This window comes from Anabrus simplex, chromosome 4 (assembly GCF_040414725.1).
Source record: "Anabrus simplex isolate iqAnaSimp1 chromosome 4, ASM4041472v1, whole genome shotgun sequence".
NCBI classification, from domain to species: Eukaryota; Metazoa; Arthropoda; class Insecta; order Orthoptera; family Tettigoniidae; genus Anabrus; species Anabrus simplex.
The window spans coordinates 315680482-315752570 of record NC_090268.1 but is presented as its reverse complement, the minus strand read 5'-3'; the positions used below and the strand labels follow the sequence as shown (position 1 = coordinate 315752570).

The window sequence follows — 72089 nt, the reverse complement described above, 5'->3', positions numbered from 1 at the left end:
GACACCATTTGCTTCCTAAAAACAACGTACCATGGGACAGGGATCCCCAAGGAGGATGTTGGAAAGGGGGGGCAAGGCATACTTTCCTACAGATAAAAATTACAACTTGTCTAAATGAATAGGATATTCCTGTTGAAAAACCTTCTTGCAATAATTTTTATGAATTCAATTGGAATTAAAATTGAATTTGAAAGTGCTCCTGGGCGCGTGTTAACGTATTCTGCATTCGAGAGACAAGTGGGTTCGAACTCTGCCGTGGACTGTCCTGAGCTGTTGCTTCCCAACTTCACTTCCATGGGACACTTCCTATCTATAGCCAGAGCCGATTCCTTCCACCTCCTTACCAGCTTCATTCACCATACATGGATGGCGACCATTCAGGTCAGGGGCGAATCCTGACTTCTGGTTTAGGTGATGTAACCGAAAAAATCGCAAACATCAACACGAACAGACCGTCATTTCAAATACATTTTTCAAAAGAAAAGAACAAACAAGGCCAACAGAAAAGTTTATGTAAGATCTCACATCCACTAATCCAATGGTCTGTTTCATAAGCATTTCTGTTGAAATGACGAATGTAGTTATATTCCGAGTTAGATGCGGTTGACCTTCGTTTATAATTCTGCTCTTCTCCGTGAAAGAAGGTATATTAAATGGTTCGCTTAATAATCGTTCGATTTCACAATGGTTATAACTCAATTCAGATTTCGCGGTAGAAACACATGACCCTAGCGCTCCTACATCCATGCCTGCTGAACTACTCTCTGATAGGTGTGATGTCATTTCAAAACCGCATCATTCCCGCATTTTCTTGGTTTGATATTTACACTGCAAGCACACGAAGCTGAATCATTTATGTTACTACAACACACATTTGTCATATTATCATTTCTGGCACAAGCAAGAACTCCAGTATTTTACGAAATAGCAAATAAATCCCGGCCACACACGATAACCTACAGAATTCCACCTTGCACCGATCTCTTGACGGATGTCGCATTCCAACCCCACGAAACAGATCACCAACCAACGGGGGTCAAATACTCGTGCTGCCATCTCTGGAGTAGTTTGGCAATTAGTAGCAGTCACTAACCAGCCACGCTCGTTTCATCCATCTCTTGAGTATCGATAACTATGCGTTTGAATTTTATATAAATACCGTAACTTTCATTAAAATATGAACAATGAATATTTATTTTTCGTTGAAAATACCAGGGACGTAACACATCAATCGCATGTATGTCAAATTCGCCACTGATTCAGATCCAACCACATGCTGCTATTAGAAACTTCTGTGTCATCCCTGTCATAAGTCGGAAATACGTCGAACCCTTGGTCAGTACTTCACTAAATTAAATCCTTTATTATTAACACAACATAAAGTTAATTTCCTTTCATAAACTAAATAAATAATCGTCTTCGAATTTTCTTAGACATTTTCCCCCTAAATAATAACCGACAGACGAACACCAAAGTGCATCTGTACCTCACAAACCTCCTATCTCTTCGGAGATGGGTGGCTCATTCGGATGATCAGTTTCATTTACCGTCATTCATCTTCATTAGCTATTCAGTTGAGTTTGGTGACAGGAAGGGCATCAGGTCGTAAAAAACACCGTATCATTTCATCTCACCTCATCCTCAACTCCGTATCAAGAAACGGAACTATACTGTGCATACTTATGCGAACGCGGCTTTTCTGCTTTATCGGCAATCATGTCAAATTATCGTTGACGGAACTATTTTTGTTATTGCATTTGATAAACTTTGTTCTCTAAACGATGCCCATCCGTCACACTGAGCTTTGATATTGAAGTACTTGATTTTATTTACAGAAGAAAAGTAGTTACTTATTAATTTAGTCTCATTTGAATATACTGTATGTATATTTGACACCCTATCATACACTGACTGACAGAGCAAATGCAACACCAAGAAGGAGTGGTCAGAACTTTATGCCAATTGCAGGGTAGACTGACGTCACTGAGGTATGCTCATGATGTGAAATGCGCCGCTGTGCTGCGCACGTAGCGAACGATAAATGGGACACGGCGTTGGCGAATGGCCCACTTCGTACCGTGATTTCTCAGCCGACAGTCATTGTAGAACGTGTTGTCGTGTGCCACAGGACACGTGTATAGCTAAGAATGCCAGGCCGCCGTCAACGGAGGCATTTCCAGCAGACAGACGACTTTACGAGGGGTATGGTGATCGGGCTGAGAAGGGCAGGTTGGTCGCTTCGTCAAATCGCAGCCGATACCCATAGGGATGTGTCCACGGTGCAGCGCCTGTGGCGAAGATGGTTGGCGCAGGGACATGTGGCACGTGCGAGGGGTCCAGGCGCAGCCCGAGTGACGTCAGCACGCGAGGATCGGCGCATCCGCCGCCAAGCGGTGGCAGCCCCGCACGCCACGTCAACCGCCATTCTTCAGCATGTGCAAGACACCCTGGCTGTTCCAATATCGACCAGAACAATTTCCCGTCGATTGGTTGAAGGAGGCCTGCACTCCCGGCGTCCGCTCAGAAGACTACCATTGACTCCACAGCATAGACGTGCACGCCTGGCATGGTGCCGGGCTAGAGCGACTTGGATCAGGGAATGGCGGAACGTCGTGTTCTCCGATGAGTCACGCTTCTGTTCTGTCAGTGATAGTCACCGCAGACGAGTGTGGCGTCGGCGTGGAGAAAGGTCAAATCCGGCAGTAACTGTGGAGCGCCCTACCGCTAGACAACGCAGCATCATGGTTTGCGGCGCTATTGCGTATGATTCCACGTCACCTCTAGTGCGTATTCAAGGCACGTTAAATGCCCACCGCTACGTGCAGCATGTGCTGCGGCCGGTGGCATTCCCGTACCTTCAGGGGCTGCCCAATGCTCTGTTTCAGCAGGATAATGCCCGCCCACACACTGCTCGCATCTCCCAACAGGCTCTACGAGGTGTACAGATGCTTCCGTGGCCAGCGTACTCTCCGGATCTCTCACCAATCGAACACGTGTGGGATCTCATTGGACGCCGTTTGCAAACTCTGCCCCAGCCTCGTACGGACGACCAACTGTGGCAAATGGTTGACAGAGAATGGAGAACCATCCCTCAGGACACCATCCGCACTCTTATTGACTCTGTACCTCGACGTGTTTCTGCGTGCATCGCCGCTCGCGGTGGTCCTACATCCTACTGAGTCGATGCCTGCATATCGGTTTGAAATAAACATCAATTATTGCATTGTCACTGTCAGTCAGTTTACGTGACTGGGATAATCCCAAAGGGTCTCTCAACTTAGAAATTTGGATGGGCGACGGCAGGGCACCTATCTGTGTCTGGTAGCTTTTTCACTTACTTCTAGGCTCCTCTCTTTCACATCTCCTATCTGTCCTTCCATGATTAACTATTACAATCCCGGTAGTAGATGTGTGAGGTCGAAGGAGTCTTTGAATTTCATACCCTTCGTGGTTCTTTGTTTTATTTTGCTGATACCGTCATTCTACGAGGAATCAGACCTCCTCTTGTTTTCTCTTCTGATTGATGTTCACAAAGTATTATTGCCTGATTTTACTTCCTCTTAACACAATTAACTTCATCACAATCTGAATATTTTGAGCCCCCAGTCGTTTGTTCCTACGATTCTCTCTTCGCATCGATCTTCTCTGTAACTCTATAATTCAATTTTAGTCATCTTTTTCCCTTTTTCTTTCCTTTTTCTTTCCTCACCACCACATTACTTTTTCCTTCATTTTTTCAGTTCAGTGTCCTATTCTTTTACTCTGCTTGGTTAATTTTCGTTACAGATTCTTGTCCATTTCAATCCCCTCATGTTTCGTCAAAGCCACATTTCGTAATTGATTCAATACTTCTCTTTCTTTATCAATCAATCAATCAATCAATCAATCAATCAATCAATCAATCAATCATTGCTGATCTGCATTTAGGACTGTCGCCCTGGTGGCAGATTCCCTATTAGTTGTTTACCTAATATTTTCTTCTACGCGCATGTTCCCAAGCATACTACTGTAAATGGGCTTCCATTCGAAGTAATTCGGTGTTAAACTTCGGCAGGCTATATTAATCTAGAATGAATGGAGACGTGAAAACATTTTCCGACTGATCATTGGGAGGATTGGGATGTGTGGAGTTTGCTCTAGAGTTTAGGAACAGGTGTTTTTAGACCCAGAGTCAGCGCCAGACCGATTGTGTTTTATAATATCAGGGGGCATCAAGGTGCAGCTGCCAGGAAGACCAGTCCTTACATGTTGTCGGTGTCCTTTGAGTCCACACTGAGAGTGGATCTTGATGGTAGCGAGGAGAGCTAAAGTCCTTCATGTGGTGGTGGCGGTGATCGTAGTTTCAAAAGGAAATGTTACCCCTTAACCTATTTAACTGTTAATCTGGCCTGTTTACATTAAAGTGCTTCATTATTTTAAATTATGTATTATCTTGATACGGTTGAGTGAATTAAATAATCGTTAGAAATTCTTGCATTTTGCCAAATGTAGGCCTAAAATTTTGCCCCGCTTTCTGCTCCTTTTGTATAACTTCTGTGCCATTTCCAAATGGCATACCATTTCTCTGGAATTTATATATGCTAACACACTTATTCGAACCCCTCTTTCTTTCTCTGTATTTATTGATTCACTATTTTCATCACTGGACTTATGTCCGGCTCCATGGCTAAATGGTTAGCGTGCTTGCCTTTGGTTACAGGGGTTCCGGGTTCGATTCCCGTCGGGGTCGGGAATTTTCACCATCATTGGATAACTTCGCTGGCACTGGGGCTGGGTGTATGTGTTGTCTTCATCATCATTTCATCCTCATCACGATGCGCAGGTCAGCTACGGGAGTCAAATCAAAATACCTGCACCTGGCGAGCCGAACACGTCCTCGGACACTCCCGGCACTAAAAGCCATACGCCATTTCATTTTTACTGAACTTATAATGCAAATCACACATCATTATCTCCCCTTTCTTAATTACTTGTAATTCCCCTTTCCATCCGCAATCAATGATTTATCATCTACGATTTTATCTTCACTTTCACTTCATTCACGGTGTCCGCTGCCTCTGGTAATAGACGATTGAAAGAGGTAACCCCCAGAGTTTTTTTTTTTTTTAATATGCTTCACGCCGCACCGACACAGATAGGTTTTATGGTGACGATGAGATAGGAAAGGAGTAGAAATGGGAAGGAAGCGACCGTGGCCTTAGGTACAGCCCGAGGATTTGCCTGGTGTGAAAAGGGAAACCACGGAAAACCATCTTCAAGGCTGCCAACAATAGGGTTCGCACCCAACCCCCGGAGGTGTTGGCGACCATGGACCCCTTGATTGAGTCTGGCACTGTTTCCACTTACTTGTGCTAGGCTCCTTACTCTCATTCCTGAGATTCTTGTAGCCTAAAATATTAAAAAATCGAATGATATGCTTTATTACTTCTTATATGATTTATGTTTTAACTTTATTGGAATTGGTATCTGTATTTTAATTTTAAGTTTAATTTTAAGTTTAATGTTTAATTTGATATTTTAATATTATAAAATGTAGTTAGTATATTCATAAACTTGTATTGTGTTATAAGTAGACGCTACATAAAGGGGCTTTTCAGCCTCAGTGGCATGTATATCATCATTATCAATAAATTCAATTCAATTCAATCTTTCCTGTCCAACCTCCCTTGATCAACTCTTGTTTTCTTTCGACCACAACCAAATTACAGTAGGTCGCGAGATCTAGGGAGTCTCGTTTTGACGTCTTGTGTGGCTCTTCCCTTTCTTTTGCCGATAGACTCTTCTAGCGGTCGTAACTCATTTATGTTTTCCTCTGTTTAGTGTTACAATTCCGACCCCATGGTCCAGGGGTAGCGTACCTGCCTCTCACCCGGAGACTCCGAGTTCGATTCATGGCCAGACAAGAGAATTTTGCCTGGAAGTTCGAGGTCCACTCAGCCGAAGTGATTACAATTATTGAGGAGCTATCTGACGGTGAGATCTAGAAAACCAAGAATAACGACAGAGACTAATCGCCGCACCGACCATGCGTCACCTCGTAATCTGCAGGCCTTCTGGGTGAGCAGTGGTCGCATTATAGGCCAAGGCCCAATAGGACTGTAGCGTAGGGTGACCAGATTACATGCATTACTGCTGTTGATTATTATGCCCTATTTAAGATTAGAATTTCTTAACACGAGCCACAGACCTCACAAAGAGTACAATTTATTTATAGAAAACCAGTACAGTAATTTTTATTGAAAATGGAAGCGACCCAATTCCAGTACATAACAAATACAAGTGTTGCGAAAAGCAATGTTCAATGTGCAGGATTATAAGGTGCAATTTTTTACATTTTATCCTTCATCAGTCTCACTGATTTTGTTACATTTAGTGCCAACCAAAGAAAATGTAATAATAATAATAATAATAATAATAATAATAATAATAATAATAATAAAAATAATAATAATAATAATATTTGCCTTACGTCTCACTAATTACTTTTACGGTTTTCGGAGACGCCGAAGTGCCGGAATTTAGTCGCGATTAGAGATGGGACAAATAATTACTTTCCAGTAACATGTTCCTGTGTATACGTTACGCTGTAATATTAGGTTGGAGTATTAGGATATAAAGGATTTGTTCGTAGTACATTCAGAAACTGTTACCAACTATCAGACGCATGCGCACATTGAAATTCGCGTTCGTAATAGCGATCATCACAGTTGCTGACTGCTAACGTGTTGTTCGTACAAGGTTTTCAAACTGTTGAAAACCATCAGCAAACCGTTGGTACAGTTTCTGATCCTGAACGAAAACTCTTTCAGTCAGCTAGTCAGAATATGCGCATGCATACCCAGTGCCATCTATGTTCATTTCATGCCTGACCTGAGAATTACTTCATGGCCGTGATTAGTTGCTCAAGTAACCTACAAAATAAGTAAAATTTACCAAATAAAAATATAACCCCACTTCTGTTTTTATGTCTAAGTATATATATTTCAGACTTTCAACTAATACTATTTAGTCATTCACGTTGTTATCTTACCGTGTTCATCCATTTTAAAACATGAAGTTACGAATAAAATCCTAATTAATTTCTGAAGCTCACAGAGTACACAACACGTTGGTTCAAAACAGACGATAAATATAACTATCATGGATTCGTTCTGCGAACCAACCTTTTAAGTAACATAGGTAACATAATGCAAGTTGCAGGTCAGCGTTTGGGAGGAACAGTTGGTTACCCCCTGCTGCCTCTTGCAGTCCCTCTCCACTTAGAAAGTACGCAAATAGCAGTACTTTATCTCTCCATCTCTCTTTCATCTCTCCCACTGTCCCTTTCACCAGCTCGTCACTCACATTCTTAACTATTCCTATAAAATGTTTACAATGACCCATTTACACTCTGAGAACCAATACTTCGAAACCTTCATTCATTTATAAAATGCGTCGTGACTGTTAGGTCTGTGTATTCCTAGAAGTCCAAGGATCTGTGCTTAATTAAACATATATTGGGACCCGACATTTTAAAATATGTTGATGAACGAGTGTCGTACACTCTTCATATAGTGCCGGAATTAGGGATGAGAAAGTAGCCCTTCTACCGAGAAGAAACTAAGCAGAGGTTAATCCAGTAAGGTTTTTTTTTTTTTTGCTATTTGTGTTTTACGTCGCACCGACGTGGAGTTATCTTATGGTGGCGATGGGATAAGACAGGTCAGGACTAGAAATGAAGCAACCTTGGGCTAAACAACCTAGTAAGAAGCAGCCCCAGCATTTGTTTGGTATGAAAAAGGGAAACCACGGAAACCACCGAAAACCATCTTCAGGGCTGCCGACAGTGCGATTTGAAGCTACCATCTCCCGAATACAAGCTAACAGCTATGTAACCCGAACCATGTAGCCAAGTTGCTCGGTAAATCCAGTACCGTATAAAAGGCTCAAAAATCTTTGTCTTCCGACATTGGAAAAGGTTAGAAATATGCGATAAACAACTGTTTTTTGCTAGTGGTTTTACCATCGCACCGACGCAGATAGGTCTTATGGCGACGATGGGGTAGGAAAGGCCTAGGAGTTGGAAGGAAACGGCCGAGGCCTTAATTAAGGTACAGCCCCAGCATTTGCCTGGTGTGAAAATGGGAAACCACGGAAAACCATCTTCAGGGCTGCCGACAGTGGGATTCGAACCACACCCACGGTATCCCCTGCCTGTGGTAAGAGGCGACTAAAAGGGGCCCCAGGGGCTCAGAACTTTTGAGCGTGGGTTGGCGACCATGGGGCCCTTAGCTGAGTCCTGGCATTGCTTCCACTAACTTGTGCCAGGCTCCTCACTTTCATCTATCCTATCCGACCTCCCTTGGTCAACTCTTGTTCTTTTCCGACCCTGACGCTATTAGGTTTGCGAGGGCTAGGGAGTCTTTCATTTTCACGCCCTTCGTGGCCCTTGTCTTTCTTTGACCGATATCTTCATTTTTCGAAGTGTCGGATCCCTTCTATTTTTCCCTCTGATTCGTGTTATATAGAGGAGGGTTGCCTAGTTGTACTTCCTCTTAAAACAATAATCACCACCACCACCACCACCGGATTCGAACCCGCTTTCTCCCGGTTGCAAGCTCACAGCCGCGTGCCTCTAACCGCACAGCCAACTCACCCGGTAATAAACAACTGTGTAAGTGGCTTGTCTAGCGTCTTTTTCTGTATATCACCCCTTTTCTTTTGTACTGGCAAAAATTATAATAGCAACTGTTGTTGCACTGGCCCACAGGCTGCAATTCCAGGCGCTTGCGATGGCTTTTTAGGACCTGATATCTGAGTACCATGCACATTATTTAACTACATGAACCGATAGAAATGTTAAATTTTTAAAAATATATCCTATTATTATTATTATTATTATTATTATTATTATTATTATTATTATTATTATTATTATTATTATTATTATTATTATTATTATTATTATTATTATTATTATTATCTTTATATTTAAAAAATTATGAAAACTAAAGTCAGTCAGTCCGGCCATTCTATCCGGTCGATTTCCTTCAGTTTTCTTAACTGAAAAGTATTCATGCACATATTTGTCATCAGGTACTATAAATCACTTAACTTCCGCCTTCCTCAAATTATTTGACTTTTTCAATTTTTTGTCTCTTTGAACTAATCACATATCTTTGGTTCTAACTGAGGTACGGAGTTTGTTTTGGCTTACGAACACTCAGTGGATCAAGCTCTTTCATTTCAGCTCTTAACTATTCAAATTGGTTGATTTTGAGGAAAGTTATGAGTGCACATTCAATTTGATGTCTCATTTCTTCAACATTTTTTCTCATTGAAGCAATCATATCTTTCGTTCTAATTGAGGTACGCAGTTCGTTTTCGTCTAAAAACACTCAGTTAATCAAGCGCTTTCTTTTAAGGTAATAACTACTTAAACTGGTAGATTCTGAGAAAAGTTATGAGTACATTTGTCTCCATGACGAAGATCTTTGAAGGACTTTTTAACAGTTCGGCGCGTAGTGTTATTCCAAGGAACGTTTAATTCCTTTGTGTGATGTATTTTCAAGTGTTTCGTTGACATAATATTACATTCTATTACCACAGCAGATCATGTGCTTTATTTCATTAACTCGAAACTTTGCAAATACATCCGTGAGGATAGTAACGAACAACACCATACTTTGTACATTGCGGGCGGAGCCAGCGGGAAACTGCTAGTTGCTATTACTATTATTATTATTATTATTATTATTATTATTATTATTATTATTATTATTATTATTATTATTGGGTGCCTTCTTTCAACGCGTTTCTTCAAATTAGAATCAGTTTCCCTGTAATCGAGTTTTTGACTAAACAAATCGTATCGGGTCTTTTGCTCATTGTCCACAACACAACGTGAAACACGAGATGCAAAGAGGGAACACCACGCGTAACAGTTTCGAGGAACTACGCTTCTGTATGTATTACCACCTGCAAGCCTAATACAAAACACTTCAATTAACTGAAGAATATACTTAACCGGCCAGCAAGTAACAGGGTAGGAATATCAGTACTGCCTCTAAACTGTTACAAAATTATCACTGGCGCCGACGACGACGAACCCATTCTTTCATCGGCTCTGGGGCGGAGCCCCTGGGAGCCGCGAAGTTTATGGCTTGTCGACCTCTAAAAGGTCTTGAATGCCCTGTCGTAATGATGAATTCACTGCAGTTAATGGTGTTGGTTGTGCGGGTTGCTTTTGTATTCTTTGTCTTCAATGGCCAGTGTGCAGTGCTTGATGGAAGCATTAGATAATGGCGTGAGGTTCCGGAGTAGTTAAGCTGCAGTGCGGGTAATGGCCACCCATCCAGTGAGTGACCACGCCCGATGTTGCTTAACTGTCGATGAGTTATACGCTCCTGTTCCAATGCTTTGAGGGAGTGAGGGCTTTGAATTGCGGGGTGGGTGAGGGATTGCATTTCGTGGCGGGACGTCTGTTTTTTCTTGGTAGGGAATGTTGGGTTTAGGGCATGGCGCTGCATAGGAGTGCGCGCTCATGCCAGCTGCTATGCTTCCTAATACCCGCTAGCCAATCAGAAATTCTCCACCTTCCCTTGGTTTCGGTTGGACAATTACTTTTGTATTAGGGTCTCCGGTGGAACATAATATTTCTGGAACAGCTTACTCTGATGGAACATATGTTACGATATGTAACTCCCATCTCTAGTCCCGAAGGAGTTGTTTTACGTGCCGGTAAAATCTATCGACACGAGGCTGATGTATTTGAGCGCCTTCAAATACCCCGGACCGAGCCAGGATCGAACCTGCCAAGTTGGAGTCAGGAAGCCAGCGCCTCCACCGCCGAGGCACTCAGTCCGGCCAACAAACTGTAATTACTTTACACAAAGAGAAATGTACATCAGGGCTTTGTGACAAAGTCGAAACACGGTATTTTAAAATATACGGATATATATTTTTTGCTGGGATAACGGGACACTTCAGACTTTAGAGAAATAAGGGACAATTCCGTAAAATAAGGGACATCTAGTCACCCTACTGTAGCGGCATGATTTTTGTGTTTTCTTAAGACACGATAGTTGCCCAGTTTTACTTCCTCTTGAAACAATAATCACCGTCACTACCAGACTTTATTTTAGATCTCAAAACAGTACTATATTCATCTGAATCAGTGTGAACAACAAATAGAGGGGTTTTAATTCGAGTGATAGGTAAGTAGTATTGAAAAATTATCTAAGCGGTTTGGTGTAAGCTGAGAGTAGAATTAACCGGTTGCGCTCCAGGCATTGAGATTACAGACCAAGGACCATTAAGTTCCTATGGCAAGCGTAACCTATTTGAGCTCGTTACCGCCTGTTCTTTGCGGTAACAATACACCGCCCAACAAGAGGATCAGTTCGTGTTCACCTATTATGACGGAGGTCAGAGCATTGTTGTTCGTCCAATGTAACTGGGCTGCGTCGTGTACTCTCGTGGGCAAATCTCGACTAATTAGGAGGGTGTATACATTATGGTCAGATTATGGTAGAACAGAAAACAATCTAATATTGGTTTCAGTTTACAATAATAATCCTTCTGTTTGTACTATAAAGACCAAATTACTCTCCCAAATACATCAGGCTACAAACTGGTGAACTTCCCATCGCTAGGGCTACTAATACTAAGTATTTAGGGTTAATAACGGATCAACACTTAACCTTGGACTAATTATAAGGCCTTAGGTATCTGTGAACTAAAGTCTGGAAATAATATGCACGCCCTTACGCTCTAAATATACTGAAATATTATTTTAAAACTTTGAATACGACGCAACAGAAATTAAATATTGTCCATACAATTACTTAGGGAGACAACACACCAACAGCAAACTGGCCACATTCCTAACACTCTCTTATCCTTTCTACTTCGTCAACTTTCTGCTCGCAGAACATGTTAGCTTCAAATTTCATTTAACCGCTACAGATTTGGAAGGAAAGGAAATCCATAATAACCAAACACAAATCAAATCATCCGCTGAGGATAGAGAATGGTGTGAACATGAAAGAAACGTAATATCGTCGGAGTCAGAAGAGAACAAGAGTTGACCGAGGGAGATTGGACAGGAGAGACTGAAGTGAAGAATCTGACTTAAGTGGAAACAATGCCGGGCCCAGCTGAGAGACCTTAGGGGTCACCGAGGTTACCAGCATAGACAAAACGCTGCTAAACACCACTTTAAGGAAATGGTATAAAACAGAAAGAAAACGCCAGCAAGGAAAATAAGTAGGCTACCATCTACTATTATCTACTATGAGACAGAAATGGGATCGATTTAAAAACCAGCCGGTTTATATACGAGGGCTGTAAATAAAGCAGGGAGCGATCAGCCGGCTCTCTTGTAAATGAGTAGTGTGTTGACGGGAATCCACTGGGACTGTTGTTGTTGTGTGGCGTTGAAGTGAAGAGTTTCGATTCCACCACTCCAAAGCATGTTTTCAAAAGGTGATCATTGTTCGTGGATTAAAATCGAGGTTTCCCATGGCAAATATGCATCAAAATGTTATCGAGGATTACGTGAAGCCTGTGGTGAGAATGCGTTACCGTATAAGTCGGTTGCACGTGGGGTCAAGACGTTTCGTGCGGATCGGAATGAGGTCTTGGAACACCCTCCGTACTCACCAGACATGAGTCCTTGTGATTTCGACCTGTTTCCGAAGTTGAAGGAACTCCTCCGTCGCTGTCATCAACGAAGAACGCCTTGCCAACGGTTCCTAGGGTTACCTGACAGTTGTCAAAACATAATAGACATTGCGGGTGACTGCATTGAAGTAATGTAATGCAGTGTAGTTGTAAGTTCATTAAATTAGCTTTCTATCAGTATTACCACTTTATTTCCAGCCCTCGTAAATCAATCCTGTACAAAACACAGCTGTAATTTCAAAAACGACCGCGGAAGGCTAAGTTTAAAGTCAAAATAAGGGGCATATCTGTACACAGACGTATGATAACCATAGTACACACATATTTTTTCGAAGGATCGGAAATCTCCTATGTCTGTGATCGAAGATTTCCTCTTTTTTTAACGGAAATGCTGAATATTTGTTTACATATTACAAAATGTAATTTAGTTCTACTCAGTAATATTTAAATTGTTGAAATCCTGGTAGCAAATTTACAATAAAATTATGGTATTCTTTAAAATGTTACGTCTCACGTTTCTCCCAGTCCTCGGAGTAAATTCCCCCTGTGGGTGGGAGCGGTAGAATAACACCCACGGTATCCCCTGCCTGTCGTAAGAGGTGACTAAAAGGGGCCCCAGGAGTTCTGAATTTTGGAGAAACGAGCTCGATAGCTGCAGTCGCTTAAGTGCGGCCAGTATCCAGTATTCGGGAGATAGTAGGTTCGAACCCCACTGTCGGCAGCCCTGAAAATGGTTTTCCGTGGTTTCCCATTTTCACACCAGGCAAATGCTGGGGCTGTACCTTAATTAAGGCCACGGCCGCTTCCTTCCCACTCCTAGCCCTTCCCTGTCCCATCGTCGCCATAAGACCTATCTGTGTCGGTGCGACGTGAAGCAACTAGCAAAAAAGAATTTTGGAGAGTGGATTGGCGACCACTGGGCCCTTAGCTGAGTCCTGTCATTGCTTCCACTTACTTGTGCCAGGCTCCTCACTTTCATCTACTGTATCTTATCCGACCTTCCTTGGTCAATTCTTGTTCTTTTCCGACCCCGACGCTATTAGGTTTGCGAGGGCTAGGGAGTCTTTCATTTTCACGCCCTTCGTGGCCTTGACTTTCTTTGACCGATATCTTCATTTTTCGAAGTGTCGGATCCCTTGCATTTTTCCCTCTGAGTAGTGTTATATAGAGGACTAGCTGATGTTACCCGTGCTTCGCTACGGGATTCTCAGAAAGTCTGACTTGGTGGTTTTCCTAACTGAATTCAACATAGGTCATTACAAAAACGTCAGTAGGAATGTAGCGATTGAAAGCAATGTTATCATATAAAATACTCGATCAAATGAAAAACCGCACACGTTTTCACTTTCAACGAACAGTACTACGGTGCCGATCTAAGAGTCCAAAGTTCCAGAGATGGATTAACCAGGTCGCAGACTGCCGTGAACACTCCTCTGTCATTATTCCGTTAAATATGCACACTACTCATTCCAATCAGTGCCTCAGTGTAGGGATTGAATAGCTCGAATACTATGATGAACCAGTGTGTTACGTACCAGATATATCAGGAAATGTATGAACCAGAGGAATGGCATGCTAAAGAAGAAAGTTATCTTACTCCCCAGCTACTTCCCGCCAATACACAGGCAGGCTGTTACAGTCGGTACGACCAGGCGAGTTAGGGGCGCGCAGCTGTGAGCTTGCATCCGGGAAATAGTGGATTCGAACCGCACTGCCGGCAACCCTGAAGATGGTATTCCGTGGTTTCCCATTTTCACACCAGTCACACCAGGCTGTACCTTAAAGCCATGGCCGCTTCCTTCACACCACTATTCATTTCCTATCCCATCGTCGCCATAAGACCTACCTGTGTCGGTGCGACGTCAAAAAAATTAAAAAAAAAACCTCGGTACGCTGCAGTAATCCTATCTATCGGGGATGAGAGGAAACAGAAGACAAAAAGCACATCACAACAAACAATGGTCAATGTAATGTTATTGTTGATAAAGTTTATGAGCTTTCTATATTGCAGGCCTTCACTTTAGTATTCTTTCGACTCTGTGATATTAGGGTGTCCTACAAAATTATTTATATCGTAGACTGTAGTTCCTTATTCTCAGACTTTACATACAGATTTTCACTAAATTCTGTTTACCCATTTTCTCGTGACTCGGCGCTGATATGGACTTAGTAACAAAAATCCAAATTCATGAATATCTCTGATTATATGCGGTACGGTAACAATGTATAGTCTAAGACATAAGTGATCGGAAATTTAGTAACTTCTTATATAACTACTACTAACTTACGACATAACTAAAGTTATGTTAGTTATGTAGTATTTATCGATATGACCACTAATAACATAAATAACTTATTTGAGAATTACATTTCAGGCCTTCCCCTAAACTACCATTTCACTCACTGCGAATAACATTATTGATAGCCTAGATTATAGCGACTTATTCCCCAACTTTGCATACCAATTTTCGTGAAGATATGACCACTAATAAAATAAATATTTGACAATTAAATTTTAGGCCTTCCCCTAAACTACCATTTTTCTCAGCGTCTATAGCCTATATTGTAGCGAATTATTTCCCATCTTTGTCTAGCGATTTTCATTAAGACACGACCACTAATAACATAAATATTTAAGAATTAAATTTCAGGCCTTCCCTAAACTACCATTTCACTCAGCGTGATTAAAATAATTTATAGCCTAGATTGTAGCGGTTCATCACCCGACTTTACATTCCGATTTTCATTAAATTCTCTTCAGCCGTTTTCTCGTGATGCGTGTACATACATACAGACAGACAGACAGACAGACAGACAGACAGACAGACATTACGGAAAATTTAAAAAATACATTTTCTTGTTACTGTGGACATGACCGATACAGAAACACCAATCTTTTCAAATTCTGAGCAGTGTACAGACAAAACTCTTATTTTATATATATAGATGGTTGCCTAGTTGTACTTCCTCTTAAAACAATAATCACCACCACCACCTCGGAGTAAATGAAAATTAATTATTGTCAAAGTGCATTAATTTGAAACTTGACCGGCTCCTCGGCTCAATGTACTGCCTTCGGATCAGAGGGCACCGAGTTCGATTCCCAACCAGGCCGAGGATTTTAACTACGTATGGTTAATTCCTATGGCTTTAGCACTGAGTGTTAGTATTTGTCCCAATTCTTAATATACAAACAACACATCACACTATGAACCACCATATAAACACGCAATAGTAAACACATTCCTTCACATAGTGTTAATATCAGGCCGTGAAACTCGGCTAAATCCAGATTAACTGCCGATCCCATGGAGTTGGCACAAAGGTCAGTAAGGAGGGTAATATGACTTTGAATCTTATGGTGTAAAATAAAAACAGTAGCGGCGATTAGGAGTTTAAAATGGGGGGAGGGGCACAAAAATAAATATATAGAGAACAAAAAAGTACCGGAGGCCTGGGGAATATAGGATGGTGGGGGGGATAGACAACAAAACTGAAACAAAATAGCCACAGAATGGTAAATTTCTGCTGCTCTCTGAGTAAATTTCGACAGAGAAGTAAAGATTGACAGTTTACACACGTAGCTGCGGTAATAACGTTTTTATTTTATGTTTCGATATCAATTCAACACTATACAACAAGACTTTCACCAAAGGAACAACTACACATATGCACAACTAAGGTTTAGTATCATTACATAATAACCGCGTTTCTGCACGCCGCTACGCGAGCCTCCACTACTTGCTGTGGTGCTGAAAAATCGGTTGGCTGGATCGGATGACATTTTGTGAGTATTTCTGCTAAATATATATTTTTAATATTTGAAAAATTAAAGGAAAAAAATAGGTCATATACAACATTGTTTTATAAATTGCGTTTTTAAAAATAATTCCTAGATTTAGGTGGCTACAATGGAATTGCCGCTACTGAATTAAAAAGAAAAGAAATAGTACAATTCGAGAGTAGTAATGAGCACAGACCATCAAGATATAACTGTAATTAAGGAATTATATGACTGATGTTTGTATCAAAGCAATAGCATGTTGAATAAAGATGGAATGCAGATGTACATGTGTTTCCGATTTGTCAATCCTTTCCTTCCGAAATAGAAATAGATCCGTTGTTCGCAGTATCAATACGTACTTGTACTTATAGCGTAGAAGCTTCAAAAGATTTTTTTTCTTCCAAGGCCACAACCAACCGCAAGCGAGGGAGGCAGACAGGCTTACCCTGGGACCAGTGCTCGTAATTTAACGGTTCTCTCAGCAAACAGCGATAGAAGAACTTGGAAACTGGGAAAACATTGCTTTTGAAGAGATTCCAGAAACGGAATTAGCATTTCAAAATGAGATGTCCTAATTGCATTGAGTTATAGAACTCAGTATGCACTATTACGATATTTACAGTAAATACTCGTAAATAACATTATCCGCACAGCCTTCTTGCTCGGTTCATTTATTATAATATTATAATAATAATATTATATTATTATTATTATTATTATTATTATTATTATTATTATTATTATTATTATTATTATTATTATTATTATTATTAACTGTCGTTAGGTAACACTGCAAACTTAGGTTCTAAATATTGTTCGCCTAATTTCGATCTCGTAGCCTTGAATACAGGAGAATTCCTGTTCAGCTGCCCTACGTAGATAGCCCATAGTCTTAGCTCCCACGTTATTTTGTCGATACCTGTACATCTTCTGCTGAAGGTCCAGTGTTGTCGGTCACCTGCTGCTAGATGAGTCCCCCTCACCCTTCTCAAGGAAGCGACCAAGGAATGTGAGGTACACTTGCAATCCAGAAACATCCCCACCAGCTGCAATCAGTGTGCTAACAAGAAATATAAGACAGGGAGGGTCACAGGACTGGATTCTAGCTGAAAAACGAAACGCTAGAAATCATGCTACGACTTAAGAGTGATCGAGTGATTTAAGCCCGAGACCTGCAGTTTACTCAGAGGGAAATGTGACTGATGAACCCCAGGGGCTCTTAACATTGGAGTGTGAGTAGGTAGCAATGGGTCCCCTAGCTGAGTCTGGCATTGCTTCCTTTCACTTCTACCGGGCTCCTCGCTTTCCTATCAGACGTCAAAGTAGCAAAGTCGTCTCTGTACAGGCCATGAAGGGTCTGAATGGGAAAGGTTTCCACTATCCGTATTCTCAGCACTTGGGGTAGAGTGGTCAGCTCTATGCCCGGCCTCCTTTGCCCTCAGGAATTAACATCGAACTCATTTTTGGTGTAGGCTGAGTGAACCTCAGGATTACCTATCTGACGAAACGAAAAAAGCCTTTACTCCGAATTCCCCTGTGGGTGGGGGCGGTAGAATAACACGGTACGATATGCTATACTATGATATGATATGCTAAGACTATGGGTAGCGACCACGGGGCCCTTAGCTGAGTCCTGGCATTGCTTCCACTTACTTGTGTCAGGCTCCTCACTTTCATCTATCCTATCCGACCTCCCTTGGTCTACTCTTGTTCTTTTCCGACCCCGACGGTATTACATATGGAGGCCTAGGGAGTCTTTCATTTTCATGCCTTCGTGGCTCTTGTCTTACTTTGGCCGATACCTTCATTTTTCGAAGTGTCGGATCCCTTCCAGTTTTTCCTCTCTGATTAGTGTTATATAGAGGATGGTTGCCTAGTTGTACTTCCTCTTAAAACAATAATCACCACCTCCACCACCTTTACTCCGAAAATAATAAAATGGAGATATACACATGTACCGGCCTCGTTAGCTACTCATTATTATTGGGGGGGGGGGGGGGGGCAACACATCCTAAACGCTACGTGCGCAAATTATTTTTAACTGCAAGGTATAGTGTTTTTATTTGTAAAAGGAAATGTAAGGAACTACGGTATTAACGTGCTGGAAAAAATAAGAACACTGTATCTTAGCATATACTGGTTCATACTGGTTCGACTGTTCTAGCTGGAAAGATAAAAATTTCATTTATGTCAATATAATACATCTTTGAGTGGAAAATAATAAATTAACTTACCAAAGGAGGATCCCCATATTAAACTAGCCGGTAGTAGTCCAACTTACCAAAGCACATGCTTTAATGACCAAAATTATTGTTATATTCTTCGAAACAAAAAGTCGTAGCCATTTCTTTGTTGTTTCTAAGTGATCTTGGTGTGTTCTGCACAGCAAACTGCCACGTGATTTAGTATATTTTGAAACATACGATAGTTTGTAGAGCCGGCCCCGTGGAGTAGGGGTAGCGTGCCTGCCTCTTACCCGGTGGCCCCGGGTTCGATTCCCGGCCAGGCCAGGGGTTTTTACCTGGACCTGAGGGCTGGTTCGAGGTCCACTCAGCCTACGTGATTAGAATTGAGGAGCTATCTGACGGTGAGATAGCGGCCCCGGTCTAGGAAGCCAAGAATAACGGCCGAGAGGATTCGTCGTGCTGACCACACGACACCTCATAATCTGCAGGCCTTCTGGCTGAGCAGCGGTCGCTTGGTAGGCCAAGGCCCTTCGAGGGCTGTAGTGCCATGGGGTTTGGTTTTGGTTTTTTTGGTTCGATAGTTCGTAGAACGCAAATACTATTTTAGGCGACGAAAAGTACTGAAACTTCTGTCTACTTCACAGACTGAATTCGGTATACCCAACAATAGTCAAAAAACTGCACCCACATTAAAATAATTTCAAATTTTCAAATTAACCATCCTTCTGGGCTCATATCTCAGAAAGCAACCACTGTGTCCTCCACACGGGCAATGTTTTGACATGAAACATCCTTTGGGGTCGGCGATCTTCGGCAAGCAATTGATGGAACGCTTTTCGTGAAACAAAAACAGTGGTTATAACTCTAAACGTGTTACACCGACTGTATATACATATACGCGAATGGTTTATATGTTACTTTAAAGTAAAATAATTAAAGCATAAGACGTGGCCATGGTAGCTGGCCTAACGCACACGACGCCATCCCAGGATGGCCGTCAAATGAAGAAATGTTTAAGCAATCCAAAGTGGGGGATGTTGAGTTGGGCCCACGGTCAGCTCGGAGTAAGGGTCGAATTGCCCCCGCGGAACTGCTTCCAGGTCACAACATTTGGAAATAAGTTAAAATATACACTTAAAATAAGTTTCCACGAACCTACTGCGCTGTCGTGGCAGTAGGAGAGGTGATACTCCCACCTCGCGCGTCCCAGGTGGCGGATAGTGGGGTCCTAACCGGCTTGCCGGCGGACTTGAGCGAAATAAAATAGACCTTGCGGACCAAACACACAACCCCTGCGGGTCGAGGTCGCAGACGAAGAATACACCCACGGTATCCCCTGCCTGTCCAAAGAGGCGACTAAAAGGGGTGACCAAGGGATGCTGAATTTTGAACCATGAGATTACCTGTGATTAGCACTATTACGCGAGCAACACCATGAGTCGATTTTTCTTGTGAAAACAAACCCAATCGATTCAAGCTTGTGCTTTGGAAGCAGCCCCTTGGTCAGTATATTTCATTGTTTTAAGTTATTAATTAGTACCCACTATGTAAGGAACATCACAGGATAGTTAGTACGGGTTCCAATGATTAGTACCACTTTGTGAGGAACGCCATGGATTTGAGTGGCGCCATTATGTGAGAAACACCATAGGACTGCGTTACCTGTGCGTAGTATATTACCTTTGAGTAGTACCACATGTCTATGTTACTTGTGGTTAGTACCGCTACATGAGAAATACCACGGTTCTACTTTACTAGCGATAAGTACCATTAAGAGGAACCATTGACCTGGATTTTGAACTCCTTTACACAACAAGCCTAATCGATTCAGGCTTGTGCTTTGGAAGCTATTTTTTTGCTATTTGCTTTACGTCGCACCGACAGAGATAAGTCTTATGGCGACGATGGGAGAGGAAAGGCCTAGGAACTGGAAGGAAGCGGCCGTGGCCTTAATTAAGGTACAGCCCCGGCATTTGCCTGGTGTGAAAATGGGAAACCACGGAAAACCATCTTCAGGGCTGCCGACAGTGGGGCTTGAACCCACTATCTCCCGATTACTGGATACTGGCCGCACTTAAGCGACTGCAGCTATCGAGCTCGGTGCTTTGGAAGCAGCCCCTTGGTCAGTATATATCATTGTTTTATGTTAGTTTCCGGGAAGGTGGGGCATTGCGGGTCGGATACACTGATTGTTTTAAGTTCATACATTTTTCGTCGTCTTTTTTTAATTCTAGCCAGTGGATCAATTTTGGAATTATTTTTAACTTTTAATATTGTGAGTTGGATCCAAAATATTTTAGGAATAGGTGGTTAAAAGCCTATCTAAAACGTATTCGGGAGAAACCAAACCAAACCCCATCGCACAAAAGCCTCAAAGGGCCTTAGCTTATCAAGCGATCGCTGCTCAGCCTGAAAGCCAGCAGGTTATGAGGTATCGTGTGGTCGGTACATCGAATCCTCTCGGCCGTTATTCTTGTCTTTCTAGACCGAGGCCGCTAGTTCACCGTCAGATAATTTCTCATTTGTAATCACGTAGGCTGAATGGACCTCGAATCAGCCCTCAGATTCAGGTAAAAATCCCTGACCTGGCCGGAAATCGATTCCGGGGCCTCCGATTAAGAGGCAGGCAGGTTACTCCTGCCCGCGGGGCCAAATATTAAGGAAAAAACTTTCAGTAATGGATCGAATAAGATCAAAAGTACATCTACAAAACGAATGAGACGGCTACGGGTGCGTCGTAAATTTGAGCATGCAATACTGACCTCTTGTTAAAAGAAACGACAAATCAAACTATATTGCCGTTAGCTGTTAATTATTGTGGATGCGGGTGGTGAGGCAATCTTAAACGCCACATGCGCAGATTTTTAATTTTTTTTTCAATTGACTTAACGTCGCACCGACACAGATAGATCTTATGGCGACAATGGGATATGAGAGGGCTAGGAGTGGGAAGGAAGCGCCTGTGGCCTTAATTAAGATTTGCCTGGCGTGAAAATGGGAAACCACGGAAAACCATATTCAGGTCTACCGACAGCGGGATTCGAACCCACTATCTCCCGGCTGCAAGCTCACAGCTGCGCGCTCCTAACCGCACGGCCAACTCTCCCGGTGCAGATTATGGCAAGGTATAGTTATTATTTGTGAAAAGACATTTAAAGAACTACGGTACTTACGTGCTGAAATAGTTTATTATTCATAACTTGCATAAGCATACAACTAAACATCCCATGGCGCAAGGGCCCCGAAAGGCCATGGCCTACCAAGCGACCGCTACTCAGCTCGAAGGCCTGCAGATTACGAGGTGTCCTGAGGTCGGCATGATGAACCCTCTCGGCTGTTACTCTTGGCTTTCTAGACCTAGGCTGCCATCCCAAAGTGATAAAGCTCCTCAGTTATAATCAGCGATTACGTACGCCGAGTTGACTTCTTTTTTTTTTCTTGCTATTTGCTTTATGTCGCACCGACACAGATAGGTGTTATGGCGACGATGGGAGAGGAAAGGCCTAGGAATGGGAAGGAAGCGGCCGTGGACTTAATTAAGGTACAGCCCCAGCATTTGCCAGGTGTAAAAATGGGAGACCACGGAAAACCATCTACAGGGCTGCCGACAGTGGGGTTCGAACCCACTATCTCCCGGATGAGAGCTCACAGCTGCACGCTCCTAACAGCACGGCCAACTCGCCCGGTTAGTGGACTTCTAATCAGCCCTCAGATGTAGGCAAAAGTCCATGACCGGGAATCGAACCCCGGGGCTCCAGATGAGAGGCAAGCACACTACTCCCAAAACACCATGGGGCCGGCTTCATAAATAAACGTGTTTTTTTTTTTTGCCTTACGTCGCACCGTCTTACGGCGACAAAGGTATAGGAAAGTGCTAAGAGTGGGAAGAAAGCGATCGTGGCCTTAATTAACGTACAGCCCAGCGTTTTTCTGGTGTAAAATTGGAAACCACGGGAAACCATCTTCAGTGGAGCAGACAGTGGGGTTCGAACCCACTATCTCCCGGATGCAAGCACCCAGCTGCGCGCCCCTTACCGTTCGGCTAACTCGCCCGGTCATGAGTATACAAGTACACTATACTGGCCTTTCGTACTGCTTCTAAAAACTCGATTGTACTAGCTAGAAAGATTGCCATTTCTTGATGGATACAGTACTTTTGTATCCATCTCTTGGCACAGGGCAGAGTAAAGTGTAGCTTCCACCGAAGTCCCAGTCTCGTCCATGGCTGTGACAATATGGAAGCTGCTGGGGTATGGGTGGTGCTGAGTAATGACATTCAGAGCACGACTAGTGCATGAGTGTGATGAAAGGTGTTGCTCATAGGGTCAGTCGTGCTGCAATAGCACTTTCTGACCCAGTGAGGAAAGCAATGGCAAACTACCTCACTCCTCGTCTTGCCTAGTACGCCTCATTTTGGTGCTGCCATTGGTTTTTTCGGTTTCCTTATAACCGCATAACCTTTGATGGTGCTATTTGAGAATCCAACCAGCCTCTGTGCTGATGACCTAACAGACAGACATCAACGTAATACGCTTTTGAGTGAAAGACAGTAAATTGATCCGCCAAAGAAAGATACCTGTATTTCACCAACCAGTAGTAATCCAAGTTTCCATTGCACGTGCCTTCATGCCCAGTCATTTCATTCCATTATTCGTTTAATTTCCAGGGTTAGTTTTTCCCTCAGATTCAGCGAGGGATCACATCTCTGCCGCCTCAAGGGCAGTGTCCTGGACCGTGAGACTTCGAGTCGGGTACAAAACAGGGAAGGAGGACCAGTACCTCCCCCATGCGGCCTCAGCTGCTATGCTGAACAGCGGCCGTGTTGGGGAAGGTTGGAAGGGATAGAAAAGGAAGAGGGAAGGAAGCGGCCGTGGCTTTAAGTTAGGTACCATCCCGGCAATTGCCTGGAGGAGAAGTGGAAAACCACGGAAAACCGCTTTGATGATCGCTTAGGTGGGAATCGAACCCTCCTCTATCCAGTTGATCTCCCGAGGCTGAGTAGACCCTGTTCCAGTCCTCGTACTACTTTTTCAAATTTCGTGGCAGAGCCGCGAATCGAACCCGGGCCTCCGGGGATGGCAACTAATCACACTAACCACTACACCACAGAGGCGGATCTTAATGGCCAAAACCAAACAAAATTGTCATAATTGCGAAAAATCGTGCAAATGGAGATTTAAGTGAATCAATAAAAATCCAAAAATTAACCTTTCTAATCAATTCTAATCACAATACACGAGAGACGTTTCAGCTCTAATGTCTGCACCTTGCACAGCCTACCGCGTCTTTTTAATCTTCAGAAACAATTTCAACTCAAAAAAAAAAAAAAAAAGGAGATGATGTGACAGTCAATCTCCAGATAGCCTGAGACCACTTTTGCGCCCCACCCTTTAGTTTCAATTCCTGGTTTGTGGAATCGCTTCTTTACCCCCAGAAGAGCTGTGTCTATTGTCTCGACGTAGCCTAAAGTAACCTACCGCAGTTTTATGTGTGAGCGGGTTGAGATCCTTTATTATGAAGTGCTTACAGGCCTGTTTCGTTACGTGTTTTATTACCGTAATTCATCCAAAATATATTTTGCATTACAGAATAAATAAAAATTGACAGAAGACATGATACAGAAAAATACTGGGTTCGACACGTCTCACCCGTCTCACCCCCACACCCTCCAATGACGCCCAGGACATATGCATTACTAGAATCATTGTACTAACGCGGATCCTATAGTAAGTATATGGGATTGATGACCACGATGTATTTATCCCTTGGATTAAAGAAATCCAGACACACTTTTAGTTCTTAGTGTTCCTTTCCATTTCCACGGCCACTACACAGTATATTGGCATGCAAGGCTCTTTACCAGTTAAACCCACTTAACACTCGTGGAATTTATAATATACGAAGAACAGGAATAGTCTAAGTAATCTGCTTGTTACGTTTTAATTTTAATTTAATCTGGCATACAAGGGACACAAACATCCCTAATTACAGTACACGTACACATTATATATTTTACAAATTGATATAGGTCGACTGAAACGGACCGTAATAATGAAGGCCATGGCCGCTTCCTTCCCACTCCTAGCCCTTTCCTATCCCATCGTCGCCATAAGACCTATCTGTGTCGGTGTGACATAAAGCAAATTGTAAAAAAAAAAAAATAATAATCATAGAATAACCATACTGGTATGAGATGAATAAAATGAAATGAAATGGCGTATGGCTTTAAGTGCCAGGAGTGTCCAAGGACATGTTCGGCTCGCCAGGTGCAGGACTTTTGATTTGACACCCGTAGGCAATCTGCGCGTCATGAGGAGGATGAAATGATGATGAAGACGACACATACACCCAGCCCCCGACCCTACCGGAAATAGAACCTGGGACCCCTGGGACCAAGGGCCAGCACGCTAACCATTTAGCCATGGAACCGGACATGAGATTAATAAACACGATGTATTTAGCCTTAGGAGCAACGACAGCCGGATAACATTTCTTAGTGTTGCTTTTCATTTCTACTATCACTCACCACACAGTGAGTGCATTGGCATACACAGCACTCAAAATAATAATAATAATAATAATAATAATAATAATAATAATAATAATAATAATAATAATAATGTTTGGCTCCTTGGCTAAATGGTCAGTGTAGGTACTGGTCTTCGATTCAGAGGGCTCCGGGTTCGATTCCTGGCCGACCAAGGATTTTAACTGCATATGGTTATTCACTTCATTCGGAAAGTGCGTGATTGTGTTCGTCTCAATACACTTCTCTTCATACACGTGTAACACACTACACTACTAACCACCACAGAAACACACAATTGCGAATACATCCCTACTCATAAGATTGGTGTCACTTAGGGAATCCTACCGTAAAACTGGGCTAAATACATACCAAATGCTGGGATTAAAGTCAGGAATAATAATAATAATAATAATAATAATAATAATAATAATAATAATAATAATAATAATAATAATAATAAACGTCCGCCTCTGTGGTGTAGTGGTTAGTGTGATTAGCTGTCAGGTTCGATTTCCGGCTCTGCCACGAATTTGAAATGTGGCACGAAGGCTGGAACGGTGCCAACTCAGCCTCGGGTGGTCAACTAAGTAGAGAGGGGGGGGGGGGGGATTTCTATCCCCACCTCAGCCAGACTTGAAGTGGTTTTCCGTGGTTTCACTGCTTCTCCTCACGCCCGCTTCCTTCCCTCTTCCTTGTCTATCCCCACAAAGCCCCTGTTCAGCATAGGAGGTGAGGACGCCTGGGTGAGGTACTCCTCCTCTCCAGTTGTATCCCTTCGACCCTATGTCTCACGCTCCAGAACACTGCCCTTGAGGTGGTAGAGGTGGTAGAGGTGGGATCCCTCGCTGAGTCCAAAGGAAAATCTAACACTGGAGGGTAAATGGTTAAAGAAATAATAATAATAATAATAATAATAATAATAATAATAATAATAATAATAATAATAATAATAATAATAATAAGGCAAAGTAGGGGTATTATTCAAACCTGAACATTGGTGGCTTAGCACCTCCAGCTCAGTCAGCAGTCAGAGTTAACGTACAGTAGGGTAGCTAGTTTCTTTCCTTCCCTTCTTTATCTAACAATACGTAGTTTACCAGGCCAAGTAGTTATCACGCGCGATATTTCTTAACTTCGGAGAACTCACGGGATCTTGCGTTTCAGCATAGATTTTCACTATTTATATATTATCGCGTGTTTCTGTGCTCGTGGGTAGTGTGATGTACTATGTGTTTATCACGAATAGTGTTTTGGGACAAACACAAATACCTAGTCCTCGAGTCAGAAGAATGAACCAGATGCAAGTAAAATCGAGCCTGAAATCGAGCCTGGGACCCTCTGAACCGAAAATCTCTTGTTGTTGACCATTCAGCCAAAGAGCGGACGATATTATTATTATTATTATTATTATTATTATTATTATTATTATTATTATTATTATTATTATTATTATTATTATTATTATTTCCGCCTCCGTAGCGCAACGGTTAGTGTTATTAGCTGCCGTCCTCGGGGGCCCGGGTTCGATTCCCGCTACTGCCAGTAATTTAAGAATGGCAGGAGGGCTGGTATGTGGTTGAAATGGTACATGCAGCTCACCTCCAATGGGGATGTGACTGAAAAGAGCTGCACCACCTCAGGATGAGGACACGAGTGTATTATTATTATTATTATTATTATTATTATTATTATTATTATTATTATTATTATTATTATTATTATTATTATTATACATGCGCGTTTAACATCCTCTGCTTGGTGTAAATTTTTGTAGACGCCGAAGTGCCGGAAGTGTCCCCTGGAAGACTTCATCATGGTTACTGAGTTTTCTGAACATCGCCTGTGCTTCGATTCTACAACCTCCACAGCATAACCATATGTTATATATACTATGCCTCTATGCGGACTTTAAGTCGTTCCTTCTTAATCACATCGAACCCTGTGTCTCTATCTCAAAACAATAATATCAACGGTTGCATCAGCGCTATAGTTGCTATAGAGACGCGGATAGACACAAATAAGTGAATATAGAGCTACTGTGTAATTAATAAGGATTCCTAAGTGACTGCGATAATGTCCTTACGTAACCTTGACCTTCCTATCACCAAAATTTAATTTTAGGGAATATTTGTTAAGTTACGGACTTGCAAGCTAAATAAATATAATCATATCAGAGAAAATTAATGTTACCTAAAGTACTTAATCCTCATAATAACAAGAGTATACTACCGTCGAAGCAACTTTTCAACGGAAGAACTCGAGCAAGTAATTAATTCGGTAAGTAAATGATTCACTCGTTAGGAGGTAAATATTATTCCATCACGAGGAGGGAGCGATTACCCACAGTAACAGAAAACTAACAGAAGGATATAAAATAATAATAATAATACACTATAACCTTAGGTTCTCCATGGAGCTATCACCCGGCACTGACATCGTACAGGAATAACGCAGCCTTCAAAATCGTCAGCTGTTCCCCCGCTGTCACAGGTTTCGTGTGTGTGATTGGTGCTGACACCTGCAGGAGAATACTAGAACTAATATTGCCGCCACAAGGTAGCAAACGCTAGATGAGATAAAGCATCACAAGTAACTTGGTCTTCAGTGCGAGTGGGTCGGATATGTTCAACAATATTCAATTGTGGCAAACGCATTTTAATTTGACTATCTTTTGAATATCAACGAAAACAATCGAAAATCAGCTGATTCCATACAATATATGGGTGATATTATTTTGTTCTTGTAGGTCGTACATTATGTTTTGCAGCTTGCTATAATTCATGAATCCGCCAAATTCGGAAGAGTGTATGTTGTTTCTAAGTGTGTGGCATAAATATATCCAATAAGTTTCTGAACTTCCTGAATTAAAGTTTGATATCAGTAGCTCGGGAAGCGAGAGCGGTCTAGCAGTCTCTTCCTAAGCTCGCTGCTTTATTTCAACTGGCGAACCACTTGAAGCCGCCGCTCCTCTCTCCACTGGGATTGGCCGGCGGGCTATAACGTCATGAGTGGGGAGAGAAACAGTAGGGCTTTTGGTTGATATCAACAACATTTGCACGCGGAGCTCAGTCACTGTGTGTGCTGTCAACGGTAAGCATCTGAGTTGGAATGAGTGCGCGGAATTTGTATCGCCACGGGAGAACCCCGCAAGCGTAGTGCCCGCAGAGTATACATAAGAGACTTGATATATATAGAGAGAGACGATTGCAAGTGTGTTCTATCGTATTGGTGGTTTTGTGTGAAGTTTTTAGTTTCTGTTCCAAAAATTATTAATTAATATTGCTATCAGTCGCATCATCAATCATGGTGCCTCAGCAGAATGATTCAAGCCGCTCCAATAGTCCTACCTCCAGTGGAATACCATTGTTTGGATCTCAACTTATTAACAAAAATTCGTCCACTCCGTACACTGATGCTACTCAGGTGAGTCTCAGTTATTTACTTCCCTAGTAACAGTGATAGGTGCTGAAGGACAGAAAGTAACCCATGTATCAAATCCATCGTCTTCTCATTCTGTAGTCAGCGTGTGTTATCATTCGGAAGTCGATTTCGTTTTCCCTAGAAATTTTATTTGCATACTTACGTTGAGCTTACGGTCCTCTCTCATGTCCTCGGTTGCATGTTTACTGAGGAAAAGTAACTTCAACACTTCGGTTTTCGGAAAAGAACGTCCGCCGAGAAACAAACTGTTAGGACAGACTCTTTATAAAAATAAGGTTCGTCTCACCGGAGTAAACCGACGATTTAAGTTTCCTCGCGGATGTTGTGTGAAGGAATGCCGGAGAAGAGAGACTCCTCAGTTCTGAAAGGGACCCTTTATTAATGCAACAAATCGTCTATTGTAGATAATTAATGACTTGGAATTATTTATGGATAAGAATCGCAATGGACCAACAAGTTAGCGACTTCTTGTGGATGATGTAGTCTTTTACCCACCCTCACATGCGAGTTCATAGAAAGTTATTTACTTTTTTATTATCAGTGTTGATGGGATAGATGTTGTTACTCTAAATCAAATTCTTGCTCCTCCTTGGATTCATCTTGGTATGATATGCGATATTGGTGTTGACCATATTTTTAAGAATAATCCAGGAGGGCTCGTATATTTATTTTATAACACCTTTCGTGCGTTGAAAGGTCTTTGTAAAATAATCTCTGAAAATTTGATTGAACTATCTCTTTTTCCATCAAAATTTAGGGGATGATTGAATGTATTCGTAGGTAAATATTGCTAGTATAACTTGAACCAACCTAATGGGTTAGCTAAGTTGATGTACATTCTGTGACTGCAGTTCTGGCATCATTCGAATTTATCGAAAAAATAACCAGTTAATCGAACTTTGGGTTGGAAATTCACACACTCTTTTAAAAGAATTATACATGTATTTAGTTTTGCTGTCGTTATTTTAAATGCATCTGAATGGGGGGGAAAAAAAAAGATGTGTTTAGTAATTTATGTCATATCACTGTATGGAAGTAAAGACCACGTCCGTCAACTCTTCATTTCATTGCTGCTTTTCTCTGCTTGTATATTGGTAGTTCTCGTATGGTAAACGCCGGTTTATTGGAAACCGATACGAAATGTGACATTTGTAGTGAAACGTAGTCGTAAGAGGCGTATATTTAAAAGTGGTTGTTAGACCTCTGGTGCAGTAGAGATCATGTAGCGATGCTGTTATGTGCGGACTACGCAACTTATTTTCCAGTTCTGGTGTAGACACTAGTCAGAACATAAGTGAAAATGGACTTGATATTTGGATTCGGAAGACTACCGATTCTTACTCGAGTTGAAGGAAATAAGCCAATATATGACTTATTGGGTCGTCTTATATCGATGCGATCGTAATAAGCGTGTGTTACTTGACGCGCGGAACTAGTGAAAGTGACTAGTTCGGAGTTTGCTAAGTACAGCTGCGAAGTCGGTTTCTGCGGCCGTATTCAAGGCTATGTGGCAATAGATACAACTGGCGATTTATAATTCACTTCCGCGTTTTCAATGTGCGTCGCTACATACAGCTCAGGGCCGAAGTTCGCGATTTATTGACAGTTTTCGCGCGCGCCCTCATTGCCAGCGCCAAGTTTGCGCGCAATCAATTTTAGCAGACTATCTGATGGTCATTGCATACAACTTTGTCGTGTTTCGGAAGACTCAGAATCAGTATGTAGTGAAAATTAGGCAATCTCATTTTATACTACCATTTTAACTTGTCTCATTTGAAAGATCTCGTGCGATTTTATACATTTGATAAGTTTTAGTTCAGTTGTGTGGCAAAGGAAACGAAATCACCAGTTTGCGAAATTGTAAGTTTTAGTTTCTTATCCGTGTTAAGGGATAAAATGATTCTGTTACTGTACAAAGTAGGGGCCTTTCTTCTCTAATTCTGACCAAACTTCGTTATCCTTTCAGGCCGCTGCGGTGTCTAGACTTCATTGTTATCCTATTCGTAGTCTGTTGGCAACTTTGAAACCGAATCGACGGAACATCGTGATTTTTTTTTTCATACAGTGGTTGTAGTCTCTCGGAAAACTGATGAGAATCACACATGTGAAACTTGCGTTGAACTTCGATTGCAGGGTGACGACGAAAAGTTTCCTTACGGTGACGGGTAAGTGTTTGAATCAGCCGCGGTTCGAAGAACGTGCGCTAATACCTTTGCCGCTTGGTATTTCCCGTCTGTGATGTATCATTTTAATAGAACGTGAGCTGTCTGGCTGGTCATCGATTTCGAAGACCGTTATTACCGTTCCCGGGTATGCGTATGCGTATCGAAAATATTCCTGTCTAAATGCGGAATTATGGTTGAAATTAGTCAGATGTACTAATGCACGCTTAGAAACTAAACTGTACCTGGTGACAACTATTATTGTATTTTACAAGTGTATATTACGATTGTAGCGCGTCCTTTAGCGTGCCCTTGCGTCTAGTGATATCTTACGTGAGAAGGGATACTACTCCCTCGCTATGCAAAATTATAGTTATTTCATCTTTGTATATTACGATAATGACGTTATCAACAGGTTTGCGGTCACTTACTGAAATATGTTATTCGTCCCTGTAACGATAACTTATAATCCTCCAATGTAATTATTCGTTGGTGTCTTCGTCGTTTTTCGTTATTTTGGTTGTAAAAACTTATAATTATTCGATTCCGTAGTTCGGTCAAGGAGGCATGGAATACCTAATATACAAGACACAAATGTTCAGTTTTCTCAGATTCTTGGAATATGAATTTTGAGGACCGCAGTATGTACCTCTGCGCAAGGTGTCCGAACGACCAAGTAGTGTTGGGTAATATTGGATTTCAGCGAGGTTTCTAGCTAGCTTCTCCGTAATCGATGTGTAATAACCCTTCAACGTTATATGCGAGAGGACGGCGCAATACGACGTGACCGAATCGATACTTGTGTGTTAACTTCTAGAGGGAAGGGGGGTAATTTACCGTTTGCTGCCGTGAAGCAGCACCAACTTCCCCGTAGTTTCAGATTAACATGAATATCAACATTTTTATATGACCGGTGAGTCAAAATAAATTGAAGTGGGTTAGACCCCTTCTCGATATAATTCAAGTTTGTAAGCACTGTACTATGAGGGCTAAGTTTGACAATTCTGCCCTGCATGGACTCCTTAGAAGAGAGTAATAGAGTGCATTCTGACAAGAGTAGTTAGGTCCCCGTGCTCCGAGTGAGATTTCCACGATAATTAGACGCCGAAAAGCCAGTTGATCTTGCAATGATTGTTGCTACTAGTAGGACTTTTCGATGAATGTACGCAGTTCATCGGTTTTGAATCATATAACGTCTGCAATAGAGGGAGATATTTCCTAAAATATTCAGTTTTTCGGAACTGATGGTTTAACCAAAATTTTAACCTAAATGTAACACACAAGATAATGGCGAAGGAGGTGAATTTTCATATTAGTCATCACATTATTTGAAAATTTGGCAGATAGTTGTTAAGAATAACTTAATAAATGAGCACATTATATTAGACAGTGTTTTAGTGTGTGGGAAGGGAGGAGGGGGGATACATCAGTTGAAAACTACATCTGCTCCGGACTCGGAACCAGAATCCACCCGATAGCTTGTCAGGGCTGCTACCTGAATGAAGCAGCAGGGTTAAGTTACACTGTAGTTGCAGGGGCTGATCTATTGAGAAAAGGAGACTATATGTTCAGTGTCTGTTGCACGATATAGTTTTCGTATTCGTCACTGGTGTATAATTAAATGCGCACCTGATGATGCCATAATTGCATCTATAGCCCTCGCTGGTGAATTAGGTTTGGCGCTACTTTACTAGCAACTGTGTGGACAGGAATGCAATACGAGATTGGTCGAACAGACTGAAGATTCATCGCCATTCTTCCCGTAATATCTGAATGAACTATTTAGCAATTTGAAGAAATATTGCCACATTTGTACAGCATAATCGTCAACAGTTGCAGATGTTACGAGCTCCTGATCAGTGGCTCAGATTACATTGAAGTAATTGTTATCTGAAATCGAGTAAAGAATGCAGGTGCCAGTCATCATCAGATATGTTTTAACGATACGCGAATTCGTGTTGTACGTGAAGTCAGCAAGCAATGAATTTTCTTATAGAAATTGAGTCAGTGATATTAAGTACGCATTTATTAGTCAACCTAGTTAACACGGTGGTGATGTCCTATTACAGTAGCCCTTGGCATTTTCTTTTGCACTCCGGTGGCAGGTGTTTTGTTCAATTCAAGGACAAACGCAGACTTCCGTAGCTCATGTCCATACGCTGTCCTTGTAAGAAGCGGGATACGGGCTAGCTCGTGCATAATTCCATCTAAACCGAATCAGTAAGACATGTTAATACTGTAGTAATATATTTATGTTGGCAGTCATCCTTGTAAGTCTTGAGCTCGCGTGGAGAGAAAATTTGTTCTTCGTTGACATTTGCTACTTTGCACGATGAATTATCCGATACGGTTAATGATAAATCGCTGTGCTACACTGAAGAGAAAGCGTTTTAATTTCTTAAAATTAGATTATGGCTCTTGCATACTGTTTCTCAAAGGTATTCGCCGTCAAAATCTATCCCACTTGGTATCAACTGCATAACGTTTTGAAGTTGTATTGTCTCGTCAGTTAGAATTCAAACATTTTGTTTTGAATTGCATGTGGTTGAATGTTACAGTATCAGATATCATCCCCGTGGCGAACTATGTGCGTAGTCCCATGTTCAGGAAAGTATTGGATTTCTGAATGATCCGACTTTTAGACGTGGTGTAGGAGGATCATGTGTGAATAGTCGCCGGGGAATTCGTTGGATGACAAAACTTAGAGATGTTAGTTACTGTATGTTATGAGGATTGAACAGCTTATCATAATGACGGACACAGGGAACTGTATTATTTGGCAGAGTAGAATAAATAACAGCTGGCAGTGTAATAAGAAGCGCGATGGAGCAGGATTAACCACACTTTGGATAGTCACCATGGCCCAGGATTTAACCAGTGGACTTTGATTACCTAGTCTCGAAATGGTAAGCTTGTATTGCTATGAAGATTGGCCAAATGTAATTAGTTACTGGAACTATTCTCGCTTCGAACGTGCATTTCCTTGCCAGTCGTGCTAGAGGAGCCCACTGGGTTAGTGAACTACTCAGAAGAACATTCGTTTTGATTATTATGTTGTGATATATGTGCTGGTAACACGATAAATTTTTAGATGATGTTAGTCCACATAAATGCTACGATCCTGTCGACAAGCACTGTACTGCAGTCATGCAGTAAGTCTCAACCGATGAATTCTGTCGGGGCGGGCGAAGTAGTATATCTTGCGCAGCTCTAGCATAAGGTTGTTTGAAACTCTACTGCACTTGAAGATGATCATTTTGTAGGTCCGCTAACAGTTGATTCACTTATTTAGTTGGTACATATGTATTATCGCGTGAGAATTATTATGTCTGGAAGGTCAACCAAGTGTAACTTGCTTCACAACAGGTGTGCTGTATTTAATGTACACAAACCAGGGTATGGCTCAGGAAAGTTTTCGCTTCCACTTGATCTTTTCTTTCGCACTGTTCTCAGCTCTCCTTTTCAACAGTCTCTGTTCTTACAAAATACTGTAATGCTAAAGTCTTTCTTAATTTGATAGTTGAAAGAGCAATTTTATCACGCATATAGTAATTATTTTGCTAACATATAAGTGCTGGTAGAAATAATAGATGGAACTGGTATAATTTACTTGGTGACCAGATCACTCGTTTCCTGTATGTGTTCTGAATTTGATTGTAAAGAAGCGGTAGCGACGGACCGGCTGTAAGTGGATATATATATATATATATATATTTTTTTTTTTTACTCTTCTACTTCATTACAAACAAGAGGAGTCTACCGATACCTCTTATTCATTTGAACTGTTGTCCGACTCGTTGGCTGAATGGTCAGTGTACTGGCCTTCGGTTCAGATAGTCCCGGGTTCGATTCCCGGCCGGGTCGGGGATTTTAAGCTTAACTGGTTAATTCCAATGGCCCGGGGGCTGGGTGTTTGTGCTGTCGTGGGGAGGCTACATCTTCAACATCCCTGCAACTCACACACAACACTATCTTTCACCACAATAACACGCAGTCACCTACAAATGGCAGATCCCGCCCACCCTCATCGGAGGGTCTGCCTTACTAGGGCTGCACTCGGCTAGAAATAGCCGCACACGAAAAATTTGAACTGTTTTTTATGTCCTAAGATTACAGTTTTGAACTTTCAGACATTTACCTGTCCCGCCCATGTCAAAGATTGTACTTCTCTCGATGGGACAGTGCGTCATCTCGAAATTCTAGGTTCTGCTATCAGTTCTGCAGAGTATACGCGAAGTTCCACCCTTCCTCCCGGGGAAATGCAGGGGTAGTACCGGATTTTGAGGAGCAGCCTTCCCAAACCTACGTAGGTCTATACTCTGGTATTAGTCCAGTTCCGCAGACTGTCGTACAGAAGTATCATACTGACTGCCAAAGATGGACGACATCTCAGTCCTACTCCGGCGTTTATGGTGAAGTTACAATTGTAACTTTCATTTTACATTCGCCCATTTCCACAAATAGAATTAATAATATTCCAGTATGATAACGTGATAACGCAGTCTTAAAGCTTCACCGTATTAGCTACTGGTATGATTATGGTTAGTTCACTAGTACATGTCACATTTCTGTTGAATATATCCAGCAAGTGATATTGGAAACTTAAGCGCGGTTGTTTTTACGAAGGAATGATTATGAAATATAGTGTGGTTTACAGATTCTAATAAGAGACGAGCGGGATGTTGTATTGTCTGACAAAAGGTAAAAAAAAAACACATTACAATAGAGATAATTGGATATAGTAAGAGTTCTCACTGCAGAAGGAATTAAAATTAAGTGTAGGACTTTTTTTTTATACGATTCGCCGTACGTCGCACCGACACAGATAGGTCGTATGGCGACGATGGGATAGGAAAGGGCTAGGAGTGGAAAGGGAATGACCAAGCCCTTAAGTTACAGCCCGAGCGTTTGCTTCGTGTACACATGGAAAACTACCTTCAGGGCTGTCGACAGTGGGATTCGAACCCACTGTCTCCCGAATGCAAGCTGACAGCTACGTGACACAAACAGCGCAGACAGCCACTCGCTCGGATTTAGGACATTCTTGCACTCGAAACCATGACCACCCTCATCATTAGATGATGTAACTATTATTAATTTTTCACTGACCATCGATTCTTACGAGGAGTACTGGAATATTAAACTTCGGATAGCGTAATCAGTGGTATTATCCCTCACCTCTCATCATGCTACGATCGATGAGTACTAGACACTTTTTAGAGGCAAATTCCAGGCGTCTTATGTTGATCGCTTTGCCCCATTTGACCTTGCTTTCGTATCCTGCTGAGCGACTAGTCTAAACTTGTCGAATGCGTTTCGTCCCACGCAATCGGACAGACTATTGCTACTGCAAGTTGTAACGGACACTGACGAGAACCTTGTAGATTATGAAATTTTATTAGAATGACGTGCAGTCAACGGACTTGAATCCGGTTCTTCAGGTAGACGCCCCTAACCCCGGTAGCCGGGTCGGTCATGCTAAATCTAATTGATATGCACTACAGGAATTGGGTAGATATCTTCTACATAGGCGGCAGAAAGGTTACCCCTGATCGTTAGTCATTTTGACACGTCCAAGAACTTACGTTGTTAACTTTTATACTTATTGCCTGTTAACGGCTACATGCTGTTTGTATGCCCTTAGTGAGTCTAGGCATTGGATTCTTATCTTTAGTAACTGAGTAACATTTTCAGTTGAATTTCTATCAATTACTGTTGTAAAAAATTTGAAAAAATTAGTTTTATGTTTGGTTGGTTATTTTTCATGATGTGTTGCGTTTGTAACAGTACTACCAAGTTGGTATAATCAACAGTTATTCTTCCGGTTGGAAGCAGAAGTAGGGATGTGGATTGCACTTCCTTGAGGTCATAGTACTTCTTCGGGCGGGTAAAATGATCTAAGGTTAGGAGTGAAGAGTAAGCGAGAAATGTCATGGGGGTTGAAAATTAATGAGGAGTGGTGGTAGAGTAGGGGTGATAGTGCTACTGTTCACTCTCAGTTGGAACGGCAAGTTGAACGTCATTTGACACGATAATTTTTTCGTTTCTTTTCCCACACGCTGGTAGACTCGCTCGTGCAAACTGGACGTGTTTTACAGTCGGATGCCTATCCTGACGCCAAATCTATGTGGAGGTATATAATCACTATTGTGTGTTCCGGGCTGACAAAATAGGTTAGCTCAGCGGAGTTAAAGAGTTCGATCTCCGTGTCGGTACATTTAGCCTGCGGGACAAAACTCCAGCTTCTCGGTGTCTCCGCAAACCGTAATGTAGTTTGTGGGACGTTAAGTCAATAACATTACAGTTGCGTGTTTCGAGAGGTGTGTATTGAGAAACAACCAGTCCCCGAGCCGGAGGAAGTATCTAAATGCGCTGTAATCTTTGACCTGGCCAGAAATCGAACTCGAGACCCTCTGAACTGAAGGCCACGACACTGACCACTTAACGAAGAAGCCAGACTCCACTTAATACAGTGACAGCCTTGAATTAATCCTCTATCTTTGTGGGTGGTGTGATCATGTTTTAAAAACTACGATTTGCCTTACGTCGCAGCAACACGGAGGTCTTACGGGCAATGGGATAGGAAAGGGCTTGGAGCTGGAGAGAAGCGACTGTGCTGTTTATTGCGTGGTGTGAAAATGGAAATTTTAGAAAACTATCTTCAGAGCTGTCAACAGTGAGAATCGAACTCACTATCTTCCAAATGCTAGCTGACGGCTACGTGACCCAAACTACGCAGCCATTCGCTCGGTTATGTGGCCAGTACTACCTTGTAACTGGCCTTCACTAGTCCTCCTCCCTGTAAAGCATAACCGTAGATATTCTTGCCAATGCCTGTGTACCGAGAAGTAGTCTGAGAAACCTGATATTGTTGCGAGAGTTTACAGACTTCGTCTAGAAGCGTGTATGAAATAAAATAGTGTTCCTACCGACAATACATTATCTAAGAATGTAGTAGAGGAATTGCGGCGGATTGACTATGCACGGTATACGTCATTTTCCATATTGGTAACATCGCGAGTTCGGAAGTGGGTCCCCTGTTAGTGGCCCCTGGTCTGGTAATGGCCATTTGCTTACGGGCCTCGGGGAGCGATGCTACAGGTCGTTGTGCCGGCTTAGTGCACGTGTAAAACAACGTAGTGCGTGGGAGTAGTGAATCACAACAGGCGACAGTCGGTCTAGCGCTAGGCTTATCAGGCAAACAGCCTCCTTGTCAGGGGCCCCTGTTCAATATTTGGCTTTCAGAGTGCTCTTGATATGACATGGCTTTCATCTTCCTTTATTTAATGGGATGCGTATCTTAGTTCTGGTCTATAGAGGCCACTAAAAACGGAGGTAAAGTAATAATACGGGTAACTTATTTCAGGAATACAGATTCCTAAAAAAGCAAACTTGGTAGTCCTGAAGACAAGACGCAGTGTGTTGCATTTTGTGGTTTAGTTCTTACGTGAGAGATACGTAAAAGTATCTGCGTAGTCCCCCGAGCAAATTCATTGATCTGCACTTTCAGCTTTTTATCATGATCATACTGGCGTATTTTTAATTTTTCCCCGTCCCTAGAAGGCATATTTTCCAGCCGGGAGATACTGGGTTCGAATCCCACTGTCGGCAGCCCTGAAGATGGTTTTCCGTGGTTTCCCACTTTCACACCAGGCTGTACCTTAATTAAGGCTACGGCCGCTTCCTTCCAACTCCTAGGCCTTTCCTATCTCATCGTCGTCATAAGACCTATCTGTGTCGAAGCGACGTAAAGCAACTAGCAAAAAAAAGGGCATATTTGTACATTCCCATCCGTGGTATAAACAGTGCCGTTATTCTTCCATGGTGCTTGTGGAATTTGCATTAGAACGAAATTGCAACAGTGATGACCGTCGTTAGAAATCCACAATACCTACCGTAATATTTCTAAAAACATTGTATACAAGTTTAAAATGTTTATTATCTGTATTTGAAGAGAATTTAATTAATAAACTAATACTTTTCGCAGCTTCTTACACGAGTTAGTTGTAAGTCGTTGATTGTGTAAACTATTATGTTCTTAACATTCGTTATGTTGTTAAAATGTTTCGAGCAAGCATTGTAGAATTTTACGTTAGTTTTGTCATGTACAGTAGTTGTGGCACATGGGAACGTTATTAAAGCAGATAGTATCAAAGAAACCAATCTCATGAGGAGCTAGAAAGTCGTTTTGTCGTATGAGTGACATCTTTGCTTTTGGCTGTCATTCGTCTCTTGATGCCAGTTTGAAGTTATGACGAGGACCTCTTCTTAGCCTTTCATGAACAGTGAGTGGGGGAAGATATCACTTTAAATACCGCCCTGTATTCACAGTACATTCACATCTATCAATTAAAGACACAGCAAACCTTCAAGGATTTGTTTGCAAGAAATTAATGCCTTACGGACGACATCATGGGCACCCCAAGTGGAACTGCTGGATACGCACGTTCGACTTCGGGACAGGTGCTGCTCTTATATCAACTGGCGGCTACAATTTGAATCACGCCTGAAACTCCACGGCCAAATAGATACCTCGCTGCGCTCCTAGAGCGACGCATCAAGTCGGCCGTGAAAACTCTGAGCATAGGGTTCTTATGGCTCAGTTGACGACACGTCACATCTATAACCACCGAAAGTGTGTACAGAAATGCTGCTGACTGAAGGAATCTCATTCGGAACCAGCTGGATGAAGTTACATATAACTAGTTGTTGCTTCGGATTGGGAATACAGTATATATTGAGTGTTTGTTTCTTTCACTGATATGTGTATCACTAATTATTATTTGTGTATGCACGGGCAGTCAAATACATATACAGTATCCAATGTCTGCCTTAAGAAGCGTCTAAAAGGGGGGTCCCCAGGAACTTTCAACTTGGGAGTTTGGATGGGCGACCACGGGGTCTCTAGATCACTTTGGCATTGTTTCTATTTGTGTCTGGCTCTTCAGTTTCAACTTTCCTATCCAACCTCTCTTGGCCAACTGTTGTTCTCTTCCGACCGTGGCGGTATTAGAACGACGCCCTTCGTGGTGTGTCTGTTATGTCGATGCTTTTGTTTTTCAGACGGCCGGACCTCGTTTCTTATGAAGGTGGTTTTCTAGTTGTACTTCTCCTTATTCTTGATCAACACTTGTCAGTGCACATCTGTATCAGCTATCATATTGCAGCTAGCTGAAGCGTCTACACGTGCCATAATGATATTGTCGTAACCTGTGGCTTGCGTCATCCTCGCTGTTATTTACACCCAAACGGTAAACAGAGCCGACTCATAAATGTAGTTTGTGCGATTTTAACGGTTTAATCTACTTAACCATTTGTTTGGAAGGAAATGCATTGAGGACCGAGATTCCTGTTGTTCAACACTTACTATGTTGAGGTCAAATGTTCTGCAGGTCATGTACTTTTTTCTCACAGTCTGAATTATAATTGAGATCGTAGTTTCTTACAGCTTTACTCGTGACAGCGCAACTTACATTGCAAGGTGAATAGGAGCCTTCCTAACGGGCCTTCCCCGTGGTCTACCGTGAGATACTTTACATAATAACAATAATAATTTGTGATACTTCCATATATTATTTTTATGCAGCCACTTACTGTTAATATCGAAATCATAGTCACAGCAACTGCGCAGCACGTGGAATTCGGGCCACAGAGACGTGATTTTTCATTTCAAAAATTCCACGATCATTGGCCGGGATTTGAACCGTGGCTGCCTTGGTGAGAAGTCAGTGTTACTCCCACTCAGCTATCCACCTTCCTCCTCCTCCTCCTCCTCCTCCTCCTTTGGACTGAGGATTGGAATGGGTGTACTCAGCCTCTTGAAATTAAGATTTAAGGTGTTTAAAAAAAAACATATATATGAGGAGAGGTAATAATAATAATTTCGTGTGGCTATTTCTAGTCGGGTGCAGCCCTCGTAAGGTAGACCTTCCGCTGAGGGTGGGCGGTATCTGCCATGTGTAGGTAACTGCGTGTTACAGTGTTGTGTGTGGTATGTGAGTTGCAGGGATGTAGGGGACAGCACAAATACCCAGCCCCCGAGCCACAGGAATTAACCAATGAAGGTTAAAATCCCCGACCCGGCCGGGAATCTAACCCGGAACCCTCCGAACCGAAGGCCAGTACGTTGACCATTCAGCCAACGAGTCGGACATGAAGGGAGGTGAACACGGTAATGGTAGCGACGAAGCCCAAGCAGTACTGCTGTGGATGTTACGCTGACCACTTAATATCTACAGGCCGTCTGGCTGGGCAGCCGTGATTTCGACAAGTCAAGGCCAAAAAAGAGGCTTTATGTTTTTTTAACCTGTGTAATGAAAGGCAAGCGATACACTCCGATATCTGCTGGCCACCTGACGTGGCAAGAGGCTTTCGATGATTATACGCGCGATGGCAGTAATTACCGAGAGAGTTGTCCGCGTGGTTAGTGTCCCATAGCTATGATGTTGCACTCGGCAGATAGTGGGTTTGAATCCATGGTTTCCCATTTTCACTCAGTGCTGTACCTTAAGTTCACGGCCGCTCCCTTCCCAATCCTTGCCTTTTCCTATCCTTGCGTGGCCAAAAGCATCCAATATGTTAGTGCGACGTTGAACCACCAGTCAAACAAGAAGAAAAAGAAAAGGAAGGATGGGATAATTGACAAGAGTGTGGTTTTGATTATACCTCAGATCGGTTGCATTTAGTGGCTTTACGTCGCACCGACACAAATAGGTCTTATGGCGACGATGGGATAGGAAAGGCCTAGGAGTTGGAAGGAAGCGGCCGTAGCCTTAATTAAGGTACAGCCTGGTGTGAAAGTGGGAAACCACGGAAAACCATCTTCAGGGCTGCCGACAGTGGGATTCGAACCCACTATCTCCCGGATACAAGCTCACAGCCGCGCGCCTCGCCCTGTTCCCTTGCCCCCCTCTTTGCTGTGATTTCCTTTGCGGCATGTATTATTCAGTCTTACAAAGCGCTAGTATGTTCCCCTGCCAACGACGGTTAGAATCTACCTGTAAAATTGGAAGTATCATCTATATCCAAAACTTGTTTTGATGCGCAACCTTACGTTTCTTGATTGTTTCCACATTTTTGCCCGTAGACATACTTCCGAGCACCACTATAGGGTCTATCCCTTGTCTAATATCGCAATTGTTTTCGTGTCCGGTCTCTTGTATTTTGTGTATTATAAGTTCGCGCGTTTATTTATATTTTAGATCTAGTGCAATAATTGTTTACAGCGTTTCACTTTTTCAAGGTCCACCTCCGTAGCGTAAGCTATTAGCTGCCGTCCTCGGAGGCCCGGGTTCGATTCCCGGTACTGCCAGAAATTAAAAGAATGGTAGGAGGGCTGGTATATGGTTCAGATGGTAGATTAGGAGTGTGCCTGAAAAGAGCTGCGTCACCTCAGGACGATGATACGAATTCACCTACTTTTTCAAGAATTCCAAGGCATAACGGTCTATAATGAAGATGTGTGTGAAGTACAGTATGTAGTATTCTTCGTGTCGTCTCTTGGTATCCAGCTACTAGCGCTTCAGTGGGAGTTTTGCGAACTACTCGTCCTTGCCCATACTCTATATAGCCAGGTGCATTGAGATATTGCAGGAAAGGTCCAGTGTTCACTTGAGCTTTTCGGTTAGATATCGCTTGCCTAATCTGATTTAGTAATAAATGCTTAAAATTTACACATATCATAATTGGCAAAATAAAATGAAATAGAACTCACTCATTCTGAGGCACACAGCTGCTAGGCACACAGTTACAGGTAGGTAATTCGCTTGCTGGGCGACCGAAAGGTCCAGTTTATTAATATTTTATTATCATTATTATTACACTGAAAATCATGACTTCTGAACAAGCCTCCATTTAACATCCTTCAGTTGTAATAGATTTTTAGAGACGCCGGATTAAATTTTTTACGCACCAGTCTATATAAATCTCTCTCCCTCAATAACTTTTGAATGTCAACCGACTGCGCTAGGTCAAAGCAAAGTCAAACCCGTACAGGCCACGAAGGCCCATGAAGGGGTGGAAGGTAAAGGCTTCCACTATCCGTAACCTCGCCACTAGGTGGGGTAGAGTTAGCTATACGCTCTACGCCTGGCCGCCTTTGCCCCCAAGAATTAACCTGGTACTCATTTTCGGTGTAGGCTGACTGAACCTCAGGGCCATGTGCACCCCCGGAAGTGGAAATCTCGTTAAATCCCTAGTGCTTACCACAAAATGATTGAGGAAAGGACATGATGATGATGATGATGAAGAAGAAGGTACTCGCTATACATTCTTTTGCTCGGCTGTTCCACATTTAATTCTACTCATATTAATTATGGTAAATTTTGAGGTACCTTCCTAATGAAATTGGCAAGGAAGTGTTATAATAAGCTCTAAAATTTGCTTTTTAGTAGTTTGCCAGTTACGTCGAGAAAAACCTCTTCGGACTTCCGTGCTGAATAGTACCATACGTACATACTCAGTTCTTTCACCCATGACTGCGATGCTAGTTACAAATGTACGAGCTCTCAACTTATATCTACCTTTATTTAACTGCCAAGTCACCCATTGTTTTCTGTTTTCGTGAGTTCGAGCTTGACGTTTGACAGTCGACACACAAGACAAAGACTTCTCATAGGCTTGAATGACTTAGGACTTGTAGTGATTAAAACAACTGGAACCTAGAGTTTCAAGTAGAATCCCTAAGTCACGTTGTTTTCTTCCCCGGAGGTCTTCTTTGATACGAAACGCTGCAGTTTCGGTGAAAATATAGACTCACACCTCACAACGACATTACTACCATTGCTTGTCAGAAATTATTTGTAGCATTAATGTAGTTAGGAGGTTTTAAATTCTTGTTTGTGGAATTTTGAGGTCATATTGCGAAATGATTTGCAGTTGTTATGAAAGTTGCACGCACGTACACTTTTTGATTTGTATGTTCTTGATGTAAGTGGTCCTTGTGGTCATACAAGGAAAGTTCCGCCTGTGCTTGTGCCTGGGAGGAATGACATCACGCCCGGAGCGGGTAGCCGGCCTCCTTCAAGGCCTTGTCACTCACACACTTCTCGTCAAGTTCCGCTAAATCATCTGCACCAACTAACTGCTTGCTGGCTTGGCGCTGTGCCACGGTTTCGCGCACCGCGCTGACGGATCAGTTCTCTTTTTGTTTCGTTTTATTTCTAGCGAGGTGCAGTAACGATATAATTCTTTTACCATATAGCGCCATGGATTGCACAAGTTTGCAACTTCTTTCCGCCTATAAATTGTGGTCGTGGTAAATTTAATTACGGTTCGTGGATCTGGAAACTGGTGCATGATTCGCTGAAGTTTCGTTACGTAGTTTTGCTTACAGATTTTTTTTTATTTTATATTTTTACAATTTTGTTTATGTTCCATGGTGGCGGTGGGGTAGGAAAGGGCTGGACTAGGAAGGATGCGGCCAGGGTCTTAATTAAGGTACAATCCCAGCATTTGCCTGCTGTGAAAATGAAACCACGGAAAACCATCTTCATGACTGCTTCCAGTGGGGTTCGAACCCATTATCTCCCGAATGCAAGCTCACAGCTGCGCGCCCCTAACCGCACGGCCATTCGTTCGATGCTCACAGATCTTTTTAAATTTATATTCGAATTTTCTCCCCATTTTGGCCCTAAGGATCAATCAGTCATTAATATGCATTTAGGACTGTCGCTCAGAAGGCAGATATCCTATCAATTGTTCACCTAGGCTTAATTTCCAGTGCGCAATGAAGATGAGAAACATTGACTCAATATGGCATTTTTCTTTCAAAAAGCACGTACTTGCTCATTTAAGAAGGAGGCATTTTACTAAAAATATTTTTTTGTATTTCCCACCTACGCAAACGTGGAAAAATTTCTCCATCCATGTCCTATCTTATATAAGGCTCTATAGTAACCCCGTGGGATGAGCGGATTCATTAATATATTAGTCGGGTTCGTACAATATACATATGTTTTCCTCTTTACCTGCTTTACATCAACACAATTTACGCTGTACAGAGACAGCAGTGCAGCGCTGTCAACTTGATACATTACGGTACATGTTCTGCCATGTAGCTGTTAGGTGCATACACACAGGCACACTTCTGGCAGAGCCGCGACCGCGTTCCCCGAAACTCAGTGACGCACGTGCCCAAGTTTTAATTTGGAAGCACCCAAATAACCTCCTCTCATCCCAGCTGTTCCTGTTCCACAACACGGAATGATAAATAGAGCCAAGTCCGACAGATGAAGGTTACATCTGTCCACAGGGTCCAAGTGGCGGTGCAGCCTTCTTTAAGCCAAGTATCTATCTGTTACAGAAGGAGGCATGATATCAAAGGAAATCCTATGTTCGAAAGATGATCATTGTGCCATAGTTTAGAATAAAGGTGTCTTTCAGCGAGTATGTCAAATGTTGAAATGGTGACGGAACTATTTGTGGCTAGCTGAGCGCCCGTTGGATTTTATCACTAATCGGTGTTTTATATTCGCCCCATCTGGTTGGAAAAACTAAGGACTGTGGTCTGCAAAATAAATTATGATTCCAAGGTGCTCGCTGGATCGAGCGATTGCCCTTCGGTTTAAATGCTGTAACGAGGGAAGGAAAGTTTCTCGACTGCTCTGAAAACATAAATATCATCGAATTCAGAAGAGAACGTATAGATGTCCTGGAAGGGATGAAAAGGAATAGTTAAGCAGGAGAATGGACCAGGCAGATACCGGAGCTGTACTCAGATTACCTTCCCTGTCCTATTCATTTCATCGTCTAAAACTTTATAGGGTAGTGTGACATTAACAGAAGGCAATAAAAAAATAAAAAAAATCAATATTTGCATTTCCTTACCTCAATTCTGACAACAGGAATGTGGAAGCTCTAGTGAAGAAGTCGCGAGCCCCACATACATATAAAAATAGAGGCCTGAAGTTACATCCACTTGTTTGAGATAACTAAAGTATCGTAAGCTATGCCATCACAAATAAACTACGGCTTTATAACCGAGTGGAATAGTGTATGGCTACTAATCGATGCGAACTACGGCGTGATAGACGATTGGTATAGTCACTGGTTACTAATCGAGGCGGCCGTGGTTCGAATCTCATCCAGTGCAGGTGGGATTCTTAAAATGTTAATTTCCCCCCTTTCCCGGCGGTTTGGATTCCACGTAAAACTGGAGGTCCCGTGACTATGATCACTATACTGGCATGTCACATAAAACTACAAGATTCCTCCCTTTAGAACTTAAACTCAAATTAACTGCTTGTTTAAATCTACTGGTCTCGCGAAGCTATGTCCTAACCAAGAATTTTTGAAATGTGCTCCTTGAATTATTGTGCGTAAAATTGTCTGTATTAGAACTGGTTTTGATCTATTCAGTTTCTAATAAATAATGTTATTTGCTTTACGTCCCACTAACTACTTTTACGGTCTTCGGAGATGCCGAGGTGCCGCAATTTAGTCCCGCAGGAGTTCTTTTACGTGCCAGTAAATCTACCGACACGAGGCTGTCGTATTTGAACACCTTCAAATACCACCGGACTGAGCCAGGATCGAACCTGCCAAGTTGGGGTTAGAAGGCCAGCGCCTTAACCGTCTGAGTCACTCAGCCCGGCCCTCTTCAGTTTCAGATTAGATTGCCATCGTTCGTGGATTGGAAAACGCGAATTTGCATTGCTACACTTGGGATTCTGCAGATAATACGCCGGAGAGAGTAGGAGTGCAATCGAGTTAGGTACGCCATACATGACTGAAGAGCTTCTTTGCTGATCGACATTGATACCTTGATACATTGAATTTGGGGCTGATTTGCCCTTCTCATCCGGTTTTTAATCGTAGAACTTTTTATCATATCTGGTGGCATTTTTACTGCCACTAGAATTTCACTTTCTTGGTGTTACAATTGATGACCTAGACAAGATGTCAGAATTTTTTCTCAGAATCGATTTTTTTGGTTTCTTGGTACAGGTCGTGTGCTGTGAGCTTGCATTCGAGAGATGGTAGTTTGAGCCCGATCATCGGCAGACAGCAAGTGTTGATCCTGTCCCTTAATTATGGCCACGGCTGCCTATCTCATCGTTGCAAAAAAAAAAAAAAAGTATCGAAGTCAGTGTGTTGTTAAACGGCTTGCACAATCATAAACTCAGAATATCATGGGGTAGACGGGGAGTGGTTCGAGTTCGAGGCACGAAATATTTCGCCAATCCTCCCCAGTAGTACGTAGCAGACGCTCAATAGTGTTTTATGAATGGCATGATCGTATGAATTTGTTCGGTAAGATGGATTAATAATGTCAGCACAGTTTTCTTGTGTGACAGAAGTGGATATAACTGTCTGATAATTTTCCGTGAAACGATCCAGCATCGATCCAGCAACTTTCTTCGTTGTTATGAATGTATCGGTCGTACACAAACTATTCATAACCTGTTGCATCATTGCTCACGTTACAAGCTGATTCTAGCGGTCACTTATCCGTGCCCTGGTCTCTGTCAGCTGATCGTTGATACAAAGGTTAAGTTCTGACCTACATTTGTTGATAAACAGATGCAAAAATGATTTTTCTTAATCACATCGACACAGATGTGAGAATCACCAAGACAGCTTCATATATTTCTCTCTCGTCTTCGTGTATACTGTACGTGATTCTACGATGAGGCAAGTGCTGAGTAAGCATACACGAGTTACGCATTTGTACACATCTTTCCTGTTGATCAAGCTGCCCCTGTACAGATTGTTTGGAAATAAGCCAAGGTGTCTTCTTGATCATGTATATTGAGTATTCAGCCCGAGGGCTGGTTTGGTCCTCACAATCAGCTGTCATAGACGGCCCAGGCGTCATTCAAGAAGCATACTAAGGAAATGAGTGTGTTTCTCACCGAGCCAGAAGTTGCTATTACATATCCGTTTGCCGAGCTCACTGAAATGCACGCACCAACTGACCCTATTAGCTACATTTCACAACACAGGCTGGCTGCATGGCATTACTGCCTTGCTCATACCTCAATCACTTTCATATCGACAAAGCGCAAGGATAAGACTGAGACAGGTCATTGAAAGTAACAAAGTCGATCTAGTCTATACCGGAAAGATTTAATGCACTGTAGGCATTTCCAGCGGCAGGTACCGGTACTGATATCCAGTAAAATATAAGCTACTTGAAATACATTACACAAAAGTTTTAATTTTTACAGGTTGGTCAACCTTTTACCACCGCCAACATTTTAAGATCTTCCATTTGAGGAAGATGGTGTACGATAAAGGCGTCGGAGCGAGGAGAGGAAATTGCGAAGTTTCAGATGGTCGAAGTGCGAATACTCAGTTTGCGGCTTTCCCGATGATGAGTTTCTTGGTTGCCTTGTTGTAGGCTACTTCCTTGAAACAATCACCACCACTAGTACAGAGGGAATTACAAGCATACACTAGTTAAGCCAGCGCAAAAACAGGCTTCTCCGATCAATGTTCATTGCATAAGAAAAAAACTCAACAGAATTGAGGAATTTGATTTCTTTAGCTCTCCAGAGTAATGAAGTATCAGGTATGTCGAGGCGGAACATTGTAAAAACGTGATTATTTTAAGAGATCTCTTAGCCTCCTAAAACTTAGGTGGTGAGTTCGAAACGGGGAACATTTGAGCAGTGGAGGAATACATTTTTTGTAACTTAAATGTTACAGTTGGATGTGTTTCATAACATTAATGGATATTTCGGTTTTTTTAATCTTTGATGTGTACTATCTGAATATGGACATATAGAACATTAGGAGGTGCATGGCTAGAAATCGAAATTAATTTTTGGAATGCGAGACATTTTGTAATTCTGCGGAAGATATACGAAAATATAGTTCATCTGTATTGAGAAATGTTTGCTATGCATGGTTATGAGCGTAACATGAGGGCTATTAAAGGAGGACATAGTCTGGGTGTGACCTAGTTCGTAGTGCGACATAGTGCAGAAGTTTTTACCCTACCATGTAAGCGAGAATCAAGGATATGAAGGTAAGAATAGGACGAGTGTAGAATAAGTGAAGTGTATGGTGTAACTCTAGTAATAATAATTTCGTGTGGCTATTTCTAGCCGAGTGCAGCCCTTGTAAGGCAGACCCTCCGATGAGGGTGGGCGGCATCTGCCACGTGTAGGTAACTGTGTGTTATTATGGTGGGGGATAGTGTTATGTGCGGTGTGTGAGTTGCAGGGATGTTGGGGACAGCACAAACACCCAGCCCCCGAGCCGTTGGAATTAACCAATGAAAGTTAAAATCTCCGGCCCGACCGGGGATCGAACTCGGGACCCTCTGAACCGAAGGCCAGTACGCTGACCATTCAGCCAACGAGTCGGACTGTAACTCTAGTGATGCTTGTGAATTGATTTACGTTTTTCGGGCCTAATAATCGGGGATCCCTAGGGAATGCTGTCTTTCTGTGAAAGTAGGCCAGGGTCACCAGGCTAGGGATCTACCACGTGCCAAAGGTCATCAAAACAACGGTGTAAATCGTGTTTAGATGTCGCCTGCCTCCTTCTATCCCTGAATAATAACAAACATATGCAAGGCAAGGAGAACTTGACTAGACGTGATTTGTGAGTGGTTATTGGCAACGGGCTGGTGGCTGTTTCCTTCCTCAGCATAGGAATGAATTTACGGTTATTTATTACTAAGAGAGATAGCCACCACGGGAATGAAATATGTAGGCAGTTAGGCGTTCGGACGTCACATTCTGTCTCATTAATGCAATGCAGGAAATGCATCTCCACTCGTATTTGCTATTGTTCGCTTTTAGACGAGGGATTTATGCGCACCTGTTGGAAGTGCTGAAGTATATGCATACTTTTTTCCCTTGGATTCTAGTTTTCTTCCCATATCGTACGTTACAACTGCCAGGGGCTACACCATTCAACATCAGTTTGGTACCCAAAGACAGAAGGGGTCATCGGAAGCATGCGAAAAAAAAACAACAGAAAACAGTGCTTAGCTCTTTGCCCAGCCGCATTTACCGCCGGGAATTTCCCCAGTACATCTTTCCTATCCGACCTCCATCATCAGCTCTTGTTTTCCTTGTTCTCTTCCGACCCCGATGGTATTAGGGTTGCGAGGCCTTGAGAGTTTATTTTCGTGTCCTTCGTGGTCCTTCTTTCTTTTTTCGAACACCTTCATTTCCTTCATTCTCTGAAAGGGACAGAACTCTTCCCTCATTAGTGTTAAAAGAGGAGGGTTGTATTTCATCTTAAATCAATAATCACTACTCATCATTGGTGTAGACTGAGTGAAACTCTGGACGTCACTCATAACATTTTCGACTTCTGGACATGGAATCGAACCTCATTCCTTCTGGGTGAACAGCCTCGGCCACGCATCTCCAAAGTTGAAGGGGCACGGGCGCGAACCGGTAACGTTGAAGATCGCCTATCTTCCCAACTACGCTACGTACGGCTGTGTGATCAGTACCCTTCGCTTACGAATATCATAGAATTAACTGAAAGATGTCTATCCTTCCCTGATTACAAATAAACAATATGTGCGACCAAGAAACAACACAATCACAACCTACGGAAAACATAAACAAGTAACTTGTGCACGGCTTGATTTTCGCCTCTTGAAATTATGATGCGGATGATGGTTATCAAATCCTCCTACGGAATTCACCCCTCACTCCATCAGTACAAATCTCAGACTCGTTGGCTGAACGGTCAGTGTACTGGCCTTCGGTTCAGAGGGTCCCGGGTTCGATTCCCGGCCGGGTCGGGGATTTTAACCTTAATTGGTTAATTCCAATGGCACGGGAGCTGGGTGTATTTGTTGTCTTCATCATCATTTCATCTTCATCACGACGCGCAGGTCGTCTACGGGCATCAAATACAAAGACCTGCACCTGGCAAGCCGAACCCGTCCTGGGATATCCCGGCACTAAAAGCCATACGATATTTCATTTCATCAGTACAAATATTATTACAACGATCAGAGGTGAAACAGTGTCCTGATAACCGGTACGACAGCAGATGTTTGCCTAGAGGAATGGATGACCACAAACGGAGTTTTGTTTCTCATCACTTAACGTATATCATTAAAAAGTGTTTCTTTTATTATTACAGACTAAAATATCCCAATTTGTTCATATTAGGAATCTAACCTTGACTCTGCACGAAGATAAACACCGAGCAGGTTAGATTAGTGTTATAAAAATCAAGTTCGCCTACTCAGGTACATTCTATAAAATGAAAGGTGTCTCGGTGGATCAGTGGTAGTGTGTCCGACTCAACTAAGTTGAACATAATCCACGACCCTAGGTGGCACTCAGAAAGAACAGTAGTGACATCTTTTAATGAATATGAATTTAGGTAAAATTAATTCATTTCAGCCCATCTACGTGAGACTTAATTATTTACAGGCGTTAAGAAGGGGTCCTGCAACTAGGGAGACGCTGTACTAATTATTATTATTATTATTATTATTATTATTATTATTAAATGGAATTGTTCAAAAGGTAAAATCATTGTGTGCTGTGGATATCAGTACCTACATACTACCACTTATGTACCGGTAAAGAGGGAGCTTAGAATATGAAGCCATTTTCTTTCTTTAGCATCCTGAATCTCTTTACTCTATCGGTTACAGCCCACACACAGCATAGTTGAACTTATTAAAAAAAAACTTGACTTAGTTTATAGCGTTCTTTATTTCATATAGCTGTTCATATTGTATAGCCGTGATTCATATTAATAGAATATTCCATCCCTCTGTGATGTAAATGTTTGTTTTCTTTTTCTTTTCGCTTTGGCTTGTTGGTCCGTTGCCAGCTCACATGAAGCTACGGGAGAAAAGGGAGCGCGGTAAGATTCATGTTGGCATGTTTTGTCATTTGTTAATTTAATAGCGCGCGGTACGAACCAGTGCTACGCAGCGGAAGACTTAAGGCGCCCTGTCATCTTCCGCATAGCAATAACAGTAGATGTAATACGTTAATGCAGGAGTGAGTGGAGCGTTATCGTCTGCTGTGTTACTGTCGCACAACAGTAGACTATTCAACCAGCTGTTATCCAAGGTTAAACAGGCTAAGTCGCGCATATGAGATAACTCTTCTCTGTACTCCGGAAGCGGAAGTAGAAGACAGACCATGGGTAGCAAAATTGTGTATCTCTTAACATAGTTGTATTGAAACTCCTTATAGAGAGAGGCTGTTGAACTTGTTTTTGTAGATTCTATTTTAGAACCAGTGTCGGCCTCGTTTGACTGAAAGGAGCCAGCACCCTGGTGTGCGGGATCGTGCCTGCCTCTTTCGCGGGAGCCGCTGGGGAAACCCCTGGTTCGATTCCTGACAAGTCGGAGGGGGAGGGGGGATCTGGGTCTGAGGGCTGGAAGAGGGTTCACTCAGCCTCCTGAGACCATCTGGGGAGCTGTCTGATACGAGAGGCACCAGACTCCTTCAGAAAAGCTAAACAATACGAAAGAGGATGTTACGCTGATCGCGTGGCACTCCAGTATTTGCAGGCCATCTGAATGGGCAACAGTCGTCTTGGTCGACTCTAATGGGCTTATTTAAGCCGTGATGCTCGTAGCCTTACGTGTTCCCACAGTATCTTCGATGTTTCGGTTGTTGATGCATTAAGAAACTAGGAACATTGTCGTTGGGCCCATGTAGTATATTATTATAATTTTTTTGTCCGGCTGCATCACTAATGTTAAGTGTTCTGGCGTTTGGTCTAGGGGGTTCCCGATTCGATTCCCGAGCGGGTCGGGGATTTTAACCTGCATTGGTTAATTCCGATGGCTCGGGGCTGGGTTTGTGTGCCGTCTTCATCGTTAGAATGCGTCATAGGCAGACGCGCGGGTCACCTATAAGGCGTCAACTCAAAAGATGTGCACCGGTCCTCCTCGGAGGTCACGTGCCATTATTATATTTATTTGTCTACTTTCCGAAAATTGTGATACAAGATGAAGAAAAGGTGACCACCATTTACACATTTGTGTCTCCAAATTGGTGAATAAACGAGGTTTATACTAAGGATGATGAAGTTGGTATTACACACTATAAGAGCCGGGTATGTTTTGGAAGTTTCACAAGATTTCTTTAATGGACTTCATGACTTACATTTATTACTTCTGAACTGTAATTCAAACTCCCTTTTAAGCTGAGCGTCACGTTGATGGTACAGCGGAAATATATTTTAACAAGCGATGGAGAATATCTTGCGTCGTCAGTGACTGATCGTCGGTAAGGTCAGTGGTTTTTTTTTTTCTTTTTTCTGTAAAATTCTTTTTACACACCTCTGCTAGTCTGGTGTTGGTCTCACGAACTGCAGGTGCTACGAGAACATACACTTTGTCAGCGTATTTTGTAATAAGTAAAACTCCCTCTGTTGATCACTCTCAACCTCCGAATCCGAAGATGGCTGGTTCGAACTCAGCAAAGGCATTTGAATATTCGAAGGATGGAATTCGGTCTGTTCAGCAATTCCTCGTTATATATTAGTAGTTACTTTCGGTCAAACGTTATTAGTCATGATCTTGCTGTTTAGTCTGGAATAATAATAATAATAATAATCGTCGTCGTCATTATCATCATCATCATGTCCGACTCGTTGGCTGAACGGTCAGCGTACTGGCCTTCGGTTCAGAGGGTCCCGGGTTCGATTCCCGGCCTGGTCGGGGATTTTAACCGTAATTGGTTAATTCCAATGGCCCGGGAGCTGGGTGTATGTGTTGTCTTCATCATCATTTCATCCTCATCACGACGCGCAGGTCGCCTACGAGCGTCAAATAGAAAGACCTGCACCTGGCGAGCCGAACCCTTCCTGGGATATCCCGACACTCAAAGCCATACGACATTTCATTTCATCATCATCATCATCATCGTATTTCCTCATCAGTTTTCAGGCATTTCAATTTGACGCGGCATCTAGGCTATCCGCTTGTCAACTTAGACGTTACGTTTTGCTCTACCAGATGGCAGAGTAACACTGCTGTCTTCTGGGCGGCATATGGCCGAGTTTAAAATTAATTTTGTCGCTGGCCTGGTGGCCCTGGTCGTTTTAAAAAGTTAAATGTTATTTGTTCGGAGTGTTGACATTTTAGAGATATTTTGCCCTTACTTGCACCATGTGCTATGAACCTGCGTGTAAATGGAATGGGAAGTATAGAGTGTTAAATGTGAGGCAAGGAACGTTAAGGACAACACAAACACACCCAGTCCCCAGGCCAGGGATATTAATCATTTACAATTAAAAGCCCCTGACCCAGCCGCGAATCGAACCCGGGGCCGCCGGGTGACAGGCGGACGCGTTGCCCCCTACACCGCGGGGCCGGATGGCCTTGGTCGTTAAGGCGTCAAGAAGTATTGTACGGTCTGATACCGCTGTTAGCCGACGAGACGAACATGTCCTCGGACACTCCCGGCACTAAAAGCCATACGCTAGTGAACGCCAACTGTATCACCACAGATCTTGTACATGCCAACATCGTATTACGTAGTGTCGAATGTTCTTTCAACAATTCGACTACCTCTGCCGGGTTTGAACTCGCGATCTTGGGATCCGGAAGCTGTCACCTCAAACTTCGTACGGTAGGTCTAATTCAGCACTTTCGAATTCGGGACGTCCATTTTCTGTTGGCGCCAGGGGAAAGGTGGTTCGAAATTGTCTTTTTCTTCATTTACCGCTTTTCCCATACCCGGGTATTGTCGCGGGTGCGAGCTGTGTCGCGCCGTGATTTATGACCGGTTAACTTTACTGACGCCAACTTATTGTTGAGGGATGGGTTCACTATCGCGTATTTGTCTAGTGTTCGGTAGAGTGGAGTATTGTCTGTGAATGAAGATAATTTGAAATAAGGTCATCTATACAGAATTAGTTTGAACCGAATGAGTTATAACTTGTCAGGCTGCACGAAGTTAATAATTTGAACATCTTCCCAGTTGTTAAGCTGTAGTAGGTTGGAATACTGTTGCGGAAAAGTTTGCATGAAAAATCCTTTTTCACCATGGAAGAATATCGAAGGATGGCTATATTTTCTCTTCTAGAGAACAGATCATTGGGAAAAACGCTGTCCATTTATAATATCGTGATAACGGGGATCAGGGCGATTCAAATAGGGCAAGAAACCCAGTACCTCGAAAAGAACCCCCACAACGTCTTAAATCAAAGTTATGTTGCGAAACTCTTTTTTTTTTTTCCGGTGTCTAATGATCAAGGTCTGTCAAAATTCAAATGTCGAATTTTTACACTAATACTCCCTTCACCCCCACTGTCGTTCGAAAGTAAAATGCATACTGATACCAAGCAGAACGTCGGCGGACTCAGTTGATCATGATGATGATGTCCGACTCGTGGGCTGAACGGTCAGCGTACTGGCCTTCAGTTCAGAGAGTCCCGGATTCGATTCCTGGCCGGGTCGGGGATTTTAACCTTAATTGGTTAATTCCTACGGCACGGGGGCTGGGTGTATGTGTTGTCTTCATCATCATTTTCTCCTCATCACGACGCGCAGGTCGCCAACGGGAGTCAAATAGAAAGACATGCACCTGGCGAGCCGAACCCGTCCTCGGATATGCCGGCACTAAAAGCCATACGACATTTCATGATGATGATGCTTCTTGTTTAAAGGGACCTAATATCTAGGTCATCGGCCCCACTCTCAGTTTATCAATTATGGTTGCTAAAATACACTTCTTCCAGCTTATTGAATGAAAATTGCGAGTATGGGGGGGTTGGTTCATTTTAATTGTCCTAATTTCATTTATCACGTCCTGTGATTATTGGGCGCCATTTTTCCTACAGTTTATGTACAGGAACAGACTAATGTAAACTTTAAACATTTAGGAACGATAAAGAAGAATATCAAGAATATGTATGGGATTCTAACCCCGTCTGCAGTTCAGCATCCTGTTTGCAGCACTGTTCCTTATTAAAAGCGGAGCTACCATCTTATAATTGAAGCAACCCCTCTAAGTTGTTTCTTGACTTTTTATGTCGATTGTCGGTCATGTTTGAATTTGGTATACCCTTGTCATCACTACAGTGTTTGCGAACTTTTGCAAGTAGCGTAAGCTTTGCTAAGTAAGACGTTGCTAATCTGACGCAGCGGCTTGGATGAGATGGTCAGCTTTAAAACAGATAGATTTAGTTCCTGTGAACCGAGTTATCTGTCTCTGTCATAATAGTAGAGGGTGAGTCATTCATCACAGCCTCCTCGTACATTGTATATGCAACTTTGCACACGCATGGTTGTGCGCCGTCTCTTTCGGAAGTTACCAGTGAAATATTTTCTTTTTCACCCTATTAAATTCAGACAATGAATTACGGATTTGGTAGTGTGGTGTATTGGCAAACGAATAGCTTTTTCTTCAAGGTGACTGGGGTGGAACCCAACTCCTTTGTCGCCAGAATTTTGATGACTGCATTTCTGAGATTTATACGATATTGAATTGTGTATGTTATTATTTGAGCACAGTTGATAGTCATCTGAGCCGGTACATAAGCTTTTCTCTTTACAAGCCAATCACACAGCGATAGACTCTCGTTGAGAAATTTCACAGTGGACTGAGTAGCTCAGGCTGAGAGATTTGGCATACTGAGCCCAACTTGGCGAGTTTTGATCGTGGCTCAGTTCGGTGGTATTTGAAGATGCTCAGATACGTCAGTCTCGTGTCTGTAGATTTACTGGCTCTTAAAATAACTCCTGCGGGACACAATTCCGGCACTTCTACGTCTTTGAAAACCTCAACATTAGTAGGTGGAACGTAAAACCAATTATTTATTTATTTATTATAAATTTCATTTTCGTGTAAGATGTTTTCAGAGGTGCATTTTAAGGTTCAGTGGGAGTAGGGCAATATGATAACTAGTATTTTAGACGTTATCCTACTATACACTATAAGGCAAGCACCAATACTTTCATACGTACATGGCTTATGTTAAAGGGTTTGTATCAGCGTATATAAAATTAATGTAAACGTGTACCGTATCCGTTTTCTTTCAGTTCAGAATTGTGATTAGTAACATGCTTGATAAACAAATTTGGTCAACCCTGCTCTCAGCCTTACAGGATGAAAATAGTCGGAGAAGGCTTACATGATGGCGTCCAACTGTCTGGTATTACAGCCATCGGTATCCGCTGAAACGGGCTGCAGTTATGTCAGAATTTGTTGTTGCTGTCTGTCCTTTTAATTGGAGAAGTTGTGCAAACCTGTACACACATGTATACAGGATAATATAAAAAGCGGCTGCTTGCTTTAGAAAGTGATGTTTAACTTCATGGTGCCGGCTTCTTTTCACTTTTGTTAGCAGTGCAAGCGAGTATTAGGCCATTGTCATCACCAACCATCTCATGCGTTGTAGCGTGCGTGTCTAAGAAATCCACAGCTCAAATTATGGTAACAGCTAACGAGAGTGATACTTTTTCTGTGTAATTAAAACGTTTCAGCTTACCGAGTCCAGAGCTGAGGCTGCCCTGCCCGGTCTACTGAGATCTCATCATTAATCTCGAGAGTCTCAGATACCGGGCGAGTTGGCCGTGCGGTTAGGAGCGCGCAGCTGTGAGCTTGCATCCGGGAGATAGTGGGTTCGAACCCCACTGTCGGCAGCCCTGAAGATGGTTTTCCGTGGTTTCCCATTTTCACACTAGTTAAATGCAGAGGCTGTACCTTAATTAAGGCCACGGCCGGTTGCTTCCCACTCCTAATCCTTTCCTATCCCATCTTCGCCGTAAGACCTATCTGTGTCGGTGCGACATAAAACAACTAGCAAAAGAGTCCCAGGCGTCTCTTCTAATAAACTCAATTTTTTTATAACTTTCATTCCGGGTACCCGATTAAATAAGTCCGGGACGCTTAATCTCCTGTTTTCACCGCAGACGAGAACATATTTCATATCAAGATTGATTGATTGATTGATTGATTGATTGATTGATTGATTGATTGATTGATTGATTGATTGATTCCCAACATGTCCACCAGCGAACGTCATGGTGTCACAGCTCGGGCGTCTCTGAAGAAGTATATTAGAGAGATAAAGGGAGATAGTTTTCCGTTGCTTTCCTCACCGAGCGAGATAGTTTTCTTGGATATCAGCCTATTTGCAGACGAGACGATTGGCATGTCTCTACTGTCCGTACTTTCACACATTGTTAACTGGCTGTATTAGAAATAGCGTTAGTATTATTTTACCTAACAGAATGGGATGCTAGAAGGAAATTGTTAGGAAAGGGAGTTAAGGCTGTGTCTATTCACAGATTTTCTGAAAAATGAAGAAAACGGAGTACCTCGTAATTATCGGTTCCAGAACTTACCCGTCTTGAGCCTTTGAAACATGACAGCGAAACCTATAGTGTTACTGATATCACTTGACCCACAGTTTGGAGTTTGGAGACTCCTCTTATACCGGATCACCAATCAAGCAGTCATGACTGCACAGGTTAGGTCCCAACAGCAATTTGAGAATCACAGCTGTACTACTGCTACTGTTATTAAAATGGTGTACGGCGAGCTACTCGCCCTCTCTCGGGTCAGATATCTTACTGTGATTTATTTTACAAGTGGCTTTACGTCGCACCTACACAGATAGGTCTTACAACGACGATGGGATAGGAAAGGGCTAGGGGTGGGAAGGAAGCGGCCGTGGCCATAATTAGGGTACAGCCCCAGCATATTTTCATAGTGTGAAAATGGGAAACCACGGAAAACCGTCTTCAGCGCTGCCGAGAGTGGGGTTCGAACCCACTATCTCGAGAATGCATGCTCACAGCTGAGCGCCATAACTTGAGGTGCGGAGAAGGGTGACGGGGAAGCGGCGTGGCTGAGGAACTGCCGCGGCATTCGCCTTAGTGAGAAAAAGGGAAAAACCATTCGCAGGACAGCCAACCAATAAGCCGTGGCCGCTATTAGCCGAAGCCGCTCTGCTCCGTGTCACGATTGGTAAAGCCGGAGGGACTAGTGCCCTTCGACTTCACTGAATCCAACCCCGATTGCCTACCAAGAGACCGCTGCTCAATGACCGCATATGTGTCGTGTGGTTAGCACGACGAATCCTCTCGGCCGTTATTCTTGGCTCTCGAGACCGGGGCCGCCTTCTCACCGTCAGAGAGCTCCTCAATGAGTGGACCTCGAACCAGCCCTCAGATCTAGGTAAAAATCCCTGAACTGGCCGCGAATCGAACCCGGGACCTCCGGGTAAGAGGCAGGCAAGCTACCACGGCTTCGACTTCAGTGGGAATAGTATATATAATTCTGTAATAAATGGTTAAAATGACTTTCTCTCCCGTTCGTTAGAAAAAATATTAGAATGTGTTTCTTATATATAGTGGAGAATAGTTGATTGAGCAATTATCTTCAGTTAGATTGGGGTATCTGGCTTAAAGCCAGCTTGGGTGAGGTTAGGTGAGATAGTCGAGCGGAAGCTGTAGGCGACACCTGGTGGGCGGTTAGAGAACACAGTGGGTTCATGTTGGCTGGCACTAGACTCAAATTTCTTGTTGATTGAGGTTAAGTTTAAGTGTCAGGGTCAAAGCTGTATGTATGTTGAGTTCATTGCCCGAATGCCATATCACATCATTGTTTTGCTGTAAAGTTTGTTTAGACTTTTCATCACAGTTGCTGTTGCTAACTGACACATCCACTCACAATTTGTGAATTTTCTCCTGTGATAATTCGCAGTGGTGGATTCATTAATTCGAACCTGTTATGTTTATTTTTTTGCTTAAAAAGTGGTGTTTATTCCGTCAGCGTTGGACCAAATAGCTTAATATATTTCTGTTCTACCCCACTTACCAGTACCCATACACTGAATTATATATTCCGCTACTTATTATCGACCGCACTTTTTTTTACCAGCGACTTGTTAAACTGGGCGGCTTTGTTTCTCTTCTGCTTGGAAGTATAAGATAAAGGATACATTTCATTCGTCTACCAGCTTTCCCACTGTGGGTGGGGGCGGTAGAATAACACCCACGCTATCCCCTGCCTGTCGTAAGAGGCGACTAAAAGGGGCCCCAGGGGCTCTGAACTTTGGAGCGTGGGTTGGCAACCACGGGGCCCTTAGCTGAGTCCTGGCATTGCTTCCACTTACTTCTGCCAGGCTCCTCACTTTCATCTATCCTATCCGACCTCCCTTGGTCAACTCTTGTTCTTTTCCGACCCCGACGCTATTAGGTTTGCGAGGGCTAGGGAGTCTTTCATTTTCACGCCCTTCGTGGCCCTTGTCTTCCTTTGGCCGATATCTTCATTTTTCGAAGTGTCGGATCCCTTCCATTTTCCCCTCTGATTAGTGTTAGAGAGGATGGTTGCCTAGTTGTACTTCCTCTTAAAACAATAATCACCACCACCACCGTCTACCAGCTTCAAGAGGTAAAGACGGTGGCATACCCGATGCGGCGCCATTTCATTTTAACCAGATCTTTACACTTCCAATAGGTATTCTGACTTTCTCATCTTTTAATGTCGTACCGAGCTTGATAGCTCCAGTCGCTTAAGTGCGGCCAGTGTCCAGTATTCGGGAGATAGTGGGTTTGAATCCCACTGTTGGCAGCCTTGAAGATGGTTTTCCGTGGTTTCCCATTTTCACACCAGGCAAATGCTGGGGTCTTGCCTTAATTAAGGCCACGGCCGCTTCCTTCCCACTCCTAGCCCTTTCCTGTCCCATCCTCACCATAAAACCTATCTGTGTCGATGCGACGTAAAACAAGTTGTAAAAAAATTCTTATTATTTTAATGAATGCAGAGGAAAATAAGGTACGATGGGCTTAGTAGTAAATTGCCGCTAGTTTAATGAAATACTGTCTACTGTTTTTCTGTTGTCCCATGTGTTTCGTATTCGCCACATATTTTACCTGCTATATAAAATACAGTATACTGTTGATATTGATGCCGAATTTTTGAGTTGTAAGAAAACGATCTAAGGATACGAACTCGTGACGCAGTTGGTTGAAATCTGTGTATCGGTCATCTTCAGAGACAGTATCGCTAGTGGCAATATCAGTTAAAGCGGCTTCTGGAGTGGTCATGCCCAAAACTATTTTCCCTTCCCAGTTACTAAAAATACATAGATTAGAGCATTCACTGTAATAACACAGGTCATTAAGTTATTAGGCAAGACAAGTATGTAAGGATGTTCAAACTCTTAAGATGAAAGTTAAAACAACAAAACAACTCTTGGAAATTCCGGAATTGGTTTGCTCTTTGATGTACGGTACTGGCATGATACCGCAGAGCCGAATTAAGTATTATTTGAGTTGACTTTCTTTACTTTCCAGAAAAATTTATTCTTTCTTTGGTTGGTGAACATACATAGATTTAAATTTCTTGTCATTTGCATAGAGCTGTATCAGAAATGTTCCAGAAGTCATAAACATTGCCCGTTTTATTTGTTGGCATATGGTATATGTTAAAGATATAGAATCTTGTGTTTTTGTCACGTTTAGCTGTGGGATGTGTGTAAATTGTATTTTGTTGTGATTTCTTTGTTCTGTTTTATTTTTATGGATTTTATTCTCCCTCTATGTTATTACATGTTTGGCATTAACAACAGAGCTCTATGCCTTTTTGTTTAGACATTACTTTAAGATGCTTTTCTATAGTGTAAAATGGTATTATTTTGTGATTTCAGACGAAGAAGAACAACCCCAACCACATCAAGAGGCCCATGAACGCTTTTATGGTGTGGTCTCAGATTGAAAGGCGCAAGATCTGCGAGCAGCAGCCTGATATGCATAATGCTGAGATCTCCAAGAGGCTTGGACGTCGTTGGAAGATGCTATCTGAGGAAGAACGTCAGCCTTTTATTGATGAAGCTGAACGCCTTAGACAGCTACATATGCAAGAGTATCCGGATTATAAATATCGGCCAAGGAAGAAGGCTGTGAAGCCCGTTGCCAAAGTGTCTACGTCATCCAAGAAAGGAAAGAAGAGTACTGTTCATGCTTCACGAAATGATTCCAATAACAACAGTCAGCAGCAGTATGTGTCTTCTTCAGCAAGCAGCGCTAAGGAGAGATCTTCGCAAACTGTTCTTCGCACTTCATCCTCCTCTGAGACAGGTCGCAACTCGCGTGTGCTGCCAGCTTCGGTATCTTCAAACACAAGCAGTCAGAGTCGACTAAAAGTGCGTCTTACCATGGATCGTAATAAGCACAAGGACAGTATTCGTACCAGTCGTCAGGTTTCACCTACATACCACCAGTATGCACCTCCTCCCCCAACTGCTACTGCCAAGGTACCGTCCAGCCCCTCTTGTGAAACTCCCGATTCTCCTGAAAGCGCCTCATTCTATGATGACTCGTCCCTTGTTATTGAGACTACTAAGTTCCCTCCTGTCTCCACTATTACAACCAATTTAGTTTCTTCACTGCCAACTGTTCAGAGCCGTCTGGTCAGAGACTTGAATCATCCTTTCAGTTTGACGAGGCCACAGTCTACAAGTGTGAAACAGCTCACAGGTATTAAGTTGGAACCCATGGACTATGATGATGTGTTTGTCAAGGAGGAACTTGTGGAGTCTGAAGACGCACCTGTTAAAGAAGAGCCTATTGAATGTGAGTCTGAAGCTGCAGCCACAGGTGACAATCCCACCCTGGCTGATCTCGACTCGCTCACGGACCTGTTCCTTCCATCAGACTTCAGAGTGGATCTGGACACTCTGACGACAGATCTGGACACTTTCGACACTGCTAGTTCCAGTTCTGGTTCCCACTTTGAATTCTCATGCTCGCCCAACGTTTCAGAAATGTTGTCCGACATAGGTGTCAACGATTGGGTGGATACGAGTTTTAGCAGTCTCATTCACTAACTGTAGAGAACTTTTTTTTTTTTTTTTCAATTGATGGTGCTGGTGCAGGACAAATCGTTATGTGTCATTGCATTGTATTCAGCATTGTGAAAGTGTTCGAAATATATTCAGTCCAGTACTCTTTGATTAAAGAATATACCGATTGTGTATTGCTGGTAGCAGTTTTTAGGCCTATTGTGAACAAGGCATGATGATGTGCCTGCAGTGGATGGGTTTGATCAGATGGTGTTGTTGCATTGTGCCACACTTCTGCTTTGTGGTGAAGCATTATATTTTTCATAGATTCGATGTTACCCAACATACATAATGGCTATGCCATTTCATGTTCACATTGTTGGCATTGGCGGAAAAAATAGCATATTGTAGTGTTGCTGAAGCAAATGGCTTTTGCCAACCTGCTAATTGTTTGCCAAGTCGATCAAGCCTGCTCCATATGTGCTGCAATGTAAGTCTCTGCTTATTATGCAGTCTTTTATCTTATATCTACAATATAAAGAGTACATGTATGTCAGGTTTTAAGCTGTTTTTACATGAGATGTCACTAAAATATCAGTTGTTTCTCAACTGTTTCCTGTTGTAGAAAATGTATTAAAAACCGTTATCTGTATGTAGTTATACTGGATGACTAATTATCACCAGTTGATTCCACATTTGAAGTTAAGATTCATATTCCTCCTTTGATCATTCACTGTTTTACCAAAAAAATTGATAGTAATTCAAACTTTGTTTCATTATGTTCTATTATTGTTAGGGGGAAGTTGCTGTAATTCTTCATGGTTGAAATGGAGCAGGTGAATTATCGATGTCTGTATGAATTGTTCTTTGGCCAGAATTTCCACATATTCTTGGGGAGCTCATACATGTGATGGAAACTTAAGAATGAGGCCATTGGCTCAAATTTTATAATGCTATTTTAAGTCTAGAATGTATTCCCTCTAGTCTTTGAATATTGGGCTTAACTGCTAGTCCTGTTTTCTAGTTGTTCATTTTCCTGGACTACTAGCAGTATATTCTAGTGAGCCTGATGGGCATTTATTTTCTATGATCTCTGTCCAAGTCGTCTATGCAAATGAGATTTCCGGACCTCTCATTTGTATTGATTGTCCTGTAATAATGCAGATGGCTAAGGTGGTTTTGTATTTGTATTTAAATGCTCTGGGATCACGATTTGCAGCTTAAATCTTGATGTATATGTTGTGGATGTAGGCCTCAGCCATGTTTGATCTCTTTGAACATGTGTATCATGTTGAGTCTAGTTCCATTGTTCAGGCTCTATTAGTGCCTAGTGATCCAGTTATTGATTCTACCATGCAAATTTGGCAGAGGACAATTGCTCAGAGCCAAATTAAATCAACCTCAAACTATATAAACTCTCCAGGGAAATACTATGTCAGGCTGTGATTAACCCAATTGTTGTGGCAGTTGTATTTTACTTTTCAACATAATTAAACTCTGGGTGTTTCAATTTTATGTTTTAGATATTTTAGAGTTTTAAAAAAATGTTCAGTTCATTCTTTTTCATTGTCATTTCTTGAAGCTAGAGGCACATTTCTCTTACCATTTTAATCATAACCTGGCCAATCTTATTATATTTAACAAACCTTATCCAGATAAATCATACTGTGTTTACAGGAACTATTCTCACATATCATGATACATTGTGAGTCATTTCATTGGTCAAGTTTCTTTTATTAAATCATAAGACTTTTTGAAGTTTGTGTCATTTGGATTCTATATATAGCAAAGAAAATGTAACTAGGAAAAAAATATTTGTACTTAATTTGCTTGTAATAAATGCCATGAGAGGTGTGCATTTTATGAATTGAGAGAACACATATAGAGGAATGTGTATAGTCACTACCTCAGGCTCCTTTTGATAAAATTGCCACCTTTAGTGAATATTATCTTATGTTGATAACATTTCATATATTTTCTAATTAGAATAACATCATATATAGAACGTGTGTAAGTAGTGTGTTTAAAGATATATATGAACATAAGAAATGTTTGAATTATTATTCAACAAAAAAGGGATATCGGTTCTTGTTTATTTCCAGACTTTTTCATTATTTTCATCGACTTTTTTTGGAGAATGTGAGGAGATGCAGTGATTATCTCCAGTTGTTTAAACCCTCACTTAACATTTTCAAATGCTTTGAGGGTCAATTATACGCTTATGTATGATCATGTGTTATATACTGTAGTCACTTGTATTATAGACAGCTAGACTTGTAAAAGCACAAAGTTCAGACGATGAAAGTTCTCTTTAATAGTTGTATGAAAGGTAATTATAGCAGGATTCGACATATTCCTGTTGATCTGTCTTCTTAAAATATGTGTGCTTTATTAGACGGAGTTTCGTATTATTTTCTAGAATTCCGTCGATTCCTTCATTAGAATCTTATGAGAACTGATCTCTTAATGAAGTGTTGCTGTGTGTTCCTCTATACAAAAGTCTTGTATAAAGGTGTACCTTTAGATATTTTGGGTCAGCACGCCAGTCTGTGTTAGCAAAGCTTTCTGTATCAAGTTGTCCTGCAAGGTGCATGCATGATCCAGTTTGCACTTAATAGTCTGTGTATGACTATGTGGTATAGTGGTGAATTTTGCATTGGGAGAACTGTGTACAAATACAGAGGGGTCTGGTTAGGATGTTTCCACAGCCATGTGTAAAAAAGAATATTTAAGTGGGAGCTATGCCCAATTTGCTCACCTTTTGTATGTTGTATTTTCTGTTATTGTGTTATGTATATTATATGTAAAATCTTTTTGTTTTTGGTGAGGTCATTCAGGTGTGTATGACAGAAGTTGCATCAACAATAATGTGGAGTATTTTGCTGCAAACTTTATCGGTTAAATCTCACATTGTATCTCGCACCTTCGTGTTCACACGCAGCCAGTAGCTAGCCAATATCGCCTCCTTGCAACTCCTATTGCAAAAACCCCATGGCTACCACTTTTGTTTCTAAGTCAGTTGTATAGCTTCTTCCTGTAACACAAACTTCTGTCAAAAGGTATATTGTATTTATTGTCTGACCTTCATATTATGTTTATACGAACTTTATGAGAATCCAAGAGTGTTTTGTTTTAGAAATACCTTATGTGCTTTTTGTTATGTTATTATTTTGTACAACCTCTTACTATAATATTTTACAAGTACTGTAGATGATAATTTATGAAAAACAAATTAGCAATATTTTTGCATATAAGATGTTAGTGTATAAAGGTTTCCCTTAAATGGCATTTTGTAAAACATTCATGTATCATACTTCATATATACATATATTATAACATGTACATTTTGTATTGTAGTTTGTTTATATAAAGATATATGGTAAATACACCATCTCATTTTTTAAAACACTGCATTTGTTATTGTAGCCTACCTAATACTACCTGCAAATCAAATAGCTTGCTTTCTCTTAACCTTTTTACCATCTTCACAGTTCAGTAGCTTAGTTTTCATCTGACATAATACAGTTAGTTTTATTGCAGTCACATCACTTAGGACTAGTGGATGGGAAACAACCATGCCACTCAAAATTGTGGCCAGTTTATGTTGGATGCAAAACTACACTCCCATAAAATAGAAATGTCATTTTGAAATGGAACCATGCCATGAATATAATGTTTAAACAGCTCTCCTGAAAGTCCCATGATGCAGTAGTGAATCCCAAGAGTATCACTGCATTAAATACATTTTAATTTTGGCCTTCGGCAAAAATCTTATGAAAAATTTAGTGCTGTCATTAACTGTGATTCAGTTTGATTTGCTTTGTAGAATGAGCATATTTTAACTCTTAAATTGTCTATACATGATTTTGAAATTTGATTAAAAGTTCTAAATAAAATTTTCCATCAGTTCAGTGGCTTTGATTCTAGACGGGCTAATGTAAAAAAATTGTTTTCGAGCTATGAGCATATGAAGTTTTGCTTAAATTCCAACTTTTTCAACAAATAATTTTACACTTTCTTTGTGAAAATCAATTATACTACGGAAAGGAGGAGTGAGAGTTTTGTCGCTGAGAAGAAGTCTACAAAAGCCACTAAAATGAACATACCAACCGACCGAATGAGCTACACTTGGAGCACAATCCATGATAGGGACTGGTCGCAGGAGGATTGACTTTACTGATAATAGGCCCAATATTTTTTTACGTCCCACGAACTACTTTTGACGGTTTTCGGAGACTCCGAGGTGCCGGAATTTTGTTCCGCAGTTCTTTTAAATCTACCGACACGACTTGACGTATTTGAGCACCTTCAAGTACCACCGGACTAACCAAGGATCGACCCTGTCAAGTTGGGGTCAGAAGGCCAGCGTCTGAACCGTCTGAGCCATTCAGCCCGACAACAACATTACTAGCATCGATGATACGTCACTCACTTTCACATCGTCGGAAGTCGAAGGTGAAATTGAGGCAGATGAATGAAAGTTCTAGCCCATACCAGAAGACATAGTACGCTTGAACGTCAAGTCTAACCCAAGGTACATTATTAGTACTGATTGCCCATAATTGTAGGCAATTGAAAAAATTTAAATGGGTCGTTCATAGTAGCCATTTCTTAGATTAAGACAGATTTATGACTAATTAGTAGATAGTTGCTGCTATTTTAAATAGTATAACAGACATATCAACTAAATTGAACAGCCTACCAGTTTCGACTCCATTGTGTTGATATCTAGCAACAAGAGAAGAATTTAACAGGACTGTTCCTATGGCTGTATTAATTTTATTTCATCGGATGAAGCTGTATGCGCCACCAGAGATCTTGAACATGCCAATGATTATAATAAAGGGCTGTTTGTGTTTCCCGTTTAGTTTTATGGCCTGATGAACTACAGTTGAGTTTCTTCTTGAACTTGAATTTCCTCTCGTCCTTAGCTTTTGCATATGAGTTCTCTCTTTAATACATCAGTATTGAAAGCTTTCGTAATAAATCCGTCTTCGATGGCTAACTTAATGAAACGTCTGAAACAGGATGGTAAAAAAAAACTATTTTGGTTTTACGACCCACTGACTATAAGTTTATAGATCGCCTCTAAGAGGCGGGGGGGGGGGGATGGTGGCTATTACAATAATAATAATTAGCAGTAACAAAGGTAATCCATACTTCTATACACAGGTAAAGTTTGTTTGTATGTAATGGCTAATCTCAGGAACTACTGGACCGATTCTAAAAATTCTTTCACTAATAGAAAGATACATTATCCGTGAGTGCTATAGGCTATATTTTATTTTCAAAACAATTCGAGGGGGGGGGGGCGACGTGGGGAGATATAAAAATACTAGTCTAATATAGGCGAAATATCGAATTTGTCGTACATGACGAGACAAAGCTAATTTTAAGCCCCTTAACTCAAAGAACAAAACTCGGTATCCCTATGGGCCCGAAAACCATGTTTTAAGGCCCTAAAACCAACCGTTATTGAGATATTGGCACCACACTACCCCTGCTCTAGGAAACGGATAAAGAAATGAACTGCCGTAACCATGGCAACATCAGCTCCAGTATGCTTACAGCAGCGATATTACCTACAATATATCACAAAAACCTAATATGTTGCAGGCATGAAAATTGTCATTTGGAATCTCCTTTAAAAATAAAAAACCCGCAAATTTTTGTTTTCAGAAAATCCAATTAAGGGGTGAGGGCGGGGATGGGGTGAAAAGATGTTAGGAAGGAGTTGAATTCTTTATATGAGGATACATATACCTCAGGAACTTAAGATGTTACAGACGTTAAAACTGGTACATGGAATCTCTTTTAAAAACAAATGAACACAGTTTCCTTTGGAAAATCGAAAAATCGAAATTTAAAAAGCGGGTGAATTTATAAAATATTTGGGAGACAGTAGGTTCGAGCCCCACTGTCGGCAGCCCTGAAGATGGTTTTCCGTCGTTTCCAATTTTCACACCAGGCAAATGCTGGGGCTGTACCTTAAGGCCACGGCCGCTTCCTTCCCACTCCTAGCCCTTTCTTGTCCCATCGTCGCCATAAGACCTATCTGTATTGGTGCGAAGTAAAGCAACTTGCAAAATATATATATAATGAGTATCTTCTTCTACCGCTATTCCCACACCAGTGGGGTCGCGGGTGGGTACTATGTCTCACATATGTGGATTTGACCCTGTTTTAGGGCTGGTTGCCCCTCCTGACGCCAATCCCCGTGTGTAGGGATGTAATTACTATTGCTTGTTCCTGTTGTGGTTGGTACTGTGGTGTGTTGAGTAAATATGAAGAGGAGAGTGTTGGGATAAACACAAACAACGTGTCCCCGAGCCAGAAGAATTAATCACACGCGATTAAAAACCCCGACCCAGCCCAGAATCGAAGCCGAAACCCTGTGAACCTAAGACATCAACGCCGACCACTCGGCCAAGGAGTGGGGCAGTTTTAAGAATGAGTATATCTACAGTATATCTCATAAATGTAACATGTTACAGACGTGAAAATTGGTATTTGTAGTCCCCTTTAAAAATAAAGAAACACGTACTTATTGTTTACAGAAAATCAACTTTAGCTGGAGATCGAAAATACGTGAAGAAAGAGTTAAATGTCAAAAATCAAGATGTTACGGACGTGAGAATTGGTATTTGGAATCTGATTTAGAAATAAAGAAAACTTTTTTTTTTTTTCGACATAAAAGAGGACTATTTCTCACATATTGAGTTCCATGTGACATGTTGCAGATTTAGGTCTACCAGTAGCCTGGTCATCTTAGCCCCAAAAGGCAATGCCACAAACGTGGTTTACAAAGAGTTTCTGCGGTAAATGAAATGCAATTATTCGGTGATTTTTTATACTTTAGGGATTTTCAGATTATGTCTTAGTGCAGTACCGAGGAACAATTAATTTTTATCAACTTATATCCTCGCGAGCGAAGTCGTGGGTGACAGCTAGTAGTATTGTAAAGATAATGTAACAATAAAAATGAAGTTTGGTTCTTTGGATGGATTGTCAGCTTTGTGCCCTTTGATTCAGAGGGTCCATGGTTCGATTCCTGACTGGGTCTGGAATTTCACTTTTAAATGCTTAATACCCCTTGGTTCGGAGCTGGGTGTTACTGCTGTCCGTAACATCCCTGCAAATTGTACCTCGCATACGACACTACCACCACAATAACACGCAGTTTCTCATGGCAGATGCCCTCTCTGGTCGCAGGGTCTGCCTTATAAGGGGGTGAGCCAGGCTAGCAATAGCCACATGAATTTTTTAAATCAATAAATATAAATAGAAACATTGATAATTGAGCGAAAACTAAATCAAAACACGTAGCCCTACAGGCCGCACGGGCTTTGGCCTACCAAGCGACCGCTGCTCAGCGCGAAGGCCTGTAGATTACGTGACCAACGCGAACAATCCTCAAAGTCGTTATTCTAGGCTTTCTAGATCGGGCTCTATCTCAGCGTCAGATAGCTCCTCACTTGTTTTCATTTTAACTGAGTGGACATCGGCACAGCCCTCAGATCGAGGGAAAACGCTTTTACGTGACCGTGAATCGAACCTGGTGCCTCCGGTTAATAGGGACTCGCCACCCCTACACAGTGGGGCTGGCGAGTTGCGCTAAAACAATAATAGAATAAATTATGTGCTACCAAATATTTACATTTATGTAATTAAAACTTAATGTACAAGGTACCGGAGTTTTGACTCGCTGGAGTTCCTTTACGTGACAGTAAATCTTTCGAGAGGTTGACGTGTCTGAGCACCTTCAAATACCACCAGACTGAGCCAGGATGGAAAAACCCTTCAAACTGGACTCAGAAAACCAGTGCTGTATCGTCTGAGACATTCAGCCGCGCGAAAGAGGACGAATTTGGGTGGAATTTTAGGAGAGGGGGCTAGAATTCATATTCTAATGTAAATATCGCACCGTATAAAGCCTCAAGACAGGACTCGTAATTTAAACTCACATCAGTTGATACATCACGGTACCTAGTGCGCGTGAACTTGGAGTCTTATCATATCACCTGTGTGACTAGTGCCTGTATTGGTATGCATGTTTGTAATTAATTGGGGCTCAGATTGGGGCGCGATAGCCGTGCAACTTGTGCACTGGCTTCACACCAAGGCGGTCGCCGATCGAATCCTGGCATGCACACCATACTCCTAGTTGAGTGTTGGGATATCCTATCTCGCTCATGTTCTTCTTTCTGGCCTTTTCCCAGTTTTATTGGGGGTCGGCTTTGGGTGTGTACTTGGCCCAGTTTCATTATGTGAAGTGATAACTATTTTACATTATATGAGGGCTAACCTATGTAAAGTGATGTATTCACTGTGGTGGTTGGTGGTATAGTGTGTGGTGTTGTATGTAGATGACGAGAAGTGCATTAAGACGAACACAAACATCCGGTCCCCCAACCAGAGTAATTAACCATATTCTGTCTGGTCGAGAATAGAACCCAGAGCCCTCTGAACCGAAGGCCAGTACGCTGACCATTCAGCCAAGGAATCGGATTTCTATCATATGAAGGTTAAAATTGTCATATTTATGCCCGTGTGTATCTTGAGTTGTTAAACATTTTAAATTTATAGAGCTTTTTTTTCGGTACCTCTTCAAAGTCACTGTAAGCCTATCAAAATTGAATGATTATTATGATCGGAATAAGCATAATTTGCTTTTCCTTAAAGCCATATTTAGGAAAACGGCTCCCTAACTCGGAGATTGAGAACGATTCTGGCCCGCCTCTGTGGTGTAGTGGTTAGCGTGATTAGCTGCCACCCCCCGGATGCCCGGGTTCGATTCCTGGCTCTGCCACGCAATTTGAAAAGTGGTACGAGAGCTGGAACGGCATCCACTCAGCCTTGGGAGGTCAACTGAGTAGAGGTAGGTTCAATTTCCCCTTCACTGCCCGTGAGGCGGTAGAGGTGGGATCCCTCCCTGAGTCCTAGGGAAGAACCAACCCTGGATGGTACACAGATTAAGAAAGAAAGAAAGAAAGAAAGAAAGAAAGAAGAGAACGTTTCAATCAATCATTCAATACTGATCTGCATTTAGGGCAGTTGGCAGATTCTCTATCTGGTTTTTTTTTTTCCTAGCCGTTTCAAAGAAATTGGAAATTTATTGAACATCTCCCTTGGTAAGTTATTACAATCGCCAACTCCCCCCTCCTATAAACGGATATTTGCCCCAATTTGTCCTCTTTCTACCACGATTTTGACTCGGTGGGGCCAGGACACGTAAATTACTAAATTCCTGCATATAGGCGTCTCCTTAAACCCTAAAAGTAATAGTGAGATTGTTAATTATGGTTCAGAGCCTGTTCATAATCGTTTTAAGAAATTGATGAAAATCTGAATATTATCCGTTCAGTATTTTGTGAGATGGATCCGACTCATTGGCTAAATGGTCAGCGTTGAGGCCTTCGGTTCAGAGGGTCCCGGGTTCGATTTTAATTACGTCTGATTAATTCTTCTGACTCGGGAGTTGGGTGTTCGTGTTTGTCCCAACACTTTCCCCTGCATATTCAGACAACACACTACAATACCGACCAGCACAGAAACACGCAATAGTGATTAAATCCCTCATATAGAGTTGGCGTCGGAAAGGGCATCCGGCCGTAAAGCAGGGCTAAATC

At 42.0% G+C, this 72089-nt stretch overlaps 1 protein-coding gene across 1 annotated transcript; it reads left to right on the top strand.

The window, feature by feature from the left end:
• The first annotated feature begins 28230 nt into the window (after positions 1-28230).
• Positions 28231-66201, top strand: LOC136871932 (transcription factor Sox-11). Its single transcript, XM_067145667.2, has 2 exons — positions 28231-28585; positions 61327-66201. Exons 1-2 carry the CDS (start codon positions 28466-28468, stop codon positions 62503-62505), a joined length of 1299 nt encoding a protein of 432 aa, XP_067001768.1. The 5' UTR covers positions 28231-28465; the 3' UTR covers positions 62506-66201.
• Positions 66202-72089: the final 5888 nt, after the last annotated feature.

Excerpts from the sequence above, each read along its gene's own strand:
- LOC136871932 (XM_067145667.2), top strand. The coding sequence starts at position 28,466 with ATGGTGCCTCAGCAGAATGATTCAAGCCGCTCCAATAGTCCTACCTCC. Across the intron at positions 28,586-61,326 it reads CGTACACTGATGCTACTCAG|ACGAAGAAGAACAACCCCAA; the intron begins GTGAGTCTCAGT and ends TTGTGATTTCAG.